At 46.7% G+C, this 61,369-nt stretch overlaps 2 protein-coding genes across 5 annotated transcripts; one reads left to right on the top strand and one right to left on the bottom strand.

Annotated features, from left to right (window-relative positions):
* The first annotated feature begins 1,268 nt into the window (after nucleotides 1-1,268).
* On the top strand, nucleotides 1,269-13,141 carry LOC142917443 (speckle-type POZ protein-like). Of its 2 annotated transcripts, none has more exons than XM_076062123.1 (9): nucleotides 1,269-1,380; nucleotides 1,953-2,074; nucleotides 2,258-2,409; nucleotides 6,179-6,306; nucleotides 7,090-7,267; nucleotides 8,658-8,713; nucleotides 9,146-9,268; nucleotides 10,292-10,437; nucleotides 10,600-13,141. In XM_076062123.1, exons 1-9 carry the CDS (start codon nucleotides 1,303-1,305, stop codon nucleotides 10,742-10,744), a joined length of 1,128 nt encoding a protein of 375 aa, XP_075918238.1. In that variant the 5' UTR covers nucleotides 1,269-1,302; the 3' UTR covers nucleotides 10,745-13,141. The 2 variants fall into 2 exon arrangements, with proteins under 2 accessions (XP_075918238.1, XP_075918239.1); XM_076062124.1 differs by lacking the exon at nucleotides 1,269-1,380 and adding an exon at nucleotides 1,421-1,527.
* Nucleotides 13,142-25,183: 12,042 nt separating this feature from the next.
* Nucleotides 25,184-55,318, bottom strand: LOC116937166 (hydroxylysine kinase-like). Of its 3 annotated transcripts, XM_076062121.1 has the most exons (8): nucleotides 54,991-55,318; nucleotides 51,029-51,167; nucleotides 40,724-40,838; nucleotides 36,858-37,184; nucleotides 33,710-33,852; nucleotides 28,821-29,001; nucleotides 27,388-27,700; nucleotides 25,184-26,525 (listed from the first exon to the last, which is right to left on the bottom strand). In XM_076062121.1, exons 4-8 carry the CDS (start codon nucleotides 36,910-36,912, stop codon nucleotides 26,351-26,353), a joined length of 867 nt encoding a protein of 288 aa, XP_075918236.1. In that variant the 5' UTR covers nucleotides 36,913-37,184; nucleotides 40,724-40,838; nucleotides 51,029-51,167; nucleotides 54,991-55,318; the 3' UTR covers nucleotides 25,184-26,350. The 3 variants fall into 3 exon arrangements, with proteins under 3 accessions (XP_075918236.1, XP_075918235.1, XP_075918237.1); XM_076062120.1 differs by lacking the exon at nucleotides 51,029-51,167; XM_076062122.1 differs by lacking the exons at nucleotides 40,724-40,838; nucleotides 51,029-51,167.
* Between the last annotated feature and the right edge of the window lie 6,051 nt (nucleotides 55,319-61,369).

Below are 61,369 nucleotides of genomic sequence, written 5' to 3'. Positions count from 1 at the left end.
CCCTCGCTCCCCTCCCTCCCTCCCCTCCCCTTCACCCCTCCCCTCCCTCCCCTCCCTCTCTCCCTCCCACCCCTCCCTCCCTCCCCTCCCTCCCTCCACTCCCTCCCCTCCCTCCCTCCCTCCATCCCTCCCCTCCCTCCCCTCCCTCCCTCCCTCCCCACCCTCCCTCCCTCCCTCCCCTCCCGTCCCTCCCCTCCCTCCCCTCCCCTCCCCTCCCCCTCCCCTCCCTCCCTCCCTCCCTCCCTCCCACCCCTCCCTCCCTCCCTCGCCTCCCTCCCTCCCTCCACTCCCTCCCCTCCCTCCCTCCCTCCCTCCCCTCCCTCCCTCCCTCCCTCCCTCCTCCCTCCCTCCCTCCCCTCCCCTCCCTCCCTCCCTCCCTCCCTCCCCTTCCCCCCTCCCCTCCCTCCCCTCCCTCCCTCCCTCCCACCCCTCCCTCCCTCCCCTCCCCTCCTGCCCTCCCCTACCTCCCTCCCCTCCCCTCCCTCCCCTCCCCTCCCTCCCTCCCCTCCCTCAGCTCCCCTCCCTCCCTCCCCTCCCTCCCTCCCCTCCCTCCCTCCCTCCACTCCCTCCCCTCCCTCCCTCCCTCCCCTCCCTCCCCTCACCTCCCCCCTCCCTCCCTCCCCTCCCTCCCACCCCTCCCTCCCTCCCCTCTCCTCCCTCCCTCCTTCCCTCCCCTCCCTCCCTCCCCTCCCTCCACTCCCTCCCCTCCCTCCCTCCCCTCCCTCCCCTCCCCTCCCTCCCTCCCCTACCTCGCTCCCTCCCTCCCTCCCTCCCCTCCCCTCCCTCCCTCCCCTCCCTCTCTCCCTCCCTCCCTCCCTCCCCTCCCTCCCTCCCTCCCTCCCTCCCTCCCTCCCTCCCTCCCCTCCCTCCCTCCCTCCCCTCCCTCCCTCCACTCCCTCCCCTCCCTCCCTCCCTCCCACCCCTCCCTCCCCTCCCCTCCCTCCCTCACTCCCTTCCCTCCCTCCCCTCCCTCCACTCCCTCCCCTCCCTCCCTCCCTCCCCTCCCTCCCCTCCCCTCCCTCCCTCCCCACCCTCCCTCCCCTCTCACGACGTTCCGACCGCAACACAAGCAATCACCGTCAGGTGTGAAAACCACAGCAAGAACATTTAACTCGTAATCTCGTAGTCACTTACGTGTTAATATCGCCTGATGATGTCACTTACATGTTAATATCGCCTGATGATGTCACTTCCCTCTTAATGTCGCCTGATGATGTCACTTCCTGCTTAATGTCACCTCCTGATGTCACTTCCCTCTTAATGTCACCTGATGATGTCACTTCCCTCGTATTCAATGCAAACATGTCCAGGGCCCCGAGCCCTCCACCTCCGTCTGAAATGTCCAATGTGCCCATCGCAGAAAGCTGGTGCTACACACAGGTAACTTGTTCCCCTGTTGTGGCCAATCACATTCAACGGGTCTCCCGTCTTGTGCCGATCAAAGTATGCGCATGGCTAATGTATTTAACTTTTACACGTTTTTTTGTTCATCGCGCAAAGCCATCCAAAATGGTTTCATAATTATGTGTAAGTGCAATTATGGATTATCATTGTACAGGCTATTTTTGTACATCAGATTGCAAAGTTCATAGAATTGCACTAACAACATTATACTAGATAATTGTCTCTGATTTTGACTGGTAGTGTATTTTTACAAAAGGGGCAGCAGTTTTTATCAAATAAAAAAATAAAAAGGCCTTTTATTGCACACTCTAATCTATGACATGTTGAGACTTGTTGTGTTAACGCTGTGCAGTAATGAACATGCAAGGTAATCCCAGAACACTAATAAGACCCTTTCATTTACAGTAATGTTTCTTTCCTTATAGACAGTTTGTGTTTTTTGAGCACAATATTCAGATGTGTGGGTGAAATGCTTGAGGGTTTGTCAATGGTCATGTATTTATGGTAATGCATGAGCTTTATAGCTGTTATGTGCTCGTGTGTTTCAGGTTAAGGTCGTAAAGTTCTCTTATATGTGGACCATCAACAATTTCAGCTTCTGTCTTGAAGAAATGGGCCAAGTTCTCAAGAGTTCTACATTTTCAGCAGGCACCAATGATACATTGAAATGGTACAGTAAATTCTGGCTATTTTATGACATTAAAAAAAAATCACAATGCTCACGGAGGTGCTTTACTAGAACAATTTTGCATAGTGCATGTTTTAGTTCATACTATATTGTTTTAGTAATGTAGTCTGCGCGTACATACACACCTAATATTAACGACCATGTCTTGTTCATATGTTCAATCAGGTGCCTACGCATAAACCCCGAGGGTTTTGACGAAGAGAGCAAAGATTACCTATCGTTGTCCTTGTTATTGGTCAGCTGTCCCAAGAGTGAAGTCTACGCCAAGTTCAAGATTTCTATTCTTAATGCCAAGGGAGAGGAAACCAAGGCTATGGGTGAAACTACTTGTATTAAAGTATCAATTCACGTCATATGTGTATTTGGTAACAGGATTATATCATAATCAGCCATTATTTATCGACTGCTTGAAACATTTTATAAACCTTACGAACACCATCCCTCATCCTTCACATGAGCTGATCTAATATCTCCTTGTCTACGTTTGACATCGTCTTGGGCATGTACTTTACTTTTCTTCCTATTCGACCACTAGTCTCATCCATCAACCATCCCATTTAGCGATGTGTCCTGTCCAAGCCCAATCTATATTTACAACAGTGAATATGATGTCTCTAATTTGCCGTTTTGATTTGACCAACGTGTTCCTCTTTCAGTTTCTCACTGTAATTCTCAACATACTTCTCTCCACGCTTTGTGTACTTTGTAGTTTTATTCCATTTGTCAGTGTTTCTATTTGTAATCAGTGTTTCATAGTAGGTAATATGCACTAGATTGGAATCTTTCATCCTGTAGCACATTGCAACTTTTCATTATCAAATTCATATTCCAAAAGTGATCTTGATCCTGTTCCACCTTCAGGAGTTTCCATTATGCATATTTTTGTGTTTTCCATGATATTGACCCTCCAATAATAATTTTATTTTGCTTAGTGTACCTGGACATTGTCATTCACGGACATTTCTTTTCCTAGTTTTACAATCTTCACCATGTGTTATTCCATTGTAATTTATCAAGTGACGGCTTTATTTTTTCTGCTTGCACTCACTGTTTATTACAACTTCATTATTTTTGTTTGTATTCTCATCCATTTTTTTATTCATTTCTGGTGGTTTTACAAAGGTTGGCATTTTCATCCCATTTCACACTTCTCCTTTACCTTGCTTTAGTGGTTCATATTGTTTGTTTTATAATTGCCTTATTACTTTCAGGATACTCTTTCAATGCGCGATAACTATTTTAAGTGATGACATCCATACATTTACTGTGCTTTGCTAAGGCTATTAACATTTCTCTGAGAGTCTAAATCTATCTTTTTGTTTTAAACTTTCATGTTTTTTTCTTAGTATTTGCTTTGGTGTTGTCTTTGGTAATGTTAACATGTAACTCACGTCACACAACCATGTTTACAAAGACAAGCATTATTAATACACAAACACATTCACCTAATCCATATGAACTATATCTTCATACACTTAAATCCAGGTCTGATTTTCATCTACCTTGAAGTTAAAAGCTAAACTGAACTATTTTTATTTTACCAGGCAAGGCCCACTGAGCTACAGTGTGGGAAAAAAGTATTTGATGCCCTGCTGATTTTATACGTTTGCCCACTAACAAAGAAGTGATCAGTCTATAATTTTCATGGTAGGTTTATTTGAACATGTAACTCACGTCACACAACCATGTTTACAAAGACAAGCATTATTAATACACAAACACATTCACCTAATCCATATGAACTATATCTTCATACACTTAAATCCAGGTCTGATTTTCATCTACCTTGAAGTTAAAAGCTAAACTGAACTATTTTTATTTTACCAGGCAAGGCCCACTGAGCTACAGTGTGGGAAAAAAGTATTTGATGCCCTGCTGATTTTATACGTTTGCCCACTAACAAAGAAGTGATCAGTCTATAATTTTCATGGTAGGTTTATTTGAACATGTAACTCACGTCACACAACCATGTTTACAAAGACAAGCATTATTAATACACAAACACATTCACCTAATCCATATGAACTATATCTTCATACACTTAAATCCAGGTCTGATTTTCATCTACCTTGAAGTTAAAAGCTAAACTGAACTATTTTTATTTTACCAGGCAAGGCCCACTGAGCTACAGTGTGGGAAAAAAGTATTTGATGCCCTGCTGATTTTATACGTTTGCCCACTAACAAAGAAGTGATCAGTCTATAATTTTCATGGTAGGTTTATTTGAACAGTGAGAGACAGAATAACAACAACAAAATCCAGAAAAACGCATGTCAAAAATTGTATAAATTGATTGGCATTTTAATGAGGGAAATAAGTATTTGACTCCCTCTCAATCAGAAAGATTTCTGGCTCCCAGGTGTCTTTTATACAGGTAACGAGCTGAGATTAGGAGCACACTCTTAAAGGGAGTGCTCCTAATCTCAGCTTACCTGTATAACAGACACCTTTCCACAGAAGCAATCAATCAGATTCCAAACTCTCCACAATGGCCAAGACCAAAGAGCTCTCCAAGGATGGCAGGGACAAGATTGTAGACCTACACATGGCTGGAATGGGCTACAAGACCATTGCCAAGCAGCTTGGTGAGAAGGTGACAACAGTTGGTGCGATTATTCGCAAATGGAAGAAACACAAAAGAACTGTCAATCTCCCTCGGTCTGGGGCCCCATGCAAGATCTCACCTCGTGGGGTTGCAATGATCATGAGAACGGTGAGGAATCAGCCCAGAACTACACAGGAGGATCTTGTCAATGATCTCAATGCAGCTGGGACCATAGCCACCAAGAAAACAATTGGTAACACACTACGCCGTGAAGGACTGAAATCCTGCAGCGCCCGCAAGGTCCCCCTGCTCAAGAAAGCACATATACATGCCCGTCTGAAGCTTGCCAATGAACATCTGAGTGATTCAGAGGACAACTGGGTGAAAGTGTTGTGGTCAGATGAGACCAAAATGGACCTCTTTGGCATCAACTCAACTCGCCGTGTTTGGAGGAGGAGGAATGCTGCCTATGACGCCAAAAACACCATCCCCACTGTCAAACATGGAGGTGGAAACATTATGCTTTGGGGGTGTTTTTCTGCTAAGGGGACGGGACAACTTCACCGCATCAAAGGGAAAATGGACGGGGCCATGTGAGAACCTCCTTCCCTCAGCCAGGGCATTGAAAATGGGTCGTGTATGGGTATTCCAGCATGACAATAACCCAAAACACACGGCCAAGGCAACAAAGGAGTGGCTCAAGAAAAAGCACATTAAGGTCCTGGAGTGGCCTAGCCAGTCTCCAGACCTTAATCCCATAGAAAATATGTGGAGGGAGCTGAAGGTTCGAGTTGCCAAACGTCAGCCTCGAAACCTTAATGACTTGGAGAAGATCTGCAAAGAGGAGTGGGACAAAATCCCTCCTGAGATGTGTGCAAACCAGGTGGCCAACTACAAGAAACGTCTGACCTCTGTGATTGCCAACAAGGGTTTTGCCACCAAGTACTAGGTCATGTTTTGCAGAGGGGTAAAATATTTATTTCCCTCATTAAAATACAAATCAATTTATAACATTTTTGACATGCGTTTTTCTGGATTTTGTTGTTATTCTGTCTCTCACTGTTCAAATAAACCTATCATTAAAATGATAGACTGATCATTTCTTTGTCAGTGGGCAAACGTACAAAATCAGCAGGGGATCAAATACTTTTTTTTCCTCACTGTACATAGCTCTTTTTCAGAAGTGCCCTGGCCACAAACAATAGCCTAACGAGATGGCTTATTGTGTGGAAATGCATAGCAGCCAAATACTCTGGATTTTTATAAATATGGAGGGAAAAACCGGAAGACCTGGATAAAAATACATGCAAGCACAAGGAGAACATGCAGACTCCAAATATACAGGCATCAGGGTTGAGATCGAACCCATGACCTATATACCAGGCGAGGTAGTTGACTGCCACCGTGGCGCAGGGCTTTAGAATACATTGCTATCTTTACATTTTGAAAATATAATGAAGTTTTTTTTTTCCCATTACATGAAATTACCACAGTTTATTGTAAGAACTGGTGAGTATTGTTTGAAACCTATTTTTTTACAGAGACCCCGCGAGCATACCGCTTTGTCCAAGGAAAAGACTGGGGATTTAAAAAATTCATTCGAAGAGATTTTTTGCTTGATGAATCTAATAGCTTGCTTCCAGATAACAAACTGACACTCTTTGGTGAAGTAAGTATGACATGCTGCGGCTATTGTGTAATTTTCTATTTTATTCATTACAATTGCACAGTTGGAGTCAATATTCTACTTAATTGAAGATTGTAATAATTACTTTCCCTGTTCCATACAAGGAAATTGTTAACATGAGTTTTCCAAGCACTTTTTTCCTCCACTGGTGCTAGAGTTAACATAGCACAACAATTAAATAATCAAGCTTAATTTTTTTTAGGTTTTCTCCCTCTGGATAGTGTTTATATTTAAACCTTGACATTTTTATAAACTAGAATGTCAGGTATTACATAATGTGTTTTGTTTAAATGTCGCCACATGAATTCCTTTTCCTATTCTCGGACATCAGCCAGTTTGATGTAAATGTTTATTGTCCTTGGGGGGGTCCTTTTAATCACCAGATTAAATTTTTTTACCTTTAAAATCCTTTACAAAATACAAGCATTTTTGATAATGAAAGGAAGCACATCAAGGAGGGCTGTTCACTTCCTCTGTTGCTGTGCAGAACCCATAATTAGGGGCCTCACTACCTGTTGAAACTGTTTATACAGTGTAAAATAACTTGACAAAAATATAGAATGAAAATTGATTAATATGAAAAACATTTCACGGACCACTATTTTGGCATTATTCACAACACTTGTTCTGATATAGGATGTTTGTGCAGATTTGCTTGCTTGATTGAACCAAAGCCTACATCTTCATGCAAAATGTGAAGTTAAGTGAGGATTTGTATAAAAAAATCATCAAATGCCTTCTCAAAGCTGGTTGATGTTTATGCAGGTTAGTGTGGGGCAGGATTCCGTGAACATTTCTGGTCAATCCAGCATGAGTACATTCAAAGTACCAGATTGCCGGCTGGCAGTTGACTTCGGGGAGATCTGGGACAATTCCCGCTTCACTGACTGCCTGCTTCGTGTTGGTGGCCAGGAGTTTAAAGCCCACAAGGCCGTATTGGCAGGTCTGTGCCACAACAAGCAACACATGCGTCGTTTAGTGTACAATAGAACCATATAATTAATGATACTGTAATTAGTTTGGGGTAATCAACTACAGCCATTTCCTGTTTTACACTGAATTTAATTAACTAACACTGGCAAATGCTTACGTCAATTTGTAATGCTTTTTGTTAAAGGATACATCAGTAAATATGTGTAATGAATTCAACTGAGTCACAGACACACTTCTTCAACCAACACACGGGGTACTACCCCTTAACACATGAACAACCTATGGTGGTGGACCACCAGGCTATCTACACTAATTACACGGGGTCCGGGTCCACGTGTTGGTGACTCTTGTAGGACGTAGATTCTTAAGGATGAACAACAGCAGCCGGTCCCTCTCAGGGACCCGGCTTTTATCCTCTGTGGCGGGGGTGGCTCCGCCCTTAGCCACGACCATCTTCTGGAATCCTCTAGCGGGTTCCCGGCCCTGACACGTGACCACCCCTAGCCCCCACCTGGGGGCCCTGTGTACACTTTACCGGTCACGTGTCCTTCGGGGTCAAGTGCCATGGCCCTTGGTAACCCCATTCCCATGGCCAGCACTCTCACACCCTATCCTGTAGGGGTCGGCACCGCACGCAGAGCGTGGTGCCACTCAGCACTGTCAGACAGCGCTCACCATGCCCCTCTCGGGCCGGTACTGCACCCACATCCACGTGGTGCCCTCGATGTTAATACGATGTTAATACATCGCACGCCGTGCCTCTCTATAGCCGGCATTACACAATGACATTCGCGATGTCACTACATATATATAAATGTAATATTGTATTATGTGAGAGATAAACATATTTAATAATCCTGTTGCTAAAGTTTTTATTCCGTTTTTATTTACTTCACTATATCATCGTTGTGCAGGAATTCATTTTACACAATGCAATTATGGTGTAGGTTTTGAGCCTCTAATTTGGACATTTATTTGCGTCCATGTTTGACAAATCTGTAATGGATATGCCATATGAAATAAAATATGGATCTGGATTGTACCTCTTTTGTATCTAGATTATTTGATCTCTAGATATAACATCTAAATGTGTCTGTACCACATTCCGGTGTTTTTCCAATTAACTGTACAGTAAAACCTTGAATTGCGAGTAAGTTCGTCTGCAAGTGTTTTGCAAGACGAGCCAAATTTTTTAATAAATATTAATTTGATAAACGAGTGAGGTTTTGCAATACGAGTAGTACGTATACGCTTTGTCTGCCGAGCGTCACGTGATCACAACTGATATACGAGTGCTTTGATATACGAGTGCTTTGGATTACAAACACGTTTCCGGAACAAATTATTCTCGCAATCGAAGGTTTCACTGTATTTGTTAACAGTTGCTTTACCTTTTTCAGGTCGGTCACTTGTTTTTAATGCTATGTTTGAACATGAAATGGAAGAGAGCAAAAAGGTATCTTTAAATGCAATCTTAATACAGCACATTAATACTGTGATCATACATTTCCAAGGTGCATTTGTCACAATGGATCGGTTGATAAGTATCTCTTGAGAGTGCTGTCAAATGTTGAACTATTACCCTAGTAACTCTTTTGGCGCATTGCACATTTATTATCAAAAAGTATTCATTCCGAGGGAATGTTAGATTGTATTTTATAGCTATTTTTTATATAACATTTCACAGAAGGCCATTGCATGTGTGTCAAGAATGGATTTATTACGCGCAATAAATAGTCATCGGCAAGTTGAATACAACTTTAATGGAGCCACTTTACATGTGTTGTGTAGATATAACGGATGTTTATTTTATTTAATTGAATGCTATATTTTCGTCTCCCAATATATGCCGAAGTTAATTTGAATATATTGTGTTGCTACCTTGCAGAATCGAGTGGAGATTAATGATGTGGAGCCTGACGTGTTCAAGGAAATGATGCGTTTTGTCTATACGGGAAGGGCTCCAAACCTCGAGAAGATGGCCGATGACCTGCTGGCCGCTGCTGACAAGGTTACACGCTTAAAATGTTAACATGAGATCGCACCACCTTGTGATGTATCGGTATGCAGTTGTAGGTCGCAAGTGAAATTAAAACAGCATTTAGGTATTTTCTAAAGCTCATGTCACAAATAATATGAATAGCAAATGTATATGATGCAGACGTTCACATTAGTGCTTTCAGGTTTTGGAATTGATGTCCTGGGAGATGATTGAATTTTCAACAAAAAATATAAATTGTCATGCAATTTCACAATGGAATTGAATGTCAAACTGGTATTAGTCCATGCTAGAGGCTAGTACGTGTGCATTGAAGTGCATTCACATGCAGCATTTTTATCCTAAGTGCAACCATTTGGCTGTGTGTTCTTGTATTGAGGGTTTTTTGTTAATCACATTAACAATTGATACAATTAGTAATAAAATAAAGGGAAGTGTTTTAAAAGATTGTTTGATGTGGCATGGCTGTATAGAAATAAATTGGAACAAATATACTTTTATTAAGGAAACGGATATCCTGCTGTTCCTGAAGATCTGCCAGATAATCAGTTAAGAGTCATTACTCTCCCTTCTGGAACATCATATTCAATAGTTCCTAAAGCGATTGTAATAAAATAAGAATACAAATCGTATAAAGTCGCATGTTTAAGCTTTGTTCATTAAAGTTTCATATTCTGCTAGAGTTGAAATATGGTGGCTTGCAGTTGCATTGTTTATCAGCTTAACAACCAAACTCTTTAAGCTCTTGGAAAACAACATCTCACCTCCTTTGTAATTTGCATGACTTTGTAACCAATATAATCAAGTTTAGGACAAGGACCCCTAATTATAGTAGAGATCAATAAATACATGACTTAAAACATAAATATGCTGAAAGGTTGATGCCATGTTTTAAGAAAATTATCAAACATTTGACTGCTGTATACTGCGTTTATAAAGTAGTTGATGGGGTGAGGGAATATTAAACAAGCGAAATAGGTAGAGAAAATAGTGTTCTTAATACTGAAATTGCACTTTATTTTTACTTTTCTCAAGTATGCATTAGAGAGGTTGAAGGTGATGTGCGAGAATGCACTATGCACAAACTTGTCGGTGGAAAATGTTGCGGAGACTTTGATCTTGGCCGATTTGCACAGTGCAGAGCAGTTGAAGGCCCGGGCCATTGACTTCATAATAAACAGGCAAGTCTAGTGAGAGTGTGACTGTCACTGAGCTGCGTAACATTGATGATGCTTACATGGCAATTTGCATTACAGTCCCTTTTAATGGAGACTAACCGTTTGCCCCAATCCTTATAGACACTGCTTATTAGGAGCTCGCTTAACCCTGACTTGTACTTGCAGTCATGCGATGGACGTAATGGAGACGGCGGGCTGGAAGTCCATGGTTCTGTCTCGCCCTCACCTGGTTGCGGATGCTTTCCGTGCCTTGGCCACGGCCCAGTCTCCACAGCTGGGACCTCCATGCAAGCGTCTCAAACAGACTTAACGGTGGCAGGCAAAGAACATCTATGACCAAGAAAACTTGGGCTGCACGGTGCGGTTATTTACCTGTGGCCTCCATGCAAACAACCGTGAAGACTTTGCATCAGACTACCAACTTTCCTCTGCTTTGAAAATAATGTTAATTTAAGCAAATTTATTTACTTTCACAAAAAGGTGGCCAAATTCACTTTACCATGTAATATAGTGCTACATCTATACATCTACAACTCTATAAACAAGTACATATGTAGAAAAAATGGAAAACTACAGCCTAATAAACACCACGACATATCCCAATTGAGAGAGTGTAAAATAAAACGTTCGATGTGATTGTCCCTAGGTGGCAGGACAATTTGGTTCAATTGTTTAGTTAAGTAAAAACAGAATGGTCTAAAACCCTGCAATGTCTACCTTAACATGAAGGATGAGTATTCGTCCAGTGTCTGTGTACTCAAGGTTACAGATAGTGGCATAGAGAACAACCAGTTCTGAAAGATAAGAATGTGCCAAGCCATATAAGGCCTTAATTCAAGAGGTAAACTTTTCAGATTGATTTTTCATTGCACAGACAGCTTATGCATTGACTAGAACAGGAGTACTATGATTGCCGAGTTTGAAGACTGACAAAGATAATATTGCAGTCGTGTATCCTGCGTATAACAAAGCATGGATGGAGTACTCGGTGTAAGAAAAGGCAAGGCACAGCATCAATTTGGCCATGTTACGCAGTTCATAACATTTCACTTTTTTGCTTGTATGGGCTTTCATGTATGACCCAAAGATTTTTGACTTACAACAAAAGTAAATCTTATTTCCATCAATTTAGTAGTTTGTATTCACGGAAACAAGATGTGCTGTGTTTCTAAGTTTTGTTTCGTATTATATTGTAATGATTTGTTTTTATTATGAATTTCATCTATTACCAACTCGTAGCATCATGTCAACCCAGAGTTTTACGTGATTGGAAGGACCATAATTTTTGCATCAGCGCTGTTTTACGTAACCTCTCACTTAAAATTAAATTGTACATAAAATTGCATAAGCTTTGAAGGATTACACACATAGATTTGGAAGCACAGATTTAAATAATATTCAAAGCTGCAGGATATAATATGAAAGTACAACAAATGAGCAGTGTCATGGATTTGAGTCGATTTGAAGAATATTACAATCTAATGCAATGTGTTGGGATATGAACAAATGCAAACGACGAGAATGTTGGAGGTTTTTTTACGTGTTAAACGTACAAAACAAGTTGGATAATACATGCAAAATTAAGGATAGCCAGTGTTGTAAGCAGTCTATTTATTTTGTTATTTGTTTAATATTTTAGTTTCGTCCTTATATATATTTGATGCTAAAGATGTATATGGTACATTGCACTCTACCTATTCAATTAAAAACTGATTAGGTGATTCGGGGAAGTTATTTGTTGTCATGGTGAGAGTTAAAGCATTGAAATCTGATTGGGGTTCTAATCTGCAGCAAGTCTATGCTGTCGTAAGTGAGTGTGACAAAAACTCTTAGCAGAGTGCAGCCAGTGCGGTGGACTAATTGAACCCTGAAATGTATCAGGCAGTTACCGATAATGTACTCTTCAAATTGTTGCCTTGTATGACTTCCGAAATTGAAAATACTTTGCGCCAAATGTAAATGTTTATTGGAAAATGGATATACTGTAACTGCCAAAAAAATATATATAATTGCAGAAATAATAATATGGTCTTTGTAAAAAGTGTGTGTTTTGAAAAAGTGTGATTGCATGCAAGACAGTTTTGGGTTCTTCCCACGAGTTTTTATGCATATTCAGAGATGAAAATATGTTAATTGGTTTAATTAAAAAATGTTGCTACAATTGTAATACAAAAATATAAACTTGAAGCTAGTAATGCGGTATAGTGCCCCAATGTTTGACCTTTTATCTTTTTCCATTACAGATAATACTGTTTTGGATGTAATATAAATGTTTTGTAAGGCCCTTTTACAATGAATTGTCAGCAGATGATTGGAATTGCAAAATGAACCATTCTTTGTATATTACGTGTTTTCTAAATTGATTTGCATTATAAATGGCAATATAAACCCTTTTCATATGGTAAATATATTACCGTTATCTGATCTCTTCTAGAAATCAGTATTTGGATATAAGAAAAAAAGCTGCTTTTAGCTCTGCACCACTTATTCCACATTTTTTTCATTAAAATTGTTTTTGATAATGTTAATATTTTCATTTATGACATTTTGCAGTGTTACACTTTTTTCGGTAAAGTCTCGTCGAAAGAAATTACTACACGACTTTACCCGAAAGAACCAAAGAGTCATTCCTGCAGTCACGAAAGCTTTGAATCTATTTTGCAGTGTATTTAAAAGTTGAATAAACATGAATGTACCTGGAAATATGTCCAGTTTAAGTTGTCATGTTCTTTACTCTGGGAATGTTACAGATATGTGGATATGTAAAATTTCAATTGACACCCAACAGCAACATTTTAACAAGTTGTATTTTGGAGCCAAAGGTAAACTTAAGTGTATATTTCCTTGCCACTTTTAAAGGCATGTTTACCATGTGTTGATAAACAGTTCACTGGAGAATTGTAATGTGTTCACTGTTCATCATTTACAGCGTTTTGTCAACCCACTGCTTAAACGAAGGCCTCACCACACCATGTCGGTCATTCTTCACCCACTGATGTTAACTGTGGCTGGGAATTGAACTGGTTGTTTCGTCAGTTTCCTAGTGCCACCACTCCATTCAATTACATCCTGTTTAATGTGTATAATTATAAGTGGCATTCTTACTCTTTGGTTCTATTCGGTAAAGTCACGTAGGTAAAAAAATTAAAACAACAAAAATCACGACGTTTCGGCCACAACACAAGCGGCCTTCATCAGGTGAAGGGACCAACCTGTCCAGCGGGCAGCGTTGGAGTGAAGAAAGCCAAGCGCTGGTCGCCTCCCTTTAAGCTGTGAGGGGGCAAACAGCAAACGCTCTGACAAAGGAAATTAGCATGAAACGCACCACTGACAAAGCTTGGAATTAGCACAAGATGATAATACACCACCCTGGGAGTTTGGAATACCACTATGCATGTTGTTGTTGCAACGCAACAACAACATGCATAAATACAAACTGACAATTTCATCCTTGCAGTCACGAAAGCTTCAAATCTAGAAGTCGCATTCTATTTTTGGTGGTCATACGTTCAGTATTTTCTGCTGAACTGAGTGTTGGATTTATTCATTTTAAATGTACTTTTTGCTTGGTTACATTTTGCTCAGGTAACAGCTCGCATTTGCGGTAATTGGTGCCATACATCAATGTCTTGTCTGGCATTAGACACGTCTGTACGAACAGTGTTTTCATTAGCCTCCATTTATCAGTTAGGGGAACAACTAAGCTCGAAGGGGCAGTACGTGTCGTTCTGGTCACTCAACACGACGTGTACTGTTCACGGACCACTGAGAAAACGCGTTGCAACAACAACATGCATAAATACAAACTGACAATTTCAGCCAGTGCAGCAGCTTTATATAGCATGACCACATCGATTCAAGTTTCACAAACATCTTATTCGTATGTGCAGACGTGTAGCAACTACAATAATGTTTCTTTGAGGTGGTAGAGCCGGATGACTGCGTCAGCTGTAGCAGATTGTATCACTGTAATGCCTCCATTATGTTTGTGAATCGGGCATTGAATTGTTATATGTTCCATGGTTCTGGGTGAGCCCAGTCGCACACTGGAGAGTTTTTTCTATTTTCCTTTTTTGTGCATCGACCGGATGTTGTTTAAGGTAGCCCGTAAGCTTTACGGAAGATCGAAGCCAGGTACCTTTTACATCGGGTCTTTCATGAGGTGTTTGTGTCTTATGGACTTCATTCGGATTTCCAAGAATCACGTTTGAATGTTGACTTAAAGCTTTCGTGACTGCAGGAATTCACATTCTTGGGTCTTTCGGTAAAGTCACGTAGATAGGTTCAAAGAAAATAACAAAAAAACTACGACGTTTCGATCACAGCACAAGCAATCGTCATCAGGAGAGCAATCTTATTATCCCTGAGATCAGGGCTAGGCCAGCCCTGAACAAGATCCGTTTACCATTGGGAGAAGTGACAACAGCAGATGTCAGTGTGAAGGCAATCGGTATTACCTTAGTGTTGCGGCATCTCTTCAGAAATGTGAGTCACTTGATCGAGTCGACGGATCTTGTTCAGGGCTGGCCTAGCCCTGATCTCAGAGATAATGAGATTGCTCTCCTGATGACGATTGCTTGTGCTGTGATCGAAACGTCGTAGTTTTTTTGTTATTTTCTTTGAACCTATCTACGTGACTTTACCGAAAGACCCAAGAATATCACGTTTGAAGTTACATTGTTGAAGGTTAAGCGCGTGGGTCCAAAAAGGCTTGCGCGACTCGAGTGCTGGCGAGGGACTGTATTGAGATCCGAGTGGATGGGGAGACGTTCGTTTTTCCACGATTTGCTGTGCTTCCCGGACAGTTGCAGTATTGAGGCAAATGGATGGGGAAGTGATGCGTGCCAACTCGAGAAGCCAGGATTGTGGATCCTGCTTTAAGGTTCAAGTGCCACCGCATTGCATCGTTCAATTGGACATCAACAAGCCGGGTGTGTGCCGAGCTATTTATGGTCCATGCCATTGCACAGAATACACAAGGACCATGGCTTATACCATAGCACCGGTGATAAATAAGAATTATCAAACAAGAACATGGAACAAAAGCTGAAAAGTATTTAGGAAAAAAGCGTGGAGCGGTGCATGCTGAGAGTTACTCCGGGATGGAAAGAGGAATGCAGATGTACTGACATCGCAGACGTCGCTGTGTAATGCCGGCGGTAGAGGGGCACGGTGTGCGATGTACTCACATCGTGGACACCACGTATATAGTGACATCGTGGATGTCACTGTGTAATGCAGGCCCTAGAGAGGCACGGCGTGCGATGTACTCACATCGTGGACACCACTTGTATGCGGGTGTCGTGCTGGCCCTAGAGGGGGCTCTGTGAGCGCTGAGTCATAGCGCTGAGTGACACCACGCTCAGGTGTGCATTGCCGACCCCTACAGGATGGGGTGTGAGAGTGTCAGCCATGGAATCGGGTTACTTTAGGCCATGGCACTCTGGTTGACCCCGGAGAACACGTGACTGGTAAAGTCTACACAGGGTCCCCAAGTGGGGGGCTAGGGGTGGTCACGTGTCGGGGCGAGATCCTGCTCGAGGATTCTAGAAGGTGGTCGTGGCCAAGGGTGCGGCCAGCCACGACCACGGAGGATATAAGCTGGGTCCCCAGAATTGCTGTTGTCATCCTGAAGATCTACATTCGACGTCCGTGAAGAGTCACCAACACGTGGACCTGGACCCAAGCTGGGGTCCTGTCCGTTGTAGCTACTCCCAGTGTAGTTACGGTGTAATTAGTGTAGTTAGCCTGGTGGTCACGTAGCTAGTTACGGTGTAATTAGTGTAGTTAGCCTGGTGGTTATGTAGCTAGTTACGGTGTAATTAGTGTCATTAGCCTGGTGGTCACGTAGCTAGTTACGGTGTAATTAGTGTAGTTAGCCTGGTGGTTACGTAGCTAGTTACGGTGTAATTAGTGTAGTTAGCCTGGTGGTCACGTAGCTAGTTACGGTGTAATTATTGTAGTTAGCCTGGTGGTTACGTAGCTAGGTACGGTGTAATTAGTGTAGTTAGCCTGGTGGTTATGTAGCTAGTTACGTTGTAATTAGTGTAGTTAGCCTGGTGGACACGTAGCTAGTTATGGTGTAATTAGTGTCGTGATTCATAATAAAGGTTTTTGGGTTAGATCGCGTTAGGTATAAATGTGTCGTAACCCTCCACCACCCGACACGGCCAATCAGCAAAAAAGTGTCACGTTGACAAAAGAGTTCACTACATCAGCCCACCGCTGTGTTGAAGGGTGAATCCACAACATTTACAGTTTGAATACGACGTTTCGCTGGTAATTACATCCAGCATCATCGGGCAATTCGCCAGAATGGTAAAGCCCTCACTTGCTCCCGGTCTTAAATAGAGCAGCAGTAGGGTGACGTCTTCATTTAACTCATTCAGGTGCAGTAATTATATAATCGATTGGTGATCAGTGACAGCACCGTGACTACACGGGATGTCGCGCTTGGCCTGAGCAAAAGGCAGACGGCACAAAGAATGAAGACGCACAATATGACACTGTGAACTTGCGAGACAATTTCGTTTTGCGCGTGCGACACTCACCGCCATTCTGCTGGGTAAAATGTGTAGTACTCTTTGGTTCTATTGGGTAAAGTCACGTAGGTGAAAATAACATAACAAAAAATCACGACGTTTCGGCCACAACAAAAGCGGCCTTCATCAGGTGAAGGGACGAGACTGTCTGGAGGACAGCGCTGACTTTACCCAATAGAACCAAAGAGTATGGATCCTAGCAGTCACGAAAGCTTTAAATCTAGAATTAAAATGTGTAGTCCAATCACTTGGCACTAAACATTTTATTTAAATGTGAAGACCTTTGTCGATCCACTGCTGGATAAATTCCTCCACCACGATGTTTCTGCCATGGGGGTTGTTTGACCATCATTCACCACATTGGTCAGTGTGGATTGGTGGACAGGTAGGTGCCCAGAATTAGTTCAGATATCACTCGCTAGTGATGTCATCCATGATCAGTAATCAAACTTGAGTCGCTGCTGGGTTCATAGTGCATTGCGCTAACAATTGCACCGCTACTACACCTTAAACATTGAATGTCATCATTGACCACGATCAATCCACAGCTGGATGAAGACCTCCCGGTGCTATCCGTGTATCTGCTTGAGTCCCGAGTGGTTGGGGTCATCTGAGTGGAAGTGGTGTGTGGTTATCCACGTCGGGTGAGTTTTCTCACCAACCTGCATTGACCAGGGTATAATGACTAACGGTCACATATCTTTCCCACAATTTTAACGCATCTTGATACATTAACCAGAATCTGAAAATATGAAATATTCATCATTACGAGGAAATAAAACAGGAAGGAGACAGACTCCTAAACATGGATTTCTCTTTTTCTTAGTTCTTTCGGTAAAGTCACGTTGAAGGGAAACAATAAAATAATCAAATATATATATAAAACAATAAAAATTCTTACGACGTTTCGACCATAACACAAACGGTCGTCATCAGGTGTGTCGGTTTGCATATATTTATTTTTAAACGGTGTATTTATTTATAAAAACGTTAGCGCCACACGCAGTGATTTGGCAGTATATTTAGAAGGACTAGTCCATCTATGTTCTGAAAAGAGGAGGGGGGAGACGAAAAATTTTAATGTATGCTGTCTGAAAGCCACTGTAAGCGTGAACAATCAATTAAGACCTGAAATGGTTTATCAAATCTTTCCAATGATTGCTAAGCCAGAATCCATCTTCTCGGTTGAAATTGTCTCTGTGCTTGTATATGTGGATAGCCTCATGAACGAATCTCTCATGGTAGCCAGATGGCTTACAAAGAACCTCTGTCTTGAAAAAGTCAATGTCATGTGAGCCTACTGAATTATAACAATGATCTGCCACGGCCGAGGTGTTGGTCCTACCGTGTTTAAGGTCTGCTTTGTGTTCACGAATGCGGTCCGAGACATGGCGTTTGGTTTCTCCAATGTAACTACTACCACAGAGGCAACTTAGTTTGTAGACACCGGGGTATTGTATGTCCGGAATCACATCTTTTACAGACGGAACCAGATCACGGATTTTATGTAATGTGTTGAAATGGACCTGGATCTTGTGTTTATTCAAGATTTTGGACATCTATTTTGTGATCCCCGCAATGTAGGGTAAAGTGATGGTTTTGAAAGGCTCCTCAAGTGGGTCCTTCTTCATGGTTTGAGTGATAGCTATGCGGATTGTATAGTCGGAGTAACCATTAGCCTTAAGAGGTTGGTGTACGTGCTTGAGTTCACTGTCTATGTGTTCCTGGTCGGATATGCATTGGACTCTTTGATACAGAGTCTTGATGAGAGAATTCTTCGGTGATGGATGGTGGTGGGAATCCGGCTTCAGATAAGCATCCGTATGGGTAGCTTTCCTGTAGACAGAGTGGCTCATTGAACCATCAGGTCTCTTTTTAATTAGGACATCCAAAAAAGGTAGCTTGCCATCTTTTTCGACTTCCATGGTAAATCTGATGGCTGGGTGTATGGAATTGATGTGGTCGAAGAATTGGTCTAGAGCAGGCCGGCCATGTGGCCAGATGACAAAAGTGTCATCCACGTACCTCTTCCATAAGGTTGGGCGCAGAGTGGCAGTCTGGATGGCGTCAGTCTCAAATTTCTCCATGAAAATGTTAGCTATAACCGGAGATAGGGGGGAGCCCATTGGGGTGCCCTCAGTTTGTTTGTAGAAAGTTCCATTCCAAGTGAAGTATGTATTGGTTAAACAGTGTCTCACCAGGGGGGGTACCTCAGTGTTTAGTCCTTGATGAACCAAGTCTTCAATGATTGCGATGGTGTCAGGTACAGAAACCTTGGTGAATAAGGAAACTACATCAAAACTGACAAGCAGGTCGTCTGGGGACAGGGAAATACCCTTGATTGTCGATACCAGGTGAGTAGAATTTTGTACCGCAGAGGTGGTTTTTCCAGTGAAAGGATGCAGGATTTCAGACAAAAAACGAGCCAGTTTGTAGGTGGGGGAGTTGATAGTAGAGACGATGGGACGAAGGGGTGTATCTACTTTATGTATTTTTGTTAAGCCGTATAATCTTAGTGGCCTGGCAGCAGAAGGTTTCGACGAAAACTGTTTAGATTGATCAATTAATGCGGTTGAATCAGAAATTATTTTGTTGGTTTGTGTGACGAGGCTGTTGGTGGGATCTCTTTTTATTTTTGTATAACTACCATCGTCGAGTAATTCTTTAATTTTGTTGTTGTATTCTATTTTATCCATGATGACAGTAGCATTGCCCTTGTCAGCTGAGAGGACTACAATATCATCCCTCTTTTTTAATTTATATAATTCAAAACGCTCATCTTTGCTGAGGTTGCTAGCTGGCATCTTAGCGTTTTTGAAGGTTGCAGCGATTTCAGATATTTTTGGCATTGCCTTTGTCGGCTGAGAGAACGACGTTCTCTCAGCCGACAAAGGCATTGCCACTGTCATCATGGACAAAACAGAATATAACAACAAAATTCAAGAACTACTCAACGATGGCAGCTATACAAAAATAAAAAGAGATCCCACCAACAGCCTGGTCACCAAAACGAACAAAATTATCTCTGATTCAACAGCATTAATTGATGAGAACAAACAGTTCTCGTTGAAACCCTCTGCTGCCAGACCACTAAGATTATATGGCCTTCCAAAGATACACAAAGAAGATACACCCCTTCGTCCCATCGTCTCTACTATCAGCTCCCCCACCTACAAACTGGCACGTTTTCTGGCTGATATACTGCGACCTTTCACTGGAAAAACCACCTCTGCGGTACTAAATTCTACTCACCTGGTATCGACAATCAAAGACATTTCCCTGTCCCCAAACGACCTGCTTGTCAGTTTTGATGTGGTGTCCTTGTTCACTAAAGTCCCGGTACCTGACACCATCGCTATCATTGAAGACCTGGTTCATCAAGGACTGCATACTGATGTACCCCCCCTGGTGAGACATTGCTTAACCAACACATACTTCACCTGGAATGGAACTTTCTACAAACAAACTGAGGGCACCCCAATGGGCTCCCCCCTATCTCCGGTTGTAGCCAACGTATTCATGGAAAATTTTGAAACTGACGCCATCCAGACTGCCACTCTACGCCCGACCTTATGGAAGAGGTACGTTGATGACACCTTTGTCATCTGGCCACATGGCCAGCCTGCTCTAGACCAATTCCGCGACCACATCAATTCCATACACCCAGCCATCAGATTTACCATGGAGGTCGAAAAAGATGGCAAACTACCCTTTCTGGATGTCTTAATTAAAAGGAGACATGATGGTTCAATGAGCCACTCTGTCTACAGGAAAGCTACCCATACAGATGCTTACTTGAAACCGGATTCCCACCACCATCCATCCCAGAAGAACTGCCTCATCAAGACTCCATACCATAGAGCCCAATGCATTTCCGACCAGGAACACATTACCAGTGAACTCAAGCACGTACACCAGGCTCTCAGGGCTAATGGCTACTCCGACTACACAATCCGCAAAGCCATCACTCCAGTCATGAAGAAGGATCCTCTTGTGGAGCCACTCAAAACCATCACCTTACCCTACATTGCAGGGGTCACTAAAAAGATCTCCAAAATCCTGAATAAACACAAGATCCAGGTCCGATTCAACACAGTACATAAAATCCGTGATTTAGTTCCATCTGTAAAAGATGCTGTTCCAGACATACAGTACCCGGGCGTTTACAAACTAAAGTGCCTCTGTGGTAGTAGCTACATTGGAGAAACCAAAAGACATATCTCGGACCGCATCCGTGAACATAAAGCAGACTTGAAACACGGTAAGACGAACTCCTCTGCCGTGGCAGATCACTGTTACAATTCAGTGGGCTCACATGACATTGAGGTTCTTTGCAAACCAACTGGCTACCATGAGAGATTCGTTCATGAGGCCATTCACATATACAAGCACAGAGACAATTTTAACCGAGAAGATGGATTCAGGCTTAGTAACCACTGGAAAGATGTGTTAAATCATTTCTGTTCTTAATTAATTGTAATTTTACGATGACCTTCAGACCGCAGCTCTTTCGCCAGCATTGCCTCTTAATACCTCTCACACCACGGTTAATGGTATGGTTTACAACATGGAGTATACTAGGGCTTCGCAGCTGTCTCTCTCCCCCTCCTCTGTTCCGACCATGGACGAACTCGTCCGTCTGAACGGGGCCCGTAGCTATCCGTGGTACGGAAATTTGAGGGTAAGAATCCACCCATTTTTTCACCATATAGCATTGTGATATATAACGACTTATGGTTGGTAGCTTAGCTGATTGGAGAATATAGAGTTTATTGATAACATGAAGGTAATTTATATTTTAGTTTTTATTGGTTCACTATATAGTACTGTGAATAGCTCAGATGTGTAGTCATTTCTGTGACCAGTCACTAGCAAATCACCCAGTTATTTCAATGCTAAATTCGCCTAGTTATTTCAATGCTAAATTCTCCTGTTTGATTTGTACTAAGTGCCTCGGTGAATGTGTATGCTCTGACTTCAACGTAACTATTTCTGTAGCAGTTACAAGCGAATCACTCAGCCATTTTAATGCTAAATTCTATGCTAATCCCATTATCAAGGGGTGCCTCTGCGGATGTGTATGCCTTAATTTAGCTATTTCAATGCTAAATTCTATGCTAATTCCTTTTAACAATGGGTGCCTCTGCGGATGTGTATGCTTTAACTTTTAACATAGCTATTTCTGTGACCAGTCACAAGCTAATCATTCAGCCATTTCAATGCTAAATTTTATGCTAATTCCTTCGTCAAGGCTCTTTGTTCCTCTCACACAGCTTAAAAGCCGTGATCTGAACGTGGCTCTCTCACTCCAGCGCTGTCCTACCAGACAGTCTCGCCCCCTTCACCTGATGAAGGCCGCTTGTGTTGTGGCCGAAACGTCGTGAGAATATTATTGTGTTATTTTATTTTATCAATTTATTATTTTATTCTCATTCTACGTGACTTTACCGAAAGAACCAAAGAAGATAGATGGACTAGTCCTTCTAAATAAACTGCCAAATCGCTACGCACGGCGCTAACGTTTTTATAAATAAATAAATACACCGTTTTAAAAAAAAAATGTATGCAAACCGACACACCTGATGACGACCGTTTGTGTTATGGTCGAAACGTCGTGAGAATTTTTATTGTTTTATATATATTTTATTATTTTATTGTTTCCCTTCAACGTGACTTTACCAAAAGAACTAAGAATATGAATTACTCCAGTCACGAAAGCTTTAAATCAAAATGGATTTCTCTGTTAGATGCAGTCATTTGATGCCACTATTTGTGATATCTCAGGGAACACGATGTGACAAATCAAGCATACCAGCTTATATGGAAGAATGTCTCGATTCCAGCTCTCAAATCAACAGATAGACACGATGCTTATATAAATAACCACATTGTACAGCTTACCGACCTGCCAAGGAGTTAACCAGTTCTTTCGATGTCCTCTAGTACACAGGTAACTATAGGCTACAACAGGTGTTTCGTAAAGCCAGTAGATACACCTTTCTGCGGCCCACTTTTCAACTCCCACAAAATCAGCAGCCTGCAATACAATGCAGCGATACGGTCCAATTAACACTTCAATGGCGACTAATGGGAGATGCGAATGGACCGTGGAAGACTGGCCCACAAACTTCAGTTTGAGAATGCAGAGGACTAGAGGGAAAAATGCCAAGGAAATCCCAATCGGATACCCCCCCCCCCAATTTCTCTCTACGAAGAGTTGACGGCGGGGATTTGAGAGGCGGCAGCAGCAGCAGCAGATGGTGGCCGTACGCTTGTGGCAGCGAAGCCCCGAGTAGCCGTCCCTGCAGGTGCACACGCCAGGGAGCCGCGCAGCGCCCGCCGTTGACGCAGCCATCTCGGCACAGCGCTGTTCGGGGGGCATCGCCAGAGGCGCACGGGAGGAGGAGCCTTTATCCGTCGGCAGAATCCTTGCATCGGGTAGAGCTGCCCCAGACATCGTCGTCGTCGTTGTCGTCGGCCGCCAAGTGATCGGAGTGGCGATGATGACGCATTGGCGAATGTTCGTGCGTGTGTATGTGGTCACAACGGTGACTTCCTGGGCCTCAATTATGTCGGCGCAGACTTAAATGAGTACCTGGTGTGCTGTGGATACAACGTCAGCATTGGGGCGACAAAAGCGGCTTTGGGGCCGTCCATAAATGACGTCACGCGATTTTGGACGATTTTTGACCCCCCCCCCTCGTCATTGTCACAAATGTCTGACCCCCCCCCCCCCAAAAAAAAGATAAAACATCTTCTTTGGTCTGGTAGGACAGCACTCCAGCGCTGTCCTACCAGACAGTCTCGTCCCTTCACCTGATGAAGGCCGCTTGTGTTGTGGCCGAAACGTCGTGAGAATATTATTGTGTTATTTTATTTTATCAATTTATTATTTTATTCTCATTCTACGTGACTTTACCGAAAGAACCAAAGAAGATGAATCATTGCAGTCACGAAAGCTTTAAATCGAAAGATAAAACATGCTTCAAATCGCTTTAAACTATTGTCATTGTAGTGCGTATTTATTGTGCCGCTGCACTCTGATGTTGTAGGAGAAAACATTTATTAACAAGTCTATTTAATTAAGTGGAACGTGTTGTCTATATTTATTTAAAGTTGCGCATTTTGATGTGACGTCACATTTATCACCCCCCCCCCTCGTCACGCATCGTCACAAATGTCTGACACCCCCCCCCCCAGGTGCGTGACGTCATTTATGGACGGCCCCTTTGGCGTGGTGTTGGCCACACCACCTACTCGATACAAGACGTACACAAGCTGAAGAATCAGACTGGCGAACGAGAGGCACAATTGAAATAAATACATCGTGACACGGTTGGCATAGATGAGGTGAGAAGGAAAGGAGAGCACCCCATACCTCTGAAGAGTGGCATAACCTTTCCTATCATAGGGGCACAGCTGACAGTAATTCTAGAGGAATGGGATTATATTATTGCTGTCTCTGAGAATCGCGCTTCGTGTTTGATCGCTCTCATCGGATAGGGCGACCTGAAAAACTGGCGGTGTACTTTCGGGTTACCAGAGCACAGAATGCAAGCTCACATTCACTCGGGTAAGATGGGCTGCAAGCACAGTGGCCAGATGTTAACTATCTCGCCTGGTATACAGGAGGTCGTTGGTTCGATCTCGACTGATGCCTGCTGCTGTATATTTGGATGTTCTCCCCTTGATCGTGTGGCTTTTTCTCCGAGTCCTCCGGTTTTTCCCTCCCAATTCAGAAGCATGCGTTTGGAGTATTTGGCTGCTAGAAATTTTCACACGATAAGCCACTTCGTTGAGCTATAATTTGTGGCCAGGTCACTTCTAAAAAAAAAGAGCTTTATAGCTCAGTGGGCCCCGGTAAAATAAAAAATAGTTTTAATTTAGTATGAGAACGCAACATTCTCGTCGGCAATGGCATAAGACAGGAGGCGGCAGTGTATACGTGGTGCATCTGCATTCGAGGCTTAGCCAATTTTCACAGCCTCAGATCAATCCACTGCTGGATGATGCCTTTCCCCATATTATATGGGTTGCTTCACCATACTGCACCACACTGGTCAATGCGGTTTGTTTGAAGGGGTCCAGATATCACTTCCAATTCATGTTATAGTCATTCCCTGTAATCGAACTTACAGTGAGGGAAAAAAGTATTTGATCCCCTGCTGATTTTGTACGTTTGCCCACTGACAAAGAAATGATCAGTCTAAAATTTTCATGGTAGGTTTATTTGAACAGTGAGAGACAGAATAACAACAACAAAAATCCAGAAAAACGCATGTCAAAAATGTTATAAATTGATTTGCATTTTAATGAGGGAAATAAGTATTTGACCCCTCTGCAAAACATGACTTAGTACTTGGTGGCAAAACCCAGGAGTGTCCCACTTTTGTAGAGGAAACCTTTACAGCAAAATCATCAAACACCCACCACCCCCACCACACTACCGTTCCCAAAGTCCGCCGAGTGGAAGGTCATGGCAACGCAAGAAAGTCGACTGATCTTTCACGAGGCCAGGACTCCCCACGCCCGTGTCTGAGGGTTCTAAGGTCAACTGTAGTTTAGATTAACAAAAATATCTGAATGCAACTGCAACTCACAAAATAACAAAATTAACCCAGAATGCACCAAATCTCGTCAGATCTTTGAAGCTCAACCGGGGAAGAGCCTGGGTTTAGTGCTTAATTTGAAGACTGTCTGGGAAAAGCAGACGTTTTATGCCTTGCGCTGCAAGTTGGCCAACAGATGTCGGTGTACGGTGACGCTTTTTATATTCTTGGTTCTTTCTGTAAAGTCACGTAGCAGGGAAACAATAAAATAATAAAAATATAAAACATCTATGCAGTTGTCGAGTGTTACCCCCCCCACCACCTTTCGTATGCACAGGTAATCTCCGAGTTACTCCGGTTTCCTCTCACGAGCCAAACAAGCTACAAAGGAATTGGTCGAACATCTGAACGCTGGAACTTCATGAATACAAAATCTCAGAAACAGTCAGGATTTCCTGAGTAAATGAACGGGAAAAAAATATTCTGACAGTATTATTATTATTATCACCCACGGATGCGCATGTGAATGCCGTTTTGTCAACAGCGCTGGATGCAGCAACAATACGTTCCTAACCTGAAGCTACGAAAAACCTCCCCTATGCATTAAGTGCCTGGCATGAGCAATTCACATTTTTCAGATTCCGTATTCAAAGATCGCACGTGTCCAAAACCAACGGCGCCACGTTCAAGTTGAAACCGGTTCCTTGCGAAGCCTCGGGAGGTACCGGTGGGGCGAGTGGGAGGACGTGTCTCACGGTGGGCCCCCCCCGACCCCAAACTCCCCCTTCTCTCTCCTCGCCGTCCGTCTCGATTTCCACCGCGGTTCTAGTTTCTGTACCGTGCCGCAATATCGGACCACAGCCTCTGCATGTCCTCCAGGCCCCTGGTCCAGAGCTCGCGTAGCTTCACCCAGCCGGTGCGCGCCGTTATCAGCAGGTAGTCGGCGTTCTGCGGGTATCGCAGGATCGTGTAGCGGGCCATGACCAGCGACTGGCAGAACCTGCGGGGAAAAGTAGACCATGTTGTTGTTGTCGCCGTTGCTGTCGTGACGGTTAATATCGTTTGTTATTCAAGAGGGTTTTTGCTGCCGACTTGTTGATCGGCTGGGATTTTAGCGTCCAGGAATTGCAGCCATAGTTGGATCAAGTCTCGTGGTCAGCAGCAGAAGTGCCAGCAGAAGGAAAGTCGCTGTCTTCATCTTCCTCGTCTCCAGCAGCAGCAGCAGTGTGATCAGCAACATGATCGTAAACAACATCGCTATGAGTGTCTTTTCTATAATCATCATCACCGTCATCAGCAGCATCCGTAAAAGTGCTGTTAGCAACATCATGGTAATCAGCATTATTATGTCTTAACTGTTACTGATCCCCCCCGTTCACCAACACACATTAACCAGCATGGTGAAGTATGGTCAACTACCGCGACGATCGACATGGCATTGGCAAGACCTTCATTCATCATTGGTCTGATGAAGAGCTTTAAATAAATAATAAAGCACGTTTCGATTTAAAGCTTTCGTGACTGCAATGATTCATCTTCTTTGGACTGTCCTACCAGACAGTCTCGTCCCTTCACCTGATGAAGGCCGCTTGTGTTGTGGCCGAAACGTCGTGAGAATATTATTGTTATTTTATCAATTTATTATTTTATTCTCATTCTACGTGACTTTACCGAAAGAACCAAAGAAAATAAAGCACTTTTTTTTTGCCGCACAATCATCGAGTTTATCGGATTCTCGCCAGACCTGGATTAATTCTCGTTACGCAACCGCCACAGGTTTTTGAAGCCAACGTTTCCCGATGCGGCCAACGGCGATCCGGGCAGACCCGACCCGAACTGCCCCGGCCCCCCTCCGCTCTTACCTGCACGCCACCAGGAAGTAAACGGCCCTCCTCTCGTCCTCGGTGAGGGCCTGCACGCTCTCGTAGCCGGCCAGGACGTGACCCCCGGCCTCCATCGCCTCGCCGCTCTCCACCATCATGTACATGATGGCTATGGCCAGGTCGTACACGTGGTAGCCGAACATCATCGAGTTGAGGTCCACAATGCCAGAGACGCGGTGCCGCGGCGCTCCCTCCGCCGACTTGGGCCCCTGCTGCTGCTGCTGCTGCTCGCTTCCTGCGGCCACCTCCTGCACCAGGATGTTGTCGTCATTGAAGTCACCATGGATTATGCCTGCGGCGAGGGGGGAAAACGTCGAATTTGATTTCGTCCGTTGTCTTTTATTGTTGACCGTCCTCCCCTCGTCGCCGTCGTCATCGTTCGTGCCCGTGACGTTTTTATTCCGGCTGCACGATTGGGGTTGCGCAAGCCGCGTGTGCGAGTCTAAGAATGGCCCCCGCAGAGTCTCAGTGAATCACCAACTTCTTCTCCTGCCTTCAAAGGCACAGAATTACAATAACCCACCAGCGTCGTACAACCCTGCACGGGGGCGAGATATGGAGCGGTGTGTAGTGGTATGCACACCGCATCACGAGCCCTTGATTCCCGGCCATGGAGAACATCACTGATATCTGAACCAGTCCTGGGATCCTACCTACATCCTCACCGACCAGCATGGTGAAGGTGGCAAAACAACCCCCATGACCCTACACAGCCTGGGAAAGCCTTCGTCCAGATAGTGCATTGACAAAGGGCTGTACATTATTATTAAGAGTATATGTGTAACAAAAACTGTTGAACACAATTTAGCATGCATTGAAAAATGATTTGGTAGTCTGAATGTAATAACCCTGTCATTTGATTTCACCTGTGATCAGTGTCTGTGCGAGTGTTCCCCATTACATGCATGCCTTGTAATGCATCTGTGTATGCTGGGTAAAAGTAATCACGTAAAGCACATTGCAAAGAAAATGCTTGCCACAAATGAATCACAATACCTTGCTGATCTCGTCAAGCAGCATAAACCATCATGCGAACTCGGGTGATCCTCGCAGCGGCTTTTGGCTAACCATCGAACAAACAAAGACGGTCACCGCATCGCGCGCTTTCAGATGCACTTCTGCGGCCGTCTGAAAAGCTCTTCTTTCCGATATTAGGAAGGCACTGGAGCTATGCACTTTTAAACCTAGATTGAACACTAATTTATTTTTGAACTGATTTTTTGTGTTTAGTTTGTTGTCCTTCCCCCGCACCTCCGATTAGCACGGTTGGCTACGTACGGTGCAAAAGAAGTTCAACGTACACACGTACGCGGCACCCGTCGTGGCTTCAAGGCCTCGTCGGTGGCCTGAAGCGCCCCTCGCCCCCTGAGGCATGGAGCTACGTCCCGGGTGAAGCTGCGAGGCGAGCGTACATCTGGTAAACTTGTGCAGGTTGGGTTGGATCTCCTCGCGGAACTTGGCGATGACCTCCCTGACCAGACCCTGGTTGGGGTCGCCGTCCAGAGTGAAGAGGTAGGACTCGAGCAGGTGGGTGTTTGATAGGTTCCAGATGAAATCGTCTCGTTGCAGGGAGTGCAGGAACGGGTGCTCAAACTATGCAGATGTTTAAAAACGAAGGCGGTAAGATGACAAAAAATGCAATACGAGATTAACATAGCATTGGCCAGTTGAGTACACATGTAAGTTAAAGGCAGCAAAACGTCAAGCTAGCAAAGGATAGTCTTCGTTTCAGAAAAGATGTTCTCCTTGACTTATTATTTTCTCTTCGGTTTTTTTCGGTAAAGTCACGTAGGTAAAACTATAAAATAAAAGAATAAATGAAAAAACTACATTTTTTTTCATTCTATCATTTTATAGTTTTACCTACGTGACTTTACCGAAAAAACCAAAGAGTATGAATCCTTGCAGTCACGAAAGCTAAAAATCTAGACTTATTATGCAGCTGAGGGTGGGGCTGCCCAAGTCCTGCGTGCGGCTGGCAAATGTTTGATTGGTATTTGTGAATAACAGGACACTTGAATGGATCTGAGAAGTAGTTTTGTGAGATCACCTTCTGTGGGCCATTCTCTAACCAGAGGTGATGCACAGAATGAGATGTTTTTTTCCATCTCATGACATGGCACCAATTAGCACAACTCATACAGCCCTTATCAAGGCACTGCCGTATTCAGTGTTGGTCATGTAGGGTGTTTGACCATACTTCGCCAAACTGGTCAGTGTAGGTTGGTGAAGGATAGAGGACAAGGGGGGGTGGGGGGGGGGCAGGACTGGTTCAGATATCACTTGCCACGAATGTTAGCCGTGGCCGGAAATAAAACTCAGGTGGCCGGGTTCGTAGCGCAGTGTGCGCACAACTGCGCCACCGCTCCACCCCGACGCTTGGAATAAAATTTGGGGGGGAAACAACAAAAATACGTTGTTCATAATAAAGGTTTATGGGTTAGATCGCGTTTATTTATAAATGTGTCGTAACCCTCCACCACCCGACACGGCCAATCAGCAAAAAAAAGTGTCACGTTGACAAAAAGACAAATAATTCACTACTTTAGCCCACCGGTGTGTTGAAGAGTGAATCCACATTTACAGTTTGAGTACGACGTTTCGCTGGTAAATACATCCAGCATCATCGGGCAATTAGCCAGAATGGTAAAGCCCTCGCTTGCTCCCGGTTTTATATAGAGCAGCAGGGTGACGTCATCACTTAACTCATATCAGGTGCAGTGATTAGAGGCGGAGGGGGGGGTATTGTAATTATATAATCGATTAGTAATCAGTCATTGGTTATGATTAGTAATGAGTTGTAGATTAGTAATTCTTTAAATCAAAATGTAATGTGTATTATTTAATAATACGCTTCCAGGCCGCACTAAGCCTGTAGCTGTCAGAGCGATTAAAGTTATTCTTGTTCCTCTCAATTTCAATGGATTCTCTAATTAGTCTTTGCCAGTAATAATTAGTTTTACACACCACTGCAACATTGTCAAAATCACTTGAGTGTCCTTGTTGACAAGCATGTTCTGCCACTGCCGACAGTTGTGTTTGAGATAATTTAATATTTCTCTGATGTTCTTTTAGTCTTACGCTGATGTTACGTCCCGTCTGCCCAATGTAGCAGCTGCCACATAAACAATTAATCCGATATACACCTTCTGTTGATAGTTAGGTAATGCGTCTTTAGTGCAAGATACTAGTTTTTGAATTTTGTGTATTGTACCAAATCTTACTGTAATGTTTTGCTTTTGCAAAACACGGGCTAATTTGTCAGTTACTCCTGAGATATATGGAATTTTTATTGTTTTAACAATCTGGTCGCTTTCAGCAGTATTGCTTTGCAATCGTGATTTGGCATTTAGTGCTCTGTTAATTTGAGCATTATTGTAGCCATTCTGTCGTAGTGCGTCTTTAACGTGTTTAATCTCTCTCACTAGACTCTCACCATCTGACACTGTTTTAGCCCGATGTATGAGCATCTTGATAAGAGAGGATTTCTGAGCTGGATGATGATGTGATTCTGCATTCAGATAGGCATCAGTGTGCATTTGATTTCTGTAAACGCTGTGTTATTTTGTGTTTTGCAAAGTTCCAAAAGTAAATATTAGCTCTAACGAGGCAAAAGCCTTAAGAGAGCTGCGTGTAAACAAGGATATCCAAATCCTAGCAGCTGATAAAGGCCGCACTACTGTAGTGATGTCACGAGCCGATTATGATAATAAAATTAGAAATTTACTAGAGGAAAGTACCTACATTAAAATTAAACGAGATCCAACTAATACTTTAGAACGTAAGACCACTGCAATAATTGCAAATTCATTAATCCCTAAAAATGAGCAATACCAAATTAAGCCAAGGGCCTCAAAACCACCTAGAATCTATGGGCTACCAAAGATTCATAAAATCGGCATCCCATTACGACCCATAGTCAGTACAATTGGCTCTGCCACATATCAATTAGCAAAATATATAACCCAACAAATACAGCCCTACATCGGTAGGACATCTTCATTCATAAAAAAATAAATTCAGAACATCTTGTGAATGTGCTTAAAGATATTAAACTTACTCCTGATGATATTCTGGTAAGTTTTGATGTGATTTCTCTATTCACTAAGGTTCCAGTGGACGAATCGCTTAAATTACTTGATACACTAGTAAAGAATACCGGTTTACCAAAAGATATTCCGAAACTTGCTGGCCATTGTTTAAATAACACTTACTTCTTATGGAGAGGGAATTTCTTTAAACAAAAGGAATGAGCAGCAATGGGTTCTTCTTTATCCCCTGCTACAGCAAATTTGTACATGGAAAACTTTGAAATAAGAGCACTTGCCTCGAGCACATTAAAACCATCCTTTTGGTTTAGATATGTGGGTGACACTTTGGTTGTCTGGCCACATGCTAAAGATACACTGAATGATTTTCTAAATCATCTCAATGCACAAAACCCGGCCATCCAATTCACCATGGAAATGGAGGTGAATAACACACTCCCATTCCTAGATATTTTGCTTGGACATGGCCTAAACGGTAAAATAACACACAGCGTTTACAGAAAGCAAACGCACACTGATACCTATCTGAATGCAGAATCACATCATCATCCAGCTCAGAAATCCTCTCTTATCAAGACGCTCATACATCGGGCTAAAACAGTGTCAGATGGTGAGAGTCTAGTGAGAGAGGTTAACCACGTTAAAGACGCACTATGACAGAATGGCTACAATAATGCTCAAATTAACAGAGCACTGAATGCCAAATCACGATTGCAAAGCAATACTGCTGAAAGCGACCAGATTGTTAAAACAATAAAAAATCCATATATCTCGGGAGTAACTGACAAATTAGCCCGTGTTTTGCAAAAGCAAGATTTGGTACAGTACACAAAATAAAAAAAACTAGCATCTGGGACTAAAGACGCATTACCTAAATTATCAACAGAAGGTGTATATCGGATTCATTGTTTATGTGGCAGCTGCTACATTGGACAGACGGGACGTAACATCAGCGTAAGACTAAAAGAACATCAGAGAAATATTAAATTATCTCAAACACAACTGTCGGCAGTGGCAGAACATGCTTGTCAACAAGGACACTGAATTGACTTTGACAACGTTGCAGTGGTGTGTAAAACTAATTATTACTGGCAAAGACTAATTTGAGAATCCATTGAAATTGAGAGGAACAAGAATAACTTTAATCGCTCTGACAGCTACAGGCTTAGTGCGGCCTGGAAGCATATTATTAAATAATACACATTACATTTTGATGGAAAGAATTACTAATCTACAACTCATTACTAATCATAACCAATGACTGATTACTAATCGATTATATAATTACAATACCCCCCCCTCCGCCTCTAATCACTGAAGCTGATATGAGTTAAGTGATGACGTCACCCTGCTGCTCTATATAAAACCGGGAGCAAGCGAGGGCTTTACCATTCTGGAGAATTGCCCGATGATGCTGGATGTAATTACCAGTGAAACGTCGTACTCAAACTGTAAATGTGGATTCACTCTTCAACACACCGGTGGGCTAAAGTAGTGAATTATTTGTCTTTTTGTCAACGTGACACTTTTTTTGCTGATTGGCCGTGTCGGGTAGTGGAGGGTTACGACACATTTATAAATAAACGCGATCTAACCCAAAAACCTTTATTATGAATAATATTGGTCTCGAAAGCCTACATGTTAAACCAAAAATACGCCGCTTGAAAACCAGTCATTCGATCACTTGGAAGGACTCTCACGTTGCTAATTATGAACAGCTGCGTACGTTCCGAGCAAGTGGGCTCGTTACGTCACATTACACTTGCTTACCGAGAGAAAAGGCTCGCCGAAACTCAAGAGTTTTTTTTGAAGATTGTCGCAGTAAGGGGTTGGGGAAACTATCGCTCCGCATTTCCCAATGAAGTAATTTGCGAGTTATTTCTTTTTTGGCTTTTTACTTTGGCGAATATTCTCATATTCTTGTTTCTTTCGGTAAAGTCACGTAGAAGGGAAACAATAAAATAAAACAAATATAAACAATAGAATTTTCACGTTTCGACTGCAACACAAGCAATCATCATCAGGCGTGAAAACCACAGCAATAATTTTTTTTTTCAAATTTCCTTGTTGTGGTTTTCACACCTGATGACGATTGCTTGTGTTGCAGTCGAAACGTCGTGAGAATTTTATTGTTTTATATTTTTTATTATTTTATTGTTTCCCCCTCTACGTGGTGACTTTACCGAAAGCAACAAGAATATGAATCCCTGCAGTCTCACGTCACCTGTCAAGAGGCGCTCGTGCGCTCGTACCTGCTGCAGGGCTTGGTGGATGCTCGCTGCCAGCTTGCCCACCTGGTAGTACAGGCTGCCATCCACCAGCACCCTGGACAGCAGCACGCCGGGCAGGTTCGTGAGCAGCCGCACGTTGAACTCCTTCTCTCCTTCGCCGCAGTCTGAGAATTCACAGCAGGAGTCGCCACCGAGGTCAAGAGGTCACCACGGTTAGTGAAATCTCACCGTCGCTTCCTTTTGCTGGAACATAAAAAGCTGTTCGGAAGCTGATATCGGAACCTCCAAGGTCTGGCCAAAGTGTCAACTCACCACTTTGCGCCCTGTGTTCATTACCCACGTGCTATACTACACAGGGTCTCTAATGAATTGCTCAACTGATAGCCAAGGCTACTATTCTTTTTTTAGGAAATTAAGCGACAATTTGCTGCTCAGCATTAAATGGTTAATAACAATAATGAACGTGCCAAGTCCGATATATAACGCACATAAAATTCGTGTAGTCTTTAAAACGCCAATCTCTCAAGCAACTTGAAACGAGTATTTCTGTTCCCCCCCCCCCCCCCAAAAAAAATAGTAAATTGGAGTGATTTTTTTCTCATGACTTTCTTTCACGGTACTATTAACGCAGAAATTAATAACACGAACGCATTCCGAAATTCGCATTCCTATATGGCCTTGTTGTCTAAACCGCTATAGCTAAATAAAGCATTTGAGAGGAATAATACCTCGCCACACCCATGCGTAAGGCATCGGCCAAAGTTGCAACGTGGCATGCAACCCTCGTGCCTTAGCGCACGCTGACCGGAACCGCGGGCAATTCGCCCAGGTTCGGGCCAGAATGGATACGTCAGCACACGAGTCTAGCTGAATTCCCTGGGTTCAGCTTGAGCAAATTACTTAGGAGCAGGGTGAATGGGGGCCCATCTGCATCAGGAGGCGACTTTTATCGCTCGTTCCATCACGTAAATATAAGGGTCAGCGGCTTTCCGTGATCTTCGCATTCCAAACACGGCGTTGGGCGGTGATGTCAGCTCACGCGATGAACCCCGAGCCTGGGTTTAAAGGAGCGCTGCTAGCCCAGGCATTATAATCAGAATATGTACTTTTACTGGAGGAATCTGATGAGCTATGAAGCACTTTGCTTTACAAATGTTTAGCAGCCCAGTGTTGTCCCAACTACAGCCCGTGGGCCAAGCCCGAACCACCAAAATTAATTCATTCTGGTCTACAGGACAACTATCCCGCCACGCCTTACAGGAACTAATTAAGTACATGTCTCAGTCAGCAATACTCACTTGAAATTACACACGACAACCGTCGCCCCCACGCCCGCCCCCCAACTGAAAAGTTTGACAAGACCCTCCCGATATTCAGTGAGGCTCTGCTGTGAAAACAAGTGTAACGATGATGATTACAATAATAATAATATTAATAGAAGTGATGCGATGCAGGTCGAAGTGGGTGTGGGGGAGAGATAAGCTCTGTATCGACATGTTTGCATTTCTCTAAATCTCTCCTCTTGCGGATAGATCTTTCTCCTATCTCTTCCATATAAATATCATATTTCTGATTAAATCTCTCTCTGAATGAGTTAAATGATGACATGACCCTGCTGCTCTATTTAAGACCAGGAGCAAGTGAGGGCTTCACCATTCTGGCGAATTGCCTGATGATGCTGGATGTAATTACCAGCGAAACGTCGTATTCAAATATTGTAAATGTTGTGGATTCACTCTTCATCACACCGGTGGGCTAAAGTAGTGAACTATTTTGTCTGTTGTCAACGTGACACATTTTTTTACTGTTTGGCTATGTCGGGTGGTGGAGGGTTATGACACATTTATAAATAACGCGATCTCACCCAAAAACCTTTATCATGAATAAATCTCTCTCATATCTCTACAATATATCGCTTGTGACATATCTTTCCCGTCTATGCTTGTTCATGTAATACATGGTTTTGGTTTGACGTGTTCCCCTTGTCAGCCAATCCGGAACTCGATGCAAAGAGTTTGACGTTTGCTTCTCAGGGTCTCGTGGGAAGATAAGCAGAAACAAAAATTACGATTTAGGTTTTGTAAGTATGTTGAAATTCTTTCGCACCATACGTACGTAGCCAACCGTGCTCATCGGAGGTGTGGGGAGGTGGAACACACTGTGCAGTTGGCGAATGGCGGCGTCGGTGAACTGTACAAACATTATATCTACCAACCTGCAGGTCAGTAGATGAGAAAACAGCAAGTGTGCTTCTGATCTCTCACCACAGATGTTATCGTCTCGTCCGTGTGGCTTTGCTGTGAGCAGTCATTCCAGTTTCATCCCACACACCAAACATTGTTTTTTTAATATATATGAAGAATTTACAAAATATCACAATGTGGACCTTGGGCCAGTACCAACAAGCAGTGCGTTACATCCACCAACCTCACAAAAACTAAAAAGTATGATCCTTTTACATCACTTATCGTCAGTGGAGTGCGACCCAGTATTATACCACCGCCTCATGCTCGGATATTGATCGTTGTCTTTGCAAGTATAAACCAATGCTGTGTTCGTATGATTACTATCAGCCTATGACTAAATCACCTGGAATGTGCCCTATCATAAGATCTGAAAGCTAAGCAGGTTGAGCCTGGATTAGGGCTTCTATGGGTGACAATCGTGCATTAAACAGGCATCACAGGCTGCTGCGTGGTGCTATGTTGTGGGGGCCAGAGTTCAGTTGCAGCAAAATCAATTGTACTGCACTGTACATCTATTAAACTTGATTTGTCACTTTCGTGACTGCAGGAATGACTCTGGTTTTTTTCAGTAAAGTCACGTAGAAATAAGAAATAATAATAAAATTACATAATAGCATACGACGTTTCGATTGCAACGCAAGCAATCATCATCAGGCATAGAAGAGCTAAATTTAAGAGAGAGAGAGGAAACATAGAACCGCAGATATATATACAGACACCTAAGTAGAAGGGAGTTCACACAGAGACACAAAGAGAGACACAACGTACGGAGCACAGAGAGATAGGGTCTCTGTGCCGAGGCCTTAGCATGTAGGGGGAGACAAAGGGAGATGGAGACGCACATCAAGTAGAACAAGATTTAGTATTATGTACATCTCTTCTCCAATGTCTCTGCTCCCGGGACCCACGCAGGCGCAGCTCACCGATGCTCTCGAGCGACATGATCTTCCCGCTGATGTTGTCCACCACCTCCTGCATGGGAAGCCCCTCTCCCGCAGGAACCTCATCATAGCCATCTGCACCTCGAGCATCTGCGGCCGCTGGCTGTCCCACGTGTTGGTGACCTTGAGCACGAACTGGCGACCGTCGCGCGCCAGCACGCGGTAGTTCTGGTCGACGTAGCTCGCCAGCGGGCTCACCCCCGCCACGCTCACCCCGTAGAGGCGCTCCACCAGCTCCGCCGCGCGGGACTCGCTGAGGCACGGCTTCTCGTGCTCGCGGCCATCGTCCTGCGGCGCGGCTTGCATCGTCTTCAACGGACAAAACGAGGGCAATCAAAAAGCTTTTGGGTTTTGCGAGTGCACGTTGGCGTTCGCTCCATTCGTGCAGCGCAAGGCGCCTCCGATGAGCACGGTTGGCTACGTACGGTGCGAAACAAGCTCAGAGTACACACGAGGCTACACCCTGGAGGCGCTACGCTTCACGGACAGCCCACAGTAGTTGTCGCATTTACAGAGTTGTGCCGACACACGTGGCATACTACTTATTTAAATTACATCTCCGAGATCTTTAGCATCCGACTGTGAAGCAGACAGTGCGCAATATTTACAGTTCATACACCCACAGCGTTAACCGGGGCGGTCGTGGGACTCGTACCACAAACATCTGCAACGCGCTACCGCTTGGCCATGAAGTCAATCGATCGATCAGCGATCAATAAACACGTCTCTTTGCTCGCATCACATTTAATAGCAACACATTTCACCGAACAGAAAAGCACCACTTAAACATGTCAGATATAAGATTCGTAATAACAGAGAATTCTCCTTGTGTATTTCAGTGGAAATACAGCCAGTGCCTGATAAAGTAGCATTACTGTAACTGGAATTATAACAAGAACCATGGGTTTATGCAGCATTGGGGAGCTGCAGCTATGGCCCACCGAGTAAACACCTTGTCCCGTAAGCACAAAATCACGTGTTCAAATTCCACTGGATGTGTAATTGTGTGAATAATAATCAGGGCTTAATCTGTCACTGAATATTTTCCGGGTCGCTGGTGCGAAGTGGAGTGGGCAGCACAGCCCCGGTAGCCACGGCGATAGCGAAAGGTACACACGGGACGTGGTGTGCCGGGTGTCAGCAGGTTTTTCAGAGTCGCTGACACAGGGCAGCCCTGGCCGAAATTATCTCCATACATATGTAAAAGGCAAAGTTGTGATTATGTGTGTCTGTTAAAAATGTTTAGCGTACTTCCCGACATGCAACAAACTTGAAATTTGCCATGTGGGTACTTTCCAGACTGTACACCACGCAAAAAATATTAAAATACACTTTTGTGTTTTTTCTGGGGGGAGGAGGGGGGGGGGGAGCTCAATAATGCATTTTTTTGCACGGCAAGTGAGCTGTGACGTCAAATCTGTCACGTGATCCACGCATGTGGAAGCGTAACGAATTAGTGTAGTGGTTAGCGCACTGCGCTACGAACCCGGCAACCCGAGTTCAATTCCCGCTCACTGCCACCACCGGTGACGATTATTTCAACCGCTCCTGGGCCTCCCCTAGATCGACTCAGCCTAAAACGAGTAATTGCTGTGGTGTGTGAACATCGCCACTGGGGACACAAAGGCGGCCGGGCGTGGTGCTGTCACCCACCCCTTCGTCTGTATATATAAAAGGGAAATTTGTGATTATGTGTGTCTGTTCGAAATGTTTAGCATACTTCCCGACATGCAACAACTTTAAATTTCCCATGTGGGTAGCTTCCAGACTGTAAACAATGCAAAAAGTATAAAATATACTCTTTGGTTCTATTGGGTAAAGTCACGTAGGTGAAAATAAAATAACAAAAAATCACGACGTTTCGGCCACAACACAAGCGGCCTTCATCAGGTGAAGGGACGAGACTGTCTGGAGGACAGCGCTGGAGTGAGAGAAGCCACGCTTAGATCACGACCTTTAAGCTGTGTGAGAAGAAAAACACAAAGCGCCTTGACAAAGGAATTCGCATATAATTTAGCATTGAAATGGCTCATTGAAATAGCTAAGTTAAAGTATACACATCTGCAGAGGTACCCCTTGACAAAGGAATTAGCATAGAATTTAGCATTGAAATAGCTGAGTGATTAGCTTGTAACTGGTCACAGAAATAGCTATGTTAAAGTCAGAGCATATTTCACGTAAACAAAACGTGCCAATTAGTTACTGCTTCAGCACACTGGTGTATTGGATAGTAAACCCAGAACATTTACCATTAGAGTATGACGTTTCACTGATTATTACAACCAGCTTCATCAGGCGATTTGCCATAATTGTGAAGAAGTATTCCTGTTTCCGTCTTTGAAGTCAACTCAGCCTTAAATGAGTACTTGGTGCAGGGTGTGAACATCGCCACTTGGGAGACAAATGCGGCCGGGCGTGGTGTTTGGCCACCCACCCCATCGTGTGCTGGGCCGGCCTTCATAGGTGTTGGCTCCCAGCCATTGCCCCGAGTCTGTTGAGGCTATACGGGGGTCTTTGTCTTTGTGTGTGTGTATGAGATGCATGCGAGTGTGTGTGTGTATGAGATGCGTGTGTGTGTATGAGATGTGTGTGTGTGTATGAGATGCATGTGTGTATGAGATGTGTGTGTGTGTGTATGAGATGTGTGTGTGTGTATGAGATGCGTGTGTGTGTATGAGATGTGTGTGTGTATGAGATGTGTGTGTGTATGAGATGTGTGTGTGTGTATGAGATGCACTGCTGTATAATAATGAACTACTCACTACTGAGTACACAGACAGTCCCCACTGTGTTCACAGCTACCACCCCAGCGCACGCATAAACTCAACTCAGTCATTAAAAATGTTAAGTTATGTTTAGCAAACAATAGTCATTGCAACGTTATACTTGAATCTAATAACAAGTTTAAGGCACTGCTGTATAATAATGTACTACTCACTACTAACCACAGTCCCCACTGTGTTCACAGCTACCACCCCAACGCACACAAACTCAACACACACTCACACAGTGAGCTAACCACTGCACCACCGCTCCCCACACACACACAGTGTGCTAACCACTGCACCACCGCTCCCCACACTCACTCACACAGTGCACTAACCACTGCACCACCGCACCCCACACACACGCAGTGCGCTAACCACTGCACCACCGCTCCACACACACACAGTGTGCTAACCACTGCACCACCGCTCCCCACACACACGCAGTGTGCTAACCACTGCACCACCGCTCCCCACACTCACTCACAAAGTGCGCTAACCACTGTACCACCGCTCCCCACACACACGGTGCGCTAAACACTGCACCACCGCTCCCCACATACACACAGTGTGCTAACCACTGCACCACCGCTCCCCACACACACACAGTGCGTTAACCACTGCACCACCGCTCCCCACACACACACAGTGCGCTAACCACTGCACCACCGCTCCCCACACACACACAGTGCGCTAACCACTGCACCACCGCTCCCCACTACACACACAGTGCGCTAACCACTGCACCACCGCTCCCCACACACACACGGTGCGCTAACCACTGCACCACCGCTCCCCACACACACACAGTGCGCCAACCACTGCACCACCGCTCCCCACACACACACAGTGCGCTAACCACTGCACCACCGCTCCCCACTACACACACAGTGCGCTAACCACTGCACCACCGCTCTCCACTACACACACAGTGCGTTAACCACTGCACCACCGCTCCACACACACACAGTGCGCTAACCACTGCACCACCGCTCCCCACACACACACAGTGCGCTAACCACTGCACCACCGCTCCCCACGTCCACCACAACCTGGCACCCGATGTCGATCGGCTCGGCTCACCGTGGCTGCTGCACCACGTGACGAGGCTGCTGCACCACGTGACGAGGCTGCTTCACCACGTGACGAGGTGCAGGACGAAGAGTTCCGCATCCCCATTCACTCCACGCCAAGTCACCTGCAGAGAAAATCGATTTAAATTTCGATTAACTATACTCGTGCCGATTCCTAATGGGATAACATTAGGAATCGATTATAGTAGAGTTACGGATGTATGAGTCGATTTCCTTTGGGATAACATTGGAATCGATTAATTGTGGCTTAGGCTAAAAAAAATCGATTTGTATTGGGATAACATGGGAATCAACAGTGGTCTAAAATGAACCTTCATTAATCGATTCCGACTGTGTAGACGTGGGAATCGACCACTTTAGACGATCACGTGTGTGGGCGTGGTCTCTCAACGTCAATCAACCAGGTAGGGCGTTGACTGGTGGGGAGTTTGGGATCTGATTGATTGATTGCTTCTGTGGACAGGTGTCTTTTATACAGGTGTAGGGGTGCTATGGGGAATAAACACATGGCACGGGAAGGTGTGGTTCACCCACACCTTGGTGGCTACAACAACGTCCGCTAAGGCTCCAGTGGGTATAAAGTGCGGGGAGCCAGGGAGCTCGGGGCAGAGTGTGGGGCCCGAGGCTGAAGCAACCAGTGAAGAAAGAAGGCCAGCTAGGTGAGACCCTGGAACTCCTGTGACCGCTGCCCTTTTCAGGGCCGGCACAGCAAGCCAGTGGTGCGGCCCCAGAGCCCCAGAGTCAGAGTCCTTCTAAGGGCCGGTCTGGTCGGCGGGGTGCCGAGATCTGTGCCTAACCAGGGCCGGATCTGATAGCCTCCCTTAGAGCCCTACCAGAAGGAACTGGGAGCCTAGAGCTTAGGCTAGAGAGCCTGGGGTGTGTTCCTGAGTTATACGGGTGGAGGGGCCGCTACCCCTTCTAGTGTAACCCTTGTTAAGGTTTAAATAAATAGTGCTGCTTCTATTCTGCCGTGTCCTGGAACCCACTACAACTGGTGTCAGAAGTAGTCTTAAAATGAACACAAGGAGTACAAACCGATCACAGGCACCCCAGGAGGAGGACGGCTCGCCTGGGATTGCGCCAGAGGCCGCGGCCGACGATCCTGGGATGCCCCAGACGCCCCAACAGCAGCCGCCGCTGGAGGAGTGGCCGCCGATGGAGGACGGGTTGCAGGCAGCTCACTCTCGACTGGCTGAGCTGCTGTATGCCGCGGCTTCCACGCTGGAGGAAATCAACCGCGCGGAGCTGCGGGCGCAAAGGCGGCAGAGAGACGAACGCCGTTCAACGGCCATTCCCGCCGAAACACAGCCACCAGATTTCGGATTTGCCGCCATGACAGTGTCCGCCACGGCGATTGGAGGGTCGCAGCTCGACGTGGACGCTGTGGGCCAATCAGCGGTGGTGACGTCATCACCAACGGACGCCCGCTGTCAGGACCAAAAGGCGGGCGCATCGTCATCACCTGCGCGACCGCCGATGGGTGTCCCCAGCCCCTCCAACACCGGCGGGGAGGCCGGAGATGGCGCGCGGCACCTCTCAGAGACGAAGCCATCATTTCAACAACGCCTGCCGGTGTTGAAGGAGTTCGTTTCAGACGGCGGCGACTGGGGGGGCCTTTCAACGCCGCTTTCTCGCTCATCAAGAGATGGCCGGCTGGATGGACAACGAGACGTTGAGTGCGCTACCGGCCATGCTGGACGATGACGCCCTTGCTACGCTCATCACAGCTCCCAGATCAACGCGATCTACGCTACAGTCGGCGCTCCAGGTCCTCACCATAGCCTACGGGCCATCGTCGGACTGCCGCAAACTCTTCCACGAGCGGTGCAGGGGCCAAAAGGAGCCACCGCTGGCGTATCGCACGGCTCTCCTGGCCCTCGCAAAAGCGGCTTTCCCGCGGATGGACGGCGAAGGGGTGGACGCGATGGTGACGGAGACGCTCCTGGCGTTGGCCCAGGAGCTACAGATCGTCATCGTCGCAGAGGACGACGCGGACATGTGCTACTTGCGGGCAGCAAGACACATCCACGCGCACCTGATAGCGCAGCGTCGATCACCTCTCGTCCCCAAGGGCGCAGCTGCGGTGTGCGCTGGGACGCCGACCATCCCCCCCTCCGAGGAGGTCTTCGCGGCGGGTCGCCCGGTGGAGTGGAGATCCGGAGGGAGGCCGGCTGGGACAACACTGGATCGCCAGGAGCACCCCAAGGTGCTCATCACGTGCTACAACTGTGGCCGCAAGGGCCACGTGGCTGCGGAATGCCAGGCGCCTCGTCAACGACAGCCGGGACGGTCGGACGGCGCTCCAGCCTACAGGCCTCCGCATCGCAACCCGGCAAGTCGCGGCACCCCACATGCTCAGCCTGTGCACACACCTGTCCCCACCTCGCGCGTTTCGGTGTACGGGCCTCGGGGTACGCCCATTGGTTAGTTGGGTGGCGGCGGGGTCGAGAGGGTGCTCGGGCCAGGGCAGTGGACGGAATTGGCCCACCGCATTGTTGCTGCGTTGGCAGGCTCGTCCGTGGTCGCGGGTCGCATTGACGGGGTCGAGGTGCGTATCCTCGTCGATACGGGAGCTTCGGCGACCATTGTGTCAGACTTGATTTATAATATTCTTCCCGTTCAAAGCCGCCCCTTGCTCCCAGTCACCGTTCCGTGTTACGCAGCGAACGGGGGTTCGCTGGGTATCATAGGCCAAATTCGAGCACAAATTTGCATTGGCGATATCAAACTCTCCGGGCCGATATTAGTCTCGTCCTCGCTGGCGGTTCCGTGCTTGTTGGGGACGGACTTTTTGGGCAAAATGCCGATTAAAATTCTAATTGATCAGGGTTGCATCGAGCTTCCCTCGGGCCAACGGGTAACATTCCTGCCTTCCCCTGTCACCCCAAGGGCAGCGTGCGCGTCGATACAAGCGTTCGTCACTCGGACGGTGCGTGTACCTCCCGGGGCGCAAATGCTCGTGCCCCTTCGCTTGCGTCGGCCTTTCGTGCCTGGTGTTCTGGACCAGGGAATTCTATTAGGGCCCTCGAGGGCTGGGGAAAACGGGCTGGATCTGGTGGCCGCTTAAACGCTCGTTAAGGGGAGCGATGACCCGTTTATCCTCGTCCTTAACGTTGGCGTACAGACGGCCGTCGTTCCTCAGGGAACTGTGCTCACGCACGCGACGCCGGTCCCCGTGGTAGACACGGTTATGGGTAATGTGGGGACCGATCCTCTGGCTCAACCGCATTCTGAGGGGGACGATAGTTGGATGGACGCACTATGTTCGGGCACAAGTGATCTGTCCGACTCCCAGCGTGCCGGCCTACGCACCCTTCTGACGGAATTTTCCGATGTCTTTAGTAAACACAAATATGACATTGGGTGCACGAAATTGTTGCATCACCACATTGACACGGGTGACAATGCCCCGGTACGCCAGAATCCTTTTCGGTTAAGTCCGGCCGAAAAAGATCATGTCAAATCGGCAGTGGATGACATGCTGGCTGCAGACATTATAGCCCCTTCCACCAGTCCATGGGGAGCACCCATAGTGCTTGTCAAAAAGCGCGATGGGTCCTTGTGATTCTGTGTGGATTTTCGCCGCCTTAATAAGATCTCCGTGGCCGACGCGTATCCACTTCCCCGGATGGACGAATCTCTGGATGCTCTGGCTGGCGCACGTTTTTTTTCTACGTTGGACTTGTTATCCGGATTCTGGCAACTCCCATTGGATGATGAGTCCAAGCCAAAGACTGCGTTTCGCACACCACATGGCCTATTCCAATTTAACTGGTTACCTATGGGATTACACTCCGCTCCGGGGACATTTCAGCGCCTTATGGAACTGGTTTTGGCTGGCTTACAGTGGAACGTCTGTTTGATCTATCTGGATGACGTCATCGTGTTCAACAAGACATTTGACGAACACCTTTTGCGCTTGCGCGCCGTGTTCCTCAAAATGCGTGCTGCGAATTTGAAATTTAAGCCACAAAAGTGCCACCTGCTACGGGAATCCGTACGCTATTTGGGGCACATCGTCAGCCGCTCGGGCATATCCACCGATCCCGCAAAGACGCAGTGTGTCAGCTCCTGGCCAACCCCCACCTCGGTGGCTGAGGTCAGGAGTTTCATTGAATTTGCGTCTTATTACCGGCGGTTCGTCGCGGATTTTGCGACCATTGCTAAGCCCTTACACGCTCTGACGGCGAAGGGAGTGAAATTTCACTGGGGCCAGGAGGAGGAGGTCGCTTTTTGTTCCCTTCGCGACGCTCTCGTGCGGGCCCCTCCATTGAGCTACCCCGATTTTTCGGAACCCTTCCTGCTCGATACAGACGCCAGCAATACGGGCATTGGGGGTGTGCTCTCACAGGTGATCTGTAGTGTGGAACGCGTCGTGGCTTATGGCAGTAGGGTTTTGTCTCCGGTGGAACAGAGATACTGCGTCACGCGTCGGGAACTCTTGGCTATTGTATTTTTTATGCAACAGTATCGCCCATACCTGTACGGTCGGCATTTCACTGTCCGTACGGACCATGCGGCATTACAATATGCCTTGCGGGTGACGCAGCCTTCGGGGCAATTGTCCCGATGGCTCGAAATCCTTCAGGATTATGATTTCACGACCACATATCGGAAGGGTGCTCGGCACACTAATGCGGATGCGCTGTCTCGCCTGCCGCCCGCCTCAGATTGCGCTTGTCTCAGGGGATCGGGGCGTTGTAAGCCGCAAGAGGATAGCTCCCCCTTAGATATCCCGGTTCTCGCTGCTGCCACTGAGGACCCCTTGCCTGAGGGTCCTGTCGGGGAGGGAGGTGCGGACTCCTTGCTGGGGTTGTCCATTGCGGAATGGGGGCGCCTCCAGATGGAGGACGCATCCCTCCTCGCGTTGCGTCGTCGCGCAGGGGGTTCCGTGCGGGGGGTCGCGGGGATTGATTCGTACGGGCTGCTCCAGGGGCTCCTAATGCATTGGGATGGGAGGGCCTGCCGTCACAGGCTTGTGGTGCCATCCGCTTTGCGGGGTAAGGCCGTTTGGACCGCACACGAGCGGCTTTTGCACCTGGAGACCCACAAGACCCTTGCCGTGCTCCAGCTGGATTTCTTCTGGCCGGGTATGGCAAGGGATGTGGATGACCTCCTGGGTGCATGCACTCAGTGCGCCCAACGAAAACCACCAGCGAAAGGCGCCTGCCCACCGCTACAATCTATCACGGTCTCTCGGGTTAACGAACTCGTCACACTCGATATATTGGGGCCCATCCCTGCGACCCCTAGGGGTAACAAGTACCTGCAGGTTGGCGTGGAATATTTCACCCGATGGCCTATGGCATGGCCTCTCGCTAACCAGTCAGCAGCAGCCGTTGCCGAGGCCTTTGTCCAGGGCTATGTCCTCGACAAGGGTGCTCCCGAACGGCTGCTGACTGACCAAGGGAAGAACTTCTCTGGCGTCCTTCTGCACGAGGTGTGTGCGTTTCTTGGTACGAAAAAGATTCGCACTTCCCCCTATCACCCACAAACCGATGGCATGGTGGAGCGGCTGCATAGGATGCTTACATCTATGTTGTGTCACCAGGTGTGTGACTCCCAAACCGATTGGGACCTTCACATTCCGGGGGTTTTGGCCGCCTATAGAATGGCTCCTCACGCGGCAACCGGCTTCTCGCCGTTCTTTTTGATGTACGGTCGCGACGTTGACCCACCAATTGCAACTCAGCTCCGCGTCTCAGAAACCAGCAGAAAATCTAAATTGGCCGACCACGTTAAATTTAATATCCTGAGGTTGACCGAGGCGCGGGAGGCAGTGGCCCAAAACTCTTCCTCTCGGCAGAAGGCCAACGAGAGGTTGCGATCGCGCCAATCACGCACACATGCGTGGAAACCAGGCGATCAAGCCTGGCTGCACTGCCCTCAGGTGCCGTTGGCGACCTCGGCGAAATTGTTGCGGCCTTGGAGGGGCCCTGTGGTTATTGTGAAGGTTATGCGGCCGCAGTGCGTTCGTATCCAGTGGGGGAAACGCCGCTGGTACGTACACCCCTCGCGTCTGAAGCCGTTTGTGGTGCCGCGCGTCCCTCCACCACATTACACGGGCCGAGCATGTGATGTGTCCGCTGACTCCCGGACGGCGTCTTCGTCACCTGCCCTTGATGCTTCGCTAACTGTTCCACCTTCAGGCGCCTCAAGAATGACGGCTTCCAGCGCGCCTGCGCCACCCGGTGGGGACGGAGTTTGCCCTTCCTGGGTGACGGAAGACGGTGCACCTGCACAGCCGGTGCCCACTGCCGGGCCGACCCGACCCTCCCCCTACGATGGACCCGCAAAACGGACTCGTGCCAAAATGCGCCGCTTGTTGTAATAATGGTTCTTGTTACTCTTGTTGTTCACTGTTAAGTTTTCTTGCTGCGTTGATGGGGGGGTACAATGTATATGTGTATATAGTGTAATTTTGTATAGGTGGGTTGGGTTATTTATTGGGGTGTTCGTTCTTATGAGGCACGCACGGGTGGGGGTTTGTTGTGTTTATTGTTCGAGTATTGTTGCAGCCGGGACGGCTGCGGGTTACACGGGAGGGGGTGATGTAGGGGTGCTATGGGGAATAAACACATGGCACGGGAAGGTGTGGTTCACCCACACCTTGGTGGCTACAACAACGTCCGCTAAGGCTCCAGTGGGTATAATGTGCGGGGAGCCAGGGAGCTCGGGGCAGAGTGTGGGGCCCGAGGCTGAAGCAACCAGTGAAGAAAGAAGGCCAGCTAGGTGAGACCCTGGAACTTCTGTGACCGCTGCCCTTTTCAGGGCCGGCACAGCAAGCCAGTGGTGCAGCCCCAGAGCCCCAGAGTCAGAGTCCTTCTAAGGGCCGGTCTGGTCGGCGGGGTGCCGAGATCTGTGCCTAACCAGGGCCGGATCTGATAGCCTCCCTTAGAGCCCTACCAGGAGGAACTGGGAGCCTAGAGCTTAGGCTAGAGAGCCTGGGGTGTGTTCCTGAGTTATACGGGTGGAGGGGCCGCTACCCCTTATAGTGTAACCCTTGTTAAGGTTTAAATAAATAGTGCTGCTTCTATTCTGCCGTCTCCGTGTCCTGGAACCCACTACACAGGTAACGAGCTGAGATTAGGAGCACTCCCTTTAAGAGTGTGCTCCTAATCTCAGCTCGTTACCTGTATAAAAGACACCTGGGAGCCAGAAATCTTTCTGATTGAGAGGGGGTCAAATACGTATTTCCCTCATTAAAATGCAAATCAACTTATAGCATTTTTGACATGCATTTTTCTGGATTTTGTTGTTGTTATTCTATCTCTTACTGTTCAAATAAACCTACCATTAAAATTATATTTCTTAAAATTATATTTCTTTGTCAGTGGGCAAACGTACAAAATCAGCAGGGGATCAAATACTTTTTTTCCCTCACTGTAAACCCCAATGATCCGATCGAAATGAGGGATCTTGATCGGATCATTGGGGGGCCACGTGCCACCACTACCCCCCCCCCCCAAACAGTCATGAGCAGCACCTCCCCACACGCCCTGCCACCGAGAAAAATGTTTCACGTAAGAGAGTGAAACTGATATTTTCATTCTCAGCTGGAATTTAGCCAAATGCAATACGCTTGAGAAACCTGGTTTAAAATCACAAGCAAGTTGCCTGAATTTCAAACCCATGGTCTCAGCGGTACAGCTCGGTGCTCTTGGCAGGCTGAGCCAACCGGTCACTTCATCGCAAGCAACCGGAAGCATCAAGGTTGTCAATGCCGTGCGCGTCGTCCTAATGGGGAGCGGCAGTGTGGTGGCTTGCAACGCTGTGTTGCGAACCCAGTGAACAGAGTTCAATTCCTCCCCACTCACAACCAATAACGGTGCCGAATATTTAAACCGCTTTCCATGGGTCGGCATAGCTTTAAATGAGTACCTGGTGCAGTGTGATCGTGGTGGTGGTTGTGATGGTGGTGATGATCATGGTTGTGATGATGGTTGTGGTGATGGTGTCTCTATTGGTCTCTGTGAGTCCCTGAGCCTCTATGGGTGTCTACGAGTCTCAGTCACTCTGGGTCTATATGGGTCTCTATGAGTCTCTACGGGTCTCTACGGGTCTCTGTGTGTCCCTGTGGGTCTCTGTGAGTGTCTGTGTGTCTGTTGGTCTCTGTATGTCTCTGTGGGTGTCTCTGGGTCTCTGTGTGTCTCTGTCGGTCTCTGTGAGTCTCTGTGGGTCTCTGTGTGTCTCTGTCGGTCTCTGTGTGTCCCTGTGGGTCTCTGGTGGCCGGGCCTGCTGTTGGCCACGCACTGCTCGTGTGCTGTGCCAGCCTTCATAGACGCTGCTACTCGCCAACAGCAATTGCCTCAACAGTCTGTTATTTCAAGTTTCATTTCAAGTTTTCATGTATTAGGTATAGCCCTGTGACATGGGAATCAAGTGGTCACCCACCTAAGTTCATTATAAATGTGGGAGCGTTATACGCATTAGTTCGCTATCACGACATACAGTACCCTGGTGTCTACAAACTAAGTTGCCTCTGTGGTAGTAGTTACATTGGAGAAACCAAACGCCATGTCTCGGACCGCATTCGTGAACACAAAGCAGACCTTAAACACAGTAGGACCAACACCTCGGCCATGGCAGATCACTGTTATAATTCAGTAGGCTCACATGACATTGAATTCTCCAAGACAGAGGTTCTTTGCAATCCATCTGGCTACCATGAGAGATTTGTTCATGAGGCTATCCACATATACAAACACAGAGACAATTTAAACCGAGAAGATGGACTCTGGCTTAGCAATCATTGGAAGGATTTGATAAACCATTTCAAGTCTTAATTGATTATTCACGCTTACGGTGGCTTTCAGACAGCATAAATTAATTTTTCGTCTCCCCCCTCCTCTTTTCAGAACATAGATGGACTCTTGATTTAAAGCTTTCGTGACTGCAGTAATTCATATTCTTAGCTCTTTCGGTAAAGTAACGTTGAAGGGAAACAATAAAATATATATAAAACACAATATATATTTTATTGTTTCCCTTCAATGTGACTTTACCGAAAGAGCTAAGAATATGAATTACTGCAGTAAGGAAAGCTTTAAATCAAAACATCAACAGGCTGATGTGCCACATCTCCTCCTTCAAGAAGTCTCACAGCCCTGCGATGTTGTGTCCACACAACCCAAACTACGGAGTGCCTGGTGGTAAACCGCTGTGCTGTAGCCTGCGCCCCTCCAGTGGAGGAGGAACAGTAAAACCTCGCTGATGCTCTCCTGAAGCACTCCTGTGCGCAACAATCATTTAGACTAGTTGCACGTGCATCGATTGTAAAACCCCGTTCCGTTTCAGGTGGGGACAGTTGGTGCCGTGTGCTCGTTTCACGTCGGGGTGCCACTAAAGGCGCAGGTCCCACTTCTGAGTGATCGGTTACGCGACTCTCTTTTGCACGCAACACAATCTCTTGTGATTCTATTTAATTATTTAAATATTTCGTGACTGCAGCGATTCATATTATTTGTTCTTTCGGTAAAGTCACCACGTAGAAGGGAAACAATAAAATAATAAAAACATAAAACAATAAAATTCTTAAGACGTTTCGACCGCAACACAAGCAATCACCGTCAGGTGTGAAAACCACAGCAAGAACATTTAACTCGTAATCTCGTAGTCACTTACATGTTAATATCGCCTGATGATGTCACTTACATGTTAATATCGCCTGATGATGTCACTTCCCTCTTAATGTCGCCTGACGATGTCACTTCCCTCTTAATGTCACCTGATGATGTCACTTCCCTCTTAATATCGCCTGATGATGTCACTTCCCTTTTAATGTCGCCTGATGATGTCACTTCCCTTTTAATGTCGCTTGATGATGTCACTTCACTCTTAATGTCGCCTGATGATGTCACTTCCTTCTTAATGTCACCTGTTGAAGATGTCACTTCCCTGTTAATATCGCCTGATGATGTCACTTCCCTTTTAATGTCGCCTGATGATGTCACTTCTCTTTTAATGTCACCTGATGTCACTTCCCTGTTAACGTCGCCTGATGATGTCACTTCCCTTTTAATGTCGCCTGATGATGTCACTTCCCTGTTAATGTCGCCTGATGATGTCACTTCCTTCTTAATGTCGCCTGATGATGTCACTTCCCTTTTAATGTCGCTTGATGATGTCACTTCCCTTTTAATGTCGCCTGATGTCACTTCCCTGTTAATATCGCCTGATGATGTAACTTCCCTTTTAATGTCGCCTGAAAATGTCACTTCCCTTTTAATGTCGCCTGATGATGTCACTTTACTCTTAATGTCGCCTGACGATGTCACTTCCTTCTTAATGTCACCTGATAATGTCACTTCCTGCTTAATGTCGCCATGAGCAGCAGCATCAGTGAGTGTGGCACTGAAGAGAGAACCCCGTGGGTGAGGCTGATGGAGCGCCGCGTGATGCTGCTGCTGCTGCTGGCGGTGGCGGCGGTGGCGCTGATCACAGAGCAACAGTCTCAGGTAACGGGGGTCCCCCCCCCTCTCATTCACCGCTCTGGGGCCCCTCTCATTCACCCCCCTGGGGTCCCGTCTCATTCACCCCCTGGCGTCCCCTCTCATTCACCCCCCAGGGTCCCCTCTCATTCACCCCCCTGGGGTCCCCTCTCATTCACCCCCCTGGGTCCCCACCCCCTCTCATTCACCCCCCTGGGGTCCCCTCTCATTCACCCCCTGGGGTCCCCTCTCATTCACCCCCTGGGGTCCCCTCTCATTCACCCCCCTGGGGTCCCCTCTCATTCACCCCCTGGGGTCCCCTCTCATTCACCCCCCTGGGGTCCCCTCTCATTCACCCCCTGGGGTCCCCTCTCATTCACCCCCTGGGGTCCCCTCTCATTCACCCCCCTGGGGTCCCCTCTCATTCACCCCCTGGGGTCCCCTCTCATTCACCCCCCTGGGGTCCCCACCCCCTCTCATTCACCCCCTGGAGTCCCCTCTCATTCACCCCCCTGGGGTCCCCTCTCATTCACCCCCCTGGGGTCCCCACCCCCTCTCATTCACCCCCTGGGTTCCCCCTCTCATTCACCCCCTGGGGCCCCCCTCTCATTCACCCCCCTGTGCCCCCCCCCTCTCTCTCGGTGGTGGTGGTGTTTGGGGAGTTTGTCTCCCGCTCGCGACTCAACCCACACCCAGTGACGGCCGTTATCTGAACCGGTCCTGGGCCTCCCCCAGTTCGACTCAGCCGCAAATAAGTAGCCGGTGTAGCGGTGTAGTAGAGCGGTGCACATCGCTAGCACTGGGGGAGACAAAGGCGGCCGGGCCTGGTGCTGGCCACCCGCCCCCTCGTGTGCCACAGTGCCGGTAGCCTTCATAGGTGCTGCTACTCGCTAACAGCACTTAACAGCACTTGCCCCTGTCGCACCTCAAGGTGTACAGGGAATGGCTCTGACTCCCGGCCACGTAGTTTACCCGGGCCCGCTCACCATCATGAAGGTCCTTAATGATCGTGAGCAGAGGGTCAGGTACTCCAAAAGCACGAAGAACGACCCAGAGCCCAGGCCTACTGATGGTATCATAGGCCTTGACCAGGTCAATAAAGCAGAAATGTAGGTCTTGTTGGAATTCCCTACATCTCTGCTGTAGCAGACGGACAGAAAATATGGCATCTGTGCAGGACCGCCCTTTCCTGAAGCCGCATTGGGGCTCCGCAAGCCTCTCCTCAGCGTGCCTGGCAAGGCGATGCTGAATAATCCTTGCCAGGACCTTTCCCGGCACACTGAGGATTGAGATGCCCCTGTAGTTGTTACAGTCTGTGCGGTCCCCCTTCTTAAAGAGGGGGACCACCAGGGAATCCTTCCAATCCTGCGGAACCCGTCCAGTGGTCCAGACTGTTGTTATGATGTCATATAGGGCAGTCTGTGCACAAACGCCACCCTCCCTCAGCATTTCACTTGGGAGATCATCTCTGCCTGCTGCCTTTACTGGTCTCAGACTCCGGATCGCCCTCAGTACTTCCTCAACAGATGGCACCTCAGCCAGCCACTCACAGGGGGTGACTTCTTCCAATATTTGAGGCACCGCAGCCTTAGCAGGGTCATCCTCACTTTGTGCCACGATGTTTTCCTGGCTGAGGTATTTTCCCTCCCCCAGGACCTCACAGAAATGCTCAGCAAATCTGCAAACCTGTTCCTGGGGGTCGGAGATTGGATCACCGTTTTTTCCCCTAATGATGGTAATAGGTGTGGTGCTGCAGGTTACTTTTTTGATGGAGTTAAATAGAGATTTGTGATCACGGGCCACTGAGGCAGACTCCATCTCCTCAGCAACCCGCGACCACCACCCATCCTTGCAGCGCCTCACGGCTCTCCGAACCTCCGAGCGAAGGCTGCGGTAAGCCTCATTCTCTGACGTGGGATTCTGTAGCCGATGACAGTGGGCCTGTCGCTTTTTCTCAACCATCCTGAACACCTCCTCTGTCAGCCAGGATCTCTGGGGAGGTCTGGACCGCGTACCCAAAGCAGCCATTGCAGCTGCATGAGTCACAGTCCTAAACCTCGCCCATTTACCCTCGATATCAGGAGGAGTCGGGAACGATGCCAATCCCAGCCGCAAGCGATGATGAAATTCTCGCTTGCAACTTTCATCAGATAACTGAGACCAGGCCACTTTAGGTCGGAATTGGGTCCTGGGTGTACACCCACCTCCGGAGTGGTAGAATGGCAGGCGCATCTTACAGATGACTAGTCGATGGTCAGAGGGCAGATCAGCTCCACGGTAGGTCCTGGTGTCAAGGACATGGGCTCGCATCCGCTCGTCCGTCACTATGTAGTCCAGCAGCTGTTCTTGCTTGGACCCAGCATGCATCCATGATGTTGTGTGGATGCGCCGATGCCGGAACAGCGTGTTGGTAATTACAAGCCCATGGGCTGCACAAAAATCTAGCAGCCTCCTACCGTTGCTATTGAGCTGATCTGGCCCATGCCCTCCACTCACTCCAGACCAGGTGCCAGTATCATGACCAACTCGGGCATTAAAGTCACAGACACAACAGACACAACACACACAGAGACACACACACAGAGACACACAACACACACAGACACACACACACTGAGACACGCACAGAGAGACAGACATAACACAAATGTCTCCCCGTGTAGTCTCCCTGACGGGCTGCGCGAGGCTTACAGACACACACACACAGACACACACACAGAGACACACACACAGACACAACACACACACACAGACACACACACAGAGACACACACAGAGACTCACACAGATACACACACAGACACAGAGACACACACACAGAGACACACACACACAGAGACACACACACAGAGACACACACAGACAGACACAACACAAATGTCTCCCCGTGTAGTCTCCCTGACGGGCTGCGTGAGGCTTACACACACAGAGACACACACACAGAGACACACACAGAGACACACACACAGAGACACACACACAGAGACACACACACACAGAGACACACACACACAGAGACTCACACAGATACACACAGACACACACACAGACACAACACACACAGACAGACACAGCACAAATGTCTCCCCGTGTAGTCTCCCTGACGGGCTGCGTGAGGCTTACAGAGACACACAGAGAGACACACACAGAGACACACACACAGAGACACACACACACAGACACACACACAGAGACACACACACACAGAGACACACACAGAGACACACACACAGAGACACACACAGAGACACACACAGAGACACACACACACAGAGACACACACAGAGACACACACAGAGACACACAGACACACACACAGAGACACACACACAGAGACACACACACAGACACACACACAGAGACACAACACAGAGACACACACACCCACACACAGAGACACACACACAGAGACACACACAGAGACACACACACAGAGACACACACAGAGACACACACACAGAGAGACACACACAGAGACACACACAGAGACACAGACACAACACAAATGTCTCCCCGTGTAGTCTCCCTGACGGGCTGCGTGAGGCTGACAGAGCCCGCGCGTCTTTGTGGGCCTCAGGCTGTGAGGGCGAGAGGTCGGCTCCACTCTCTCACTCACCGCCCTCGTTGTTGTGTCGCCCGCTCTCGTTCACGTTTTTGTTTTATTATAGTCGTAGTAGTTGTTGATATTACAGTATTAGTTATTATAGCAGTTCATGTTTTTACTATTGTAATTGTTTATATTATTGCTGTTGTAAGTTGTTGATGTTATTATTAGTGTTATAGTTATGATTGTAGATGTTGTTATTATAGTAGTAGTTATACTTACGATTATAGATGTTGTGGTGATGGTGGTGCTGGTTGTTAGTCTCCTCAGAACACACAGCCGCCTTCTCCCGCCAAAACGCGACTCTTCGGTGGTGGAGGGAGAGGGTCGTGGGCGAAACCAACGCGAGCAGCGGGCGATGGAGGGGTGAATGCCACCGGCGAACTTAAATTGTTTTAATTTAGGGGGGTACACAGCAAACTCCACCTTTCACTAACGCCAGTGAGCCCCTCTTGCTTCTTGTCGCTATGGATGAAATAATTAAACATCAAACAAATTCGCTACATTTATTCAGCGCGTCTTGAGTTTTGATGCTTTTCATCCCCCTCTTCCGGGCTATGCTTGGTATAATCTGAAACGCAGCAGCGCCTTATCTAGTCTATGCTATTTACCATGGGCCTTACTCCGGGCTATGAAATAAAGTTCAATGTCACGTGCAATGGAGCTGACCAATTAAAAAACACCCACAAAATATCAACACCACGTGACTCGTGGTGGGAGGGGGGTTGCCATCTTGGTAAGGGAGAATCCACCACACACCCCCCCCTACCTAAGATGACCGCCCACACGTTATTTGACTGGTTGTTGGGGAGAACCTCTGATAGCCAATAGCGACTATTAGGCGACTATTCACACTCGACTATTGCGGAGCTGTAGAAGCCCATCACGCTTTTACCCCGTCGTGGTCTTTGCGCAGGCAAAGTGAGTTCTCAGGCCCGTACGGGCGTACAGCCGTTTCAATACGGGCAAACAACAATAAAAATCTGTGTCGATTTGTTTGTGTTTCTTCCTTGTGATGGGACTTTGTAGGATTAACGTTGAGATTTATAAGGGGCACGGGGTGATCAGTAAGGTCTGAATTGGTCTGTAATAAGGTAGGGCACTGATAAGGGGTTGACAGCTGTGTAGTGTATAGTGTAGTATAATGTATAGGATGAACGTTGAGATTTATAAGGGGCACGGGGTGATCAGTAAGGTCTGAATTGGTCTGTAATAAGGTAGGGCACTGATAAGGGGTTGACAGCTGTGTAGTGTATAGTGTAGTATAATGTATAGGATGAACATTGAGATTTATAAGGGGCACGGGGTGATCAGTAAGGTCTGAATTGGTCTGTAATAAGGTAGGGCACTGATAAGGGGTTGACAGCTGTGTAGTGTATAGTGTAGTATAATGTATAGGATGCACGTTGAGATTTATAAGGGGCACGGGGTGATCAGTAAGGTCTGAAATTGGTCTGTAATAAGGTAGGGCACTGATAAGGGGTTGACAGCTGTGTAGTGTATAGTGTAGTATAATGTATAGGATGAACGTTGAGATTTATAAGGGGCACGGGGTGATCGACAAGGTCTGAATTGGTCTGTAATAAGGCAGAGCGCCGATAAGGGGTTGACAGCTGTGTAGTGTATAGTGTAGTATAATGTATAGGATGAACGTTGAGATTTATAAGGGCCACGGGGTGATCAGTAAGGTCTGAGTTGGTCTGTAATAAGGTAGGGCACTGATAAGTGGTTGAGAGTTATGCTACTGACACTAACGGTGTGACTATGCATACGTAGCCGTTCAGAGTGTTCAACGTCGGCCTGGGTGCTGCGGTCGTCCAGGCGGGCACCGTTCTGGCCCACGCAGTGGCCGCGTGTCGTGGGGAGGCCGGCAAGGCGACCACAGATGTCTCGTGGCCATGGTGAAGTGGAGGAGCGAGCCGGACGAATCATGGATGGACGCGCTGCGCTGCAAGAATTCCGATTTTATCCGGCGAGCGGCGGGGCGAATTTTCAAAACATTTTCAGTCAGGGTAAATATGACACTTTGGGCGCACGTCCCTAATGGCAGCACCGCATTGACACGGGCAACGCCGCTTCCGTACGCCAGAATTCACACGGGCTCAGTCGTCAGGAGGAGGACCACGTTCGCCACTGCGGTCGACGAGGGGAGCTCTCGTTGTTCCCGTTAAGAAACACGATGGGAGTCTGCGGCTTCGCGTGGATTTCCACCAATTGAACAGGGTCTCCGTGGCAGATGCACACCCGCTCCCACGGATGGACGATTCATTGGATGCCCTGTCGGCCGTGTGGGTTTTCTACCACACTTGACTTGTCGTCGGGGTGTTGGCAGTTGCCTCTTGATGAGAGCTCTAAACCAAATCCTGCGTTCTGAACACCTCGGGCTCTATTCCAGTTTAATTGTCTCCCGATGGGACTCCACTCGGCTCCGGTCACGTTCCAGCGACTCACGCAGCTGGTCCTAGCAGGCCTCCAATGGGACTCGTGCCTTATTTATTTGGACCACGTGATCGTCTTCGGATGCATGTTCCAGGAGCAGCTGCAGCGGTCGCGATCGGTGTTTGTTAAACGTTCGGGCGGCCAATCTTACGTTTAAACCACAGGAGTGTCATCTCTTGCAGACATCGGTTCGCTACTTGGGGCACATCATCAGCGAGTCCGGGATAGCCACGGACCCCAACAAAACTGCGTGCGTGCGCAACATGGCCAACCCCCACGTCGGTGGGTGACGTTTGCAGCTTTGTCGCGCTGTGGGACGGCCTCGTGACTGCTTTGTGACGTCATACACCAACGTGCATTGAGGCCCTTATAAGGACTGCTTTGTGACGTCATACACCAACGTGCATTGAGGCCCTTATAAGGACTGCTTTGTGACGTCATACACCAACGTGCATTGAGGCCCTTGTAAGGACTGCTTTGTGACGTCCTACACCAACGTGCATTGAGGCCCTTATAAGGACTGCTTTGTGACGTCATACACTAACGTGCATTGAGGCCCATATAAGGACTGCTTTGCGACATCATACACCAACGTGCATTGAGGCCCTTGTAAGGACTGCTTTGTGACGTCATACACCAACGTGCATTGAGGCCCTTATAAGGACTGCTCTGTGACGTCATACACCATTTGCCATGACGTCCAAGCCATTAAACACCGGAACAACGAACGTGCCATTCAAGTGCATCTTGAAACCCATTATCTGAAGTAGTTTGTATTAAATAACTAAATAATAGAAACACGTTTACAATATTGAGCGAAGTTATAGTCACGGACTTTTTCCAACTTTAGCTCAACAGGACCACAAAAGCTCAAATATGTGGTTCATAATAAATGAATCAATCTGATTGCAATCATGAACTGGCCAAACACTTTTCGATTTCAACATCACTTTATAAAATAACATTTTAAATATAAGCGCACAACTTTATCTATCTGTGATGAGCGCTGCACTTTCCGTTGTTTTCATGCAGGGGGCGCTGCAAACTTACACACCCCCTGCATGGACGACGGAGGCACAGGGACAGACGTTCGATTACGTTGGAATCGATCTGCAGACGGCGGTCTTCTCGCACGGCCAGCAGCTCGATGTCGTCTTATCTCGATCCCGCAATCCCAAACAGGTGAAAGTCCGCATCGAACCGAACCCCCGGCAAGGCCATCTACTTAATGACGAGAGAAAATTCACACGAAATGTCCTTTTCAATGAAGTCTTCCTCGATGTAAATTGATACAACCTTTTAATGAAGAAGTAAAATCATCCAATTCAAAACACAACACAATTCAAAGATGCTTCATTTTAAAACTTCAAAACGGAGCATGGGGTACTTGCGTGAATGCGTCCTTCATGTGCAAATGTTGTGACTTTCCTGGCCTGAAGGCCGTCAACGTGTTGGACCATTATTGGTGCACAGCGTCTCAACAACAGCAGTGGGGTTTGCTTCAACCGATAGGTACGAACATCCAGACGTCAATCAGCAAGGAGCATTTCTAGTCCTAGTTAGACAAAATCTACGACAACACGTAAGACAAAACTACAATTCGTGTTGTAGAGAATGTACCTCCTCCTATACGTGTAACTTTTAAGGGGTATGCCTTGTAACTGATTAATGATCCGAGCGTGCTACCTATGTCAAAGACAATGAGTTGCTCCAGATGCTTCGTGAAACACAAAAGTACCCTTTGACCTGTATCACAAGAACAACGGGTCTCACCTGAGTTCTCTGTACAGGTTACTTCCAAACACACACACACACACACTTTGTCCTAACATCACTTATTCAATGTGTGACCCTCATACAAAATGTTACATGCACGCGCACAATCAGACAAGTATTCATTCTAAACCATTGACGGGCATATTAACATCGAATTACTGCAGCGAAATTGAATGCATCACGTTACATCGTATTAACAAGAAGCTATTTTACAAATGCGCACCGTCTGCTTAACAGTGTATGTACAACGTACTATTGTTGCGTTATTCAAAACGAGTAGGCCGTTGCATGCTGGCGTCTGGGTCAAAATGTAGCAAATTTAAAACATTACGCTACAAATAATAGATCACGGCGTTTCGATGGCAAAACAAGCAATCGTCATTAGGTGGGACAAGCACAGCAGCAAGAAGAAGAAACTGCTGCAGTAGGCGCCTACTACTTCAGCAGTTTCTCTTGCTGTGGTTGTCCCACCTGATGACGATTGCTTGTGTTGCCATCGAAACGCCGTAATCTGTTATGTTTCTACCCACGTGGTGACTTTACCGAAATAACTCAAGAGTGTGGATTCCTGCTGTCACGAAAGCTTCGAATCAAGATTGCCTACAAACTACACAACTGAGATGACGCATCAATCATCGCCCCCTACTGACAGGCTCTTGTCCACATGCAGGCTGGTGCAGGGCCACCACCTTGTGCCACACAGGGGCAGCTGCTACTTGGGGATGCTCTTCAAGTGTTTCAGACGAGGTACGACACAAAACTCCGAGTTGCTGAGACGATTAAGCAAGCACGGTGTAAATTCAATTATTATAACATAGTGAATCATTGGGGGCTTATTGTCTCTCGCTCCTGGTTAAATATCTACCCAACCCACAGGTCCACAAAGACTTGCCACTCTTACTCTGCAGGATGAACCTAGAAACTGAGTGTCCAACTTCACATTCTTGTCATTAAAGGCCTGTGACAAAGGTGCATCTATTGTAGCGACCGTCTCAAGCTTACACATCTACCGGGTCTCCATTTGACTTTGTATTGTCTCGGAGGAAGTCCACCCACACCTCGACTTCCACAAACTGCTGGGAGTTGCCTCGCTCTGCCTCACAGTCAGAATTCTCCTCCTGCTTCACGTTGCCTCCATCGATGTGAAGGTCCCATTTTGGAGTTGAATCTTCATCTTCACATTTCACCTTCACTTCTTCCCTCTTCACAATCACCTCTTCCCTCTTCACCATCACTTCTTCCCTCTTCACCATCACCTCTTCATATTTCACCTCGATAACTTTAAAAGTGTCCAAGCTGGGATTTTCTTCCGGTTCTTGTTTCATGAGGGATGGGCTTATTGTGGCACTTTGACTTTCACAAGCTGATTTCAGACTCCACTCCTTGTGGATCTTCTGATGCTTCTGTGTTCTCTGGTGTACTTGAAGATGTGGTTGCTGTGCAAACGCCTTCCCGCACGGAGTGCACCTGAAGGGTTTCTCTCCCGTGTGTGTTCTCTGGTGAATTACAAGAGGAGATGACTGTGCAAACGCCTTCCCACACACACTGCACTTGAAGGGTTTCTATCCCGTGTGTTCTCTGGTGTATTACAAGAGCAGGTGACCGTGAAAATGCTTTCCCACACACACTGCACCTGAAGGGTTTCTCTCCCGTGTGTGTTTTCTGGTGTTCTACAAGAGTAGATGATTGTGCAAACGCCTTCCCACACACACTGCACCTGAAGGGTTTCTCTCCTGTGTGTGTTCTCTGGTGTTCTACAAGATTAGATGACTGTGCAAACGCCTTCCCACACACAATGCACTTGAAGGGTTTCTCTCCCGTGTGTGTTCTCTGGTGTGCTAGAAGAGCAGATGAATGTGCAAACGCTTTCCCACACACACGGCACTTGAAGGGTTTCTCTCCTGTGTGTGTTCTCTGGTGTTCTACAAGATTATATGAATGTGCAAACGCCTTCCCACACACACTGCACTTGAAGGGTTTCTCTCCTGTGTGAGTTCTCTGGTGCCGTGTCAAATCTCCTGTACGATCCGTGCTGTATGCACACTGGTCGCATTGTTGACTTGTCATACCGAGCTGCGCTGAGTGCCTTTGCTCCATCAGACCAATTCTGCAGAGGAAGCGTCAGAGGAAGCGTCAGCGGCAGACAGAAAAAAATAATATCCACACCATCTACACGTCAGTATCGAGGCACAGAGGAATGCATATAGTCACACGTGACTTACATGTCTATACTTATTCATATATTCATTATGTAATAAAAACGTTTCCCAAATTAATCACACGGGCTGTTATGGCACACAATGAGAGGGCAAATGGTTATAAACATGCCTGCAAGCCCTCGTATCTTCAAAATGAATGTTAACACAAAACTCCGAGCAAAAACAAT

This window comes from Petromyzon marinus, unplaced genomic scaffold (assembly GCF_048934315.1).
Source record: "Petromyzon marinus isolate PM22_M1 ecotype Great Lakes invasive population unplaced genomic scaffold, UKy_Petmar_22M1.pri1.0 PM_G_Scaffold_50, whole genome shotgun sequence".
NCBI classification, from domain to species: Eukaryota; Metazoa; Chordata; class Hyperoartia; order Petromyzontiformes; family Petromyzontidae; genus Petromyzon; species Petromyzon marinus.
This window is presented reverse-complemented; position numbering and strand designations above follow the sequence as displayed.

Excerpts from the sequence above, each read along its gene's own strand:
- LOC142917443 (XM_076062123.1), top strand. The coding sequence starts at position 1,303 with ATGTCCAGGGCCCCGAGCCCTCCACCTCCGTCTGAAATGTCCAATGTG. Across the intron at positions 2,410-6,178 it reads AGAGGAAACCAAGGCTATGG|AGACCCCGCGAGCATACCGC; the intron begins GTGAAACTACTT and ends ATTTTTTTACAG. Across the intron at positions 7,268-8,657 it reads CCACAAGGCCGTATTGGCAG|GTCGGTCACTTGTTTTTAAT; the intron begins GTCTGTGCCACA and ends TACCTTTTTCAG.
- LOC116937166 (XM_076062121.1), bottom strand. The coding sequence starts at position 36,912 with ATGCAGGAGGTGGTGGACAACATCAGCGGGAAGATCATGTCGCTCGAG. Across the intron at positions 33,853-36,857 it reads CATGTCGCTCGAGAGCATCG|ACTGCGGCGAAGGAGAGAAG; the intron begins GTGAGCTGCGCC and ends GTGAATTCTCAG. Across the intron at positions 26,526-27,387 it reads TACTTCCTGGTGGCGTGCAG|GTTCTGCCAGTCGCTGGTCA; the intron begins GTAAGAGCGGAG and ends TTTTCCCCGCAG.